The 72089-nt window shown below is 37.6% G+C and overlaps 1 protein-coding gene, 1 long non-coding RNA gene and 1 pseudogene across 5 annotated transcripts; 1 reads left to right on the forward strand and 2 right to left on the reverse strand.

Annotated features, from left to right (window-relative positions):
- Positions 1-1395: 1395 nt before the first annotated feature.
- LOC309622252 (centrosome-associated protein ALMS1-like) lies at positions 1396-36317 on the forward strand (the record flags this gene model as incomplete). 3 transcript variants are annotated; one of them, XM_082409377.1, is made up of 4 exons in its annotated part: positions 1396-4905; positions 19623-19760; positions 21700-21870; positions 35281-36317. In XM_082409377.1, 2 exons carry the CDS (start codon positions 21747-21749, stop codon positions 36063-36065), a joined length of 909 nt encoding a protein of 302 aa, XP_082265503.1. In that variant the 3' UTR covers positions 36066-36317. The 3 variants fall into 3 exon arrangements, with proteins under 3 accessions (XP_082265503.1, XP_082265502.1, XP_082265504.1); XM_082409376.1 differs by lacking the exon at positions 1396-4905 and having other exon boundaries at positions 19499-19760; XM_082409378.1 differs by lacking the exons at positions 1396-4905; positions 35281-36317 and having other exon boundaries at positions 19499-19760; positions 21700-23063.
- On the reverse strand, positions 15198-17029 carry LOC309622251 (eIF5-mimic protein 2 pseudogene; annotated as a pseudogene). Its single transcript has one exon. The product of its transcript is annotated as an eIF5-mimic protein 2 pseudogene (transcript).
- Positions 27592-33143, reverse strand: LOC309622250. The gene is made up of 2 exons (XR_014240644.1): positions 31180-33143; positions 27592-28675 (listed from the first exon to the last, which is right to left on the reverse strand). It is a non-coding gene; the product is annotated as an uncharacterized lncRNA (long non-coding RNA).
- Positions 36318-72089: the final 35772 nt, after the last annotated feature.

Genomic DNA, 72089 nt, shown 5'->3' on the forward strand with positions numbered 1-72089 from the left:
CCAGGTTCATAGCAGCATTATTAACAATAGCCAAAGGGTGAGAACAATCCAGATGTCTACCACCTGATGAATGGATCAATGCAATGTGATACATACATACAATAGAATATTATTCAGCCTTAAAAAGGAGTGAATTTCTGACACAGCTACACTGTGGATGGACTTTGAAGGCATTGTGCTAAGTAATACAAGCCAGTCACAAAAGGGTTGGAGGAGGGAGGAAAAGGGTTATTGTTTAATAGGTACAGAGTTTCCATTTGGGAAAATGAGTTAATTCTGGAGATGGATGGTGTGATGGTTGCACAACAATGTGAATACACTTAATGCCTTAACTTGTATACTTAAAAATGTTTAAAATGGTAAATTTTATGTATATTTTACCACAATGGAAAAAAGCTACCAAAAAAAAAAAACTCGAAATAATTTAAAACTAGATATCTGTCTTCCAAATTATTGTTGAGTATATAAAATAAGCAAAATAACATAGAACAAGAACAGGAAACAAGAGGGGCTTCCGTGGTGGCGCAGTGCTTAAGAATCTGCCTGCCATCGCAGGGGACACGCGTTCAAGCCCTGGTCCAGGAAGATCCCACATGCCGTGGAGCAGCTAAGTCCGTGCACCACAACAACTGAGTCCGCATGCCATGACTACTGAAGCCCGCGAGCCTAGAGCTCATGCTCCGCAACAAGAGAAGCCACTGCAATGAGAAGCCTGCACACCACAAGGAAGAGTAGCCCCGGCTTGCCGCAGCTAGAGAAAGCCCACACATAGCAATGAAGACCCAATGCAGCAAAAAAAAAAAACCAAAAAACAAACAGGAAACAAGAAACTTTAAGATAGCATAAATAAGTCAGATGAATAGATTACGATGAAATGTCTTTAACTATGATAAGTAATTTTGGCGTACATTGGCATTGTGTCATACATGCATTTAAACAAGTTCAATTACATGTATTTAACAAAAAGAGAAGAGGAGAATGAACCTTGAAAGTACAAGTGTGGGGCTTCCCTGGTGGTGCAGTGGTTGAGAATCTGCCTGCCAATGCAGGGGACATGGGTTCGAGCCCTGGTCTGGGAAGATCCCACATGCCGTGGAGCGACTAGGCCCGTGAGCCACAATTGCTGAGCCTGAGCATCTGGAGCCTGTGCTCCGCAACAAGAGAGGCCGCAATAGTGAGAGGCCCGTGCACCGCGATGAAGAGTGGCCCCCGCTTGCCACAACTGGAGAAAGCCCTCGCACAGAAACGAAGACCCAACACAGCCATAAATTAATTAATTAATTAATTAATTAATTAATTAATTAATTAATTAATTTAAAATAAAACAACCCATGAAGTGAACCTCTCCCTTAATCTCCCTTTGTCATTAACATCTCAGTTAAAAAAAAAAAAAGTACAAGTGTGTTGTACTCTCCACACTCTTATCAGCATATTAGCATGAGAGAGTTTGAAATGAGAGGTGGGAAACCTCAGTTCTCGAAGTTCAGTGTCCTCATTTGACTTTTATAGTTTAAGCATCTTTTAACTTGCTTCCCTGAGTATGATTCTAGAGTTTAAGTGTTTTTAGTACAATGTGGTCTCTAAACACAAGTCAGGTACTTCATCAGTTGCTTAGATGCAGGCACAGTGATCTGTTACAAGCCAGGGTGAAAAAGTGGACTCTGATGGATTTATTGAGCAGACAGGATATCAGTTTCCACCTTCAAGGATGATTTTGACCCTGCATGTTTTTTCACTTTTTATGCTGACTTTAAATTCCATTTAAACAAAATATATCTCTATTTGGGTGGGAAAAAAAGATATTGAAACTATATACATTTTGATCCCACTATATATTCATTTAGAAGGATCTATAACCAAAGTATGCTCGAGTTTTTTGGTTTGTTTTCTGCTTACTTTTCTGAACTTTCTGCAATGACCTGGTTATTTTTTTTTTAAGGTCACAGAAACTTTCAGCTTATGTTCTTTTTTCTTCAACCAAAAAAGTATTAAAGTTCTTACCGTGTTTCTGGCAGATACTATGCTAGGTGCTACATTTATACGGCTGTGCAAAATAAAATAAACATGCCCCCTATGATCATGTTCAAGTGGGGAGACACATATTAACAAATAGATACAAATAAGTACATAATTACAAACGACGAGTTAGGAAAATAAAGAAGAGTTTTAAGAGAGTAAAAGGATCCAGTTTAGTTTTAGGAGCCCATGAAGGCCTTTCCAAAGAAGAAACTTCTGAGCTGAGATCTAGAGGATATAGGTAAGTTAGGCAGGCAGAGAGTGGGGAGTGAGAGTGCGCTGGTGGAAGGGAACAGAATGGGAGGAGCTCCAGAAACAGGAAAGTTGGATGCATTTGACAAGTGAGAAGAAGGCAGTGTGGGTAGAGCAGAGCTGTGGCTAGATATGGTTAAAGATAGATAGGTTCAAGATCATCCAGGGTTGTGTAAACCATATTAAGGCACTTGAACTTTCTTCTAGTAGGCAACTGTGGTTTGATTTACATTGGTACATTTTTTTCAGGCTGCTATATGGAGAATAGCTTGTGGATGGAAAGGCAGGGAGCCCATGTGAAGGGAGGGTCAAGAAGTGGAAGTGAGGATACCAGTTAGCTGAAGGCTGTTGCAGTAATTAGTGTCAGAGATGGTAGCACCTAGGATTAGAGTGATGATGACAGAGATGGAGAGAAGTGGACACATTCAACTTAGTTTTAGGAAATAGTTCTTCCTGGACTTGGTAATAGAATATGGAGAGTGAGGGAGAAGGAGGTGAAAAAAAAAATTTCTAGTTTTGTAGAATAAGCAACTGGGTAAATAAAGGTGCCATTTACTGAGATGGAGAAACCTGAGGAAGAAGCAGATTTGGAGAAGATGGTCAAAATATCTGCTTTGGACATGTTAAAAATGAGATTTCTGTTCCACATCCATGTGGAAATGTTAAACCTGCAGTTGAATGTAAACAAAGTCAGTTTACAGTTAAGTTTTATGCAAGGGCACTATCTAGAAGGTGGCTCTGTTCACGTCATAAACGTGCCATTTTTTATGAAAACACCCAGGGGTGAAGATTCCAAATCTCCTGTTAGCGTTCTGGAGCAATAATGTTAACTCTCTTCCTGCCCGAAACATAAATCTGCACACGTTCTGCAGCTGTGCACAGATGCAGGAAAATAAATACACATACATTCAATGGCATATACACATATGTGTGGCTACACTCTCTTTCAACTGCCTCTCAGCTCCAAGGAGGTTGATTCTCTTGTACATCCATGCACTGCTCTCAGGAACTTAATTATTCTTCCTTGCCTAACTCTGAACCTGACACAATCACCTCTCTTGGAGGATAAAGGTAGGTGGTTAAGAGACCCTCACGTATAGTTGTTTGTGTTGTATCATAATATATAAAACAAATTTTTTTTTTATGAGGAAGAGATATCGTTTTCTAATTTTTCCTCCAAATGCTTTAGAGGCTAGCTGTGTCCTGAATGCTAGAATCTGAAGCTCAGAAAACAGGTTCCAGCTAGAGATATCTATTTGTTGGTCTTCCACATATAATGTTCCATACACTGATGATCAGTGAGTTCATCCAGGAAGAGAAGAGAACCCAGTTCTGACCCCTAGAGGAACTCCAGCATTGAGAGATTTGGTAGAAGAAAGGACACTAAGGATTTACCAGAGAGGTAGGGAGCAAATAAAAGAACGTGAAGCCACGGAAGCAAAGAAAAGCTCAGTGTACATATGACCCAGAAGGCTTAATAGGATCCTTGCAATCTGTCCTGAAATATAACTCATGACTTATTTATATTTATACTGTACAAATGAACTGATACTTACCCAGCTTTTATTGCCATACACATTTTAGGTGCTTAGAAAATGCATGAAGTATGGAGTACCAGTTAAGAAAGAAAAGCATTTTTGTAGAAGATAATTCTATAGTTACTATAAACTCCTGTATGTCCAGAGGTGTTCTTTTGCCTCTTATATGTGACATGGATAAACTTCTCTTATCAGTTCCTATATTAGTGGATTTAAGAATATTGAAATATATTTTAAAGAAAATAAAGTTACTTTCAAATCTTGTATTACTTTATCACATAAAATTTTCCTTACAATGTTTTGTCTTTTGTATCATTGTCAGATTAAGCTTCCTACAATGTAACTGATTGCAGTTCCCTTTATTAAAAAATCCTTAATGATGTTGCATTTCATGTACAGTAAAATTTACACTCTTTATCCCTTTAGCTTGGGATTCCATGCCCTGCTGAATTTTGTCCCAAACAATTACTTTTTAATATCTCCCACCACTCTCTTTAATGTAGTCCATAATACAGTCTGACCACAAAAGTATCTGATTTTTTTTGCTTAATCTGTTTTCCTGCTTCCTGGTCTTTGCTAATGATGTAACCTCTACCTAAAATGCCTTTGTTTCTTCCTCCCCATATTTCAAAAAGCCTACTTACTTTCCAAGGTACAAACTATTTTCTCCTCCTCTGAAAACGTTCCTGAGCCGGAAATTGTCTCCCTTCTAATTTATGTCTCCTCTTATGTCATTTGCTTCTCCAGTATACTGTTGCAATATTGTACATTTCTGACAGCTTCAGTTTGACTCATGTCTCCTTCTGATTACCCTGTAACACTCCCATGGTAGTGCCTTTTTTATAGAAGTGGTTTAAGAGGTAAATTTTTTGTCTTTCTTCAATCTGTACTTGTGTTAACTGTACTACTTTTCCATTTTTCTGTAGGATCCAATGATGCCATTGCTCCAGACTTCCCGGCTTAGGTGCTAGGCACAAGGGATGATGACCTGGCAGACACTGTTAACATTAAACATAAAGAGGGGATCTACAGTAAGAGGGTGGTAACTAAGGCATCCTTGTCAATGGGGGAAAAAAACCCTTTCAGAAAGATAATGCAGGTGACTGGATTGGCTTTGTGTATTCTGTGGCCTTTTTTTTTTCCTCTTCATCTTAAATGAGAGTATTGTCCAGGCTTTCTTTTTTTTTTCTGCTTTTTTAATGCAAACTTTTCTCCTAGCTGTTTTATTGGATATGTACAAGAAGGAAAATTAAAATCTTTTAAAATGCTTTAGATTTTTGAAAACTGTAGACTTTATTTTCACTATGGGAAATATATTGCAACTTTTGAAATGAAATAATATCCATTTAAGTATGTTTTAAAGACTAAAATTCATAGAAAATCTTGATTAAAATGCCTCATGAATTTATCTGTTAGATGGTACAAACTAATATCTCATAGGTTAGATTCTGCAGGAAAGTGTATGGCTCACATGGTGTTTAAATTTTTAAAACTTTTGCTGCCAACATCTAAAAATAAGATTTTGGGCTTCCCTTGAGAAGTCAGAATATGTAGTTGCACTCAACTTGTATTCCTCCATGGCAGTTATCGTTGACCCTGAAGCATGGCTGTCCTCTGCAGAGAGGACATACATTCTCCTGTTTGCTTCAGTCCCCACGAGTCTCAGACTCAATCCACTTCATACATCTACTTTGTCAGTTTGGTGACTGTGGGTATTTGAGTTTTCATCCTTGCCCCTAGATATAGGCCCCACTGTTTTATAAAAGCTTTTAATCTTTAGGAATCTGCATGATTTTTTTTTCCTTTGCATACCTGACATTGTGCTTCTTTAATTGATGCACAGTAGTATTTGTTAAATGAAAATTCCAGGAGCCACTGAAAATTCTACATGTATACTTGCGTGTGTTGCTTTGTTGCATTTACAGTTTTTATTCCTGTGCATAGCTCTTAGCCAAATAGGACCTACTGATCCTGGGGCAGTATTCAAACAGGCTGGTTCTATGTTCCAGTTTTGGCATAGTGTTAATGACTTCATGTGATGTTGTTAATGCTTTTATGAGGAAACCGAATGAAAGGCTGCTTGCTAAAGTGCACACATTTATTCTTCCAGATAACTTTTTGTTGCACTGAAAAGCATTTTGAAGTCTTTTGAAATAAGATAAAAGAAGCACATCTGCCAGTTAACATGGAGGCTGCCAAGTAAATAGAAAGGCAAATAATTTTGCAAAATGTAGTTCATAAATGAAAACTCTCATATACTAGCTATATACTAGTGGCAATTTGGTACATATAGATAACCCTGTGATCCCACTGTCAGACAATTGAGAAGAAGGTGGATATGGAAAAATTGGCAGGGAACAAAGTGATAGACTAAGGGAACTCCATCAGAAGTTTGCACAATGAACTTACCAAATATAACTCATCTCTAGTTTGCATTTGGTAAGGATGATGTGTGTGAAATAAAGTTGGGCTTTGTTAACTGAGGGACCCCTATAACCTCCCACTTGTTATGGGGGTCTACTGCTACTATTATTGTTGGTCTATTTCCAGACTACATCTTAAGGAAAAGTCCTCCTATTTCACCGTCGGAGAAGCCCAGCCTCAGAGCCTCTCACTTTAAAGGATTAAGAAGAACAGGGGGACGATACCTGCTGGGGAAAATTGAATAGTGACATTTGTATAATAGCTGACTGAGCCCATTAAATATATCAGAAGTAAAAATCTCAGTAGAAGGATTGGAATATAAAAGTGAGAAAATCTGTTAGGAAACAGAACATAAAAAGAAGGGAAAAGAAAAAAATTCAAGATTGGCCCCAAAGGGTCAACATCAAAAAACAGGTGTTCCATAGAGATAATAGAGAAGATAGAAAAGAAGGACTCAAAGGACTAGTATAGAAATAAATTCCAAAACTGAAAGATATGAATTTCCATGTTAATAGGAACTGTCATGTACATAAAAATCCACACCAAGGCACATGACCTTGAAATTTCGAAACACTGACAAGGAAAGAGATTCTGAAAGCTTCCAGAAAGAAAACAGGTACCATATAAAGAAATGCAAATTAGACTGACATTAAGCTTTTCAAAAATAATACATGGAACTAGAAACCAAAGGAGTAATGCCTTGAAATTCTGAGGGAAAATTATTTCACTAAATAAAACGAAGGAGTAGGGGCTTCCCTGGTGGCGCAGTGGTTGAGAGTCTGCCTGCCAATGCAGGGGACACGGGTTCGAGCCCTGGTCTGGGAGGATCCCACATGCCGCGGAGCGACTGGGCCCGTGAGCCACAGGTACTGAGCCTGCGCGTCTGGAGCCTGTGCTCCGCAACGGGAGAGGCCGCGGCGGTGGGGGGCCCACGCGCCGCGGTGAGGAGTGGCCCCCGCTTGCCGCGGCTGGAGAGGGCCCTCGCACAGAAGCGAAGACCCAACACAGCCAATAAATAAATAAATAAATAATTTAAAAAAAAAAAACAAAAAAAAAAAACGAAGGAGTAGATTTAATATTTGTTAAAGGAAAACATGGGATGGAGGAAATGGGGTCAACATAGGAGAGAGGGGAAAGGAATTGCCATTGCAGCGGTGGTACAGAAGATCTAGAACAAGTTCAGATTGAGGACTGCAAGAAAAAGGTCAAGTTGATAGAACACCTTATGTAGTTGACTGTATTTAGAAGAGATTTTCAATTCTATTTACACTTATGAAGATGATGTAGGGATTGGCATATAGAAACATAGCAAATGCAAAAATAGGCAATTATTAACTCCTCAGTAAAAGCAAAACTTTGTAAAAGAAAATGAATGTGATTACAGTATACTAGTTGGTTTAACTGTGAATAATAGAAACATAACACAATCACTGAATATTGATTTAATCATCATGACTACTATTTACATAATATATAAACAATGAACATTAATATAGGACCAAAACTTTTCAGAAGATAGATTGAGGGAATATGGGTGTGACAGGAAAGTTCTATAAAAGGTAAATCCATATGATCCTAGAAGGAAATAAAAAAATAATTTCTGGAACTAAAAAGGATACAGCAATATAAAGCATGTTATTTGGAAACAAGGATAGTGATACTAGAAGAAATGGCTAAATAAATTGGTGGTGTTTGAAAACTGTTGATTTCTGTTATAAGTTTACTGGAACTATTTGACTTTCAAAACCATTTGTATATGTTATTTTGATTAGTTTATAGTTTATTTTGCCTTACTTCCCAAAACATGGAAGAGATGGAAAATGATATATTTGGCAAATACTAACTAAAATAAAGCTAATGAGCAATGTTAATATTGACAAAATAAAATTCCAGACCAAAAAATATTAATATATATTATGAGTTTACCTCGTAAGAACAAAAGGCTCAAATATACCAATAAGATAAAATTTGAGTTTATTTTCTTTTACTCAAACTTGTATGCAGGAAAAATGACAGGAAAATATAGGTAAACCCAACAATACATATCTTTCAGAAACTGAGGGACCAGGAAAGAAAACTAAAGTAGACAAGATTTAAAAATGGACTTTAAAAGTTTGACTTACTATAGAGAACTTTTCATTTTTTAAAGAACACATGGAACACTTAGAAAAATTGATGAAGCTGTTGGTTTTGAAGAATTGATGTTCAAAAAGAACAGCTTCTGATAGGATTAACCAAGATGGTGGAGTAGAAGGACGTGCTCTCACTCCCTCTTGCGAGAGCACCAGAATCACAACTGGCTGCTGGACAATCATTGACAGGAAGACCCTGGACTTCACCAAGGAGGATACCCCACGTCTAAGGACAGAGGAGAAGCCACAGTGAGACAGTAGGAGGGGCACAATCAGAGTAAAATCAAATCCCATAACTGCTGGGTGGGTGACTCACAGACTGGCGAACACTTATACCACAGAAGTCCACCCACTGGAGTGAAGGTTCTGAGCCCCACGTCAGGCTTCCCAACCTGGGGATCCGGCAACGGGAGGAGGAATTCCTAGAGAATCAGACTTTGAAGACTACTGGGAATTGATTGTGGGACTTCGACAGGACTGGGGGAAACAGAGACCCCACTCTTGGAGGGCACACACAAAGTAGTGTGCACATTGGGACCCAGGGGAAGGAGCAGTGACCCTGGGGGAGACTGAACCAGACCTACCTGCTGGTGTTGGGGGGGTCTCCTGCAGAGGCGGGGGGTGGCTCTGTTTCACCATGGGGACAAGGACACTGGCAGCGGAGGTTCTGGGAAGTGCTCCTTGGCGTGAGCCCTCCCAGAGTCTGCCATTAACCCCACCAAAGAGCCCAGGTAGGCTCCAGTGTTGGGTTGCCTCAGGCAAAACAACCAACAGGGAGGGAACCCAGCCCCACCCATCAATAGTCAAGTGGATTAAAACTTTACTGAGCTCTGACTGCCACAGCAACAGTCGGCTCTACCCACCACCAGAGCCTCCCATCAAGCCTCTTAGATAGCCTCAACCACCAGAAGGCAGACAGCAGAAGCTAGAAAAACTACAATCCTGCAGCCTGTGGACCAAAAACCACAGTTACAGAAAGAGAGACAAGATGAAAAGGCAGAGGGCTATGTACCAGATGAAGGAACAAGAAAAAACCCCAGAAAAACAACTAAATGAAGTGGAGATAGGCAACCTTCCAGAAAAAGAATTCAGAATAATGATAGTGAGGATGATCCAGGACCTCGGAATAAGAATGGAGGCAAAGATTGAGAAGATGCAAGAAATGATTAACAAAGACCTAGAAGAATTAAAGAACAAACAAACAGAGATGACCAATACAATAACTAAAATGAAAACTACACTAGAAGGAATCAATAGCAGAATAACTGAGGCAGAACGGATAAGTGACCTGGAAGACAGAATGGTGGAATTCACTGCTGCAGAGCAGAATAAAGAAAAAAGAATGAAAAGAAATGGAGAGAGCCTAAGAGACCTCTGGGACAACATTAAACGCAACAACATTCACATTATAGGGGTCCCAGAAGGAGAAGAGAGAGAGAAAGGACCCGAGAAAATATTTGAAGAGATTATAGTTGAAAACTTCCCTAACATGGGAAAGGAAATAGCCACCCAAGTCCAGGAAGCGCAGAGAGTCCCATACAGGAAAAACCCAAGGAGAAACACGCCGAGACATATAGTAATCAAAGTGGCAAAAATTAAAGACAAAGAAAAATTATTGAAAGCAGCAAGGGAAAAATGACAAATAACACACACGGGAACTCCCATAAGGTTAACAGCTGATTTCTCAGCAGAAACTCTGCAAGCCAGAAGGGAGTGGCATGATATACTTAAAGTGATGAAAGGGAAGAACCTACAACCAAGATTACTCTACTCGGCAAGGATCTCATTTAGATTTGATGGAGAAATCAAAAGTTTTACAGACAAGCAAAAGCTACGAGAATTCAGCACCACCAAACCAGCTCTACAACAAATGCTAAAGGAACTTCTCTAAGTTAGAAACACAAGAGAAGAAAAGGACCTACAAAAACAAACCCAAAACAATTAAGAAAATGGTCATAGGAACATACATATCGATAATTACCTTAAACGTGAATGGATTAAATGCCCCAACCAAAAGACATAGACTGGCTGAATGGATACAAAAACAAGACCCATATATATGCTGTCTACAAGAGACCCACTTTAGACCTAGGGACACATACAGACTGAAATTGAGGGGATGGAAAAAGATATTCCATGCAAATGGAAATCAAAAGAAAGCTGGAGTAGCTAAACTCATATCAGATAAAATAGACTTTAAAATAAAGAATGTTACAAGAGACAAGGAAGGACACTACATAATGATCAAGGGATCAATCCAAGAAGAAGATATAACAATTATAAATATTTATGCACCCAACATAGGAGCACCGCAATACATAAGGCAACTGTTAACTGCTATAAAAGAGGAAATCGACAGTAACACAATAATAGTGGGGGACTTTAATAACACCTCACTTACACCAATGGACAGATCATCCAAAATGAAAATGAATAAGAAAACAGAAGCTTTAAATGACGCAATAGACCAGATAGATTTAATTGATATTTATAGGACATTCCATCCAAAAACAGCAGATTACACGTTCTTCTCAAGTGCGCATGGAACATTCTCCAGGATAGATCACATCTTCGGTCACAAATCAAGCCTCAGTAAATTTAAGAAAATTGAAATCATATCAAGCATCTTTTCTGACCACAACGCTATGAGATTAGAAATGAATTACAGGGCAAAAAACGTAAAAAAGACAAACACGTGGAGGCTAAACAATACGTTACTAAATAACCAAGAGATCACTGAAGAAATCAAAGAGGAAATTAAAAAATACCTAGAGACAAATGACAATGAAAACACGACGACCCAAAACCTATGGGATGCAGCGAAAGCAATTCTAAGAGGGAAGTTTATAGCTATACAAGCCTACCTAAAGAAACAAGAAAAATCTCAAGTAAACAATCTAACCTTACACCTAAAGAAACTAGAGAAAGAAGAACAAACAAAACCCAAAGTTAGCAGAAGGAAAGAAATCATAAAGATCAGAGCAGAAATAAATGAAATAGAAACAAAGAAAACAATAGCAAAGATCAATAAAACTAAAAGCTGGTTCTTTGAGAAGATAAACAAAATTGATAAGCCATTAGCCAGACTCATCAAGAAAAAGAGGGAGAGGACTCAAATCAATAAAATCAGAAATGAAAAAGGAGAAGTTACAACAGACATCGCAGAAATACAAAGCATCCTAAGAGACTACTACAAGCAACTCTATGCCAATAAAATGGACAACCTGGAAGAAATGGACAAATTTTTAGAAAGGTATAACCTTCCAAGACTGAACCAGGAAGAAACAGAAAATATCAACAGACCAATCACAAGTAATGAAATTGAAACTGTGATTAAAAATCTTCCAACAAACAAAAGTCCAGGACCAGATGGCTTCACAGGTGAACTCTATCAAACATTTAGAGAAGAGCTAACACCTATCCTTCTCAAACTCTTCCAAAAAATTGCAGAGGAAGGAACACTCCCAAACTCATTCTATGAGGCCACCATCACCCTGATACCAAAACCAGACAAAGACACTACAAAAAAAGAAAATTACAGACCAATGTCACTGATGAATATAGATGCAAAAATCCTCAACAAAATACTAGCAAACAGAATCCAACAACACATTAAAAGGATCATACACCGCGATCAAGTGGGATTTATCCCAGGGATGCAAGAATTCTTCAATATATGCAAATCAATCAATGTGATACACCATATTAATAAATTGAAGAATAAAAACCATATGATCATCTCAATAGATGCAGAAAAAGCTTTTGACAAAATTCAACACCCATTTATGATAAAAACTCTCCAAAAAGTGGGCATAGAGGGAACCTACCTCAACATAATAAAGGCCATATATGACAAACCCACAGCAAACATCATTCTCAATGGTGAAAAACTGAAAGCATTTCCTCTAAGATCAGGAACGAGACAAGGATGTCCATTCTCACCACTATTATTCAACATAGTTTTGGAATTCCTAGCCACAGCAATCAGAGAAGAAAAAGAAATAAAAGGAATACAAATTGGAAAAGAAGAAGTAAAACTGTCACTGTTTGTGGATGACATGATACTATACATAGAGAATCCTAAAACTGCCACCAGAAAACTGCTAGAACTAATTAATGAATATGGTAAAGTTGCAGGATACAAAATTAATGCACAGAAATCTCTTGCATTCCTATACACTAATGATGAAAAATCTGAAAGAGAAATTATGGAAACACTCCCATTTACCATTGTAACAAAAAGAATAAAATACCTAGGAATAAACTTACCTAGGGAGACAAAAGACCTGTATGCAGAAAACTATAAGACACTGATGAAAGAAATTAAAGATGATACCAACAGATGGAGAGATATATCATGTTCTTGGATTGGAAGAATCAACATTGTGAAAATGAGTATGCTACCCAAAGCAATCTACAGATTCAATGCAATCCCTATCAAATTACCAATGGCATTTTTTACAGAGCTAGAACAAATCATCTTAAAATTTGTATGGAGACACAAAAGACCCCGAATAGCCAAAGCAGTCTTGAGGGAAAAAAATGGAGCTGGAGGAATCAGACTCCCTGACTTCAGACTATACTACAAAGCTACAGTAATCAAGACAATATGGTACTGGCAGAAAAACAGAAACATAGATCAATGGAACAAGATAGAAAGCCCAGAGATTAACCCACGCACCTATGGTCAACTAATCTATGACAAAGGAGGCAAAGATATACAATGGAGAAAAGACAGTCTCTTCAATAAGTGGTGCTGGGAAAACTGGACAGCTACATGTAAAAGAATGAAATTAGAATACTCCCTAACACCATACACAAAAATAAACTCAAAATGGATTAGAGACCTAAATATAAGACTGGACACTATAAAACTCTTAGAGGAAAACATAGGAAGAACACTCTTTGACATAAATCACAGCAAGATCTTTTTTGATCCACCTCCTAGAGTAATGGCAATAAAAACAAAAATAAACAAATGGGACCTAATGAAACTTCAAAGCTTTTGCACAGCAAAGGAAACCATAAAAAAGACCAAAAGACAACCCTCAGAATGGGAGAAAATATTTGCAAACGAATCAACGGGCAAAGGATTAATCTCCAAAATATATAAACAGCTCATTCAGCTCAATATTAAAGAAACAAACACCCCAATCCAAAAATGGGCAGAAGACCTAAATAGACATTTCTCCAAAGAAGACATACAGACGGCCACAAAGCACATGAAAAGATGTTCAACATCACTAATTATTAGAGAAATGCAAATCAAAACTACAATGAGGTATCACCTCACTCCTGTTAGAATGGGCATCATCAGAAAATCTACAAACAACAAATGCTGAAGAGGGTGTGGAGAAAAGGGAACCCTCTTGCACTGTTGGTGGGAATGTAAATTGATACAGCCACTATGGAGAACAGTATGGAGGTTCCTTAAAAAACTAAAAATAGAATTACCATATGACCCAGCAATCTCACTACTGGGCATATGCCCAGAGAAAAACGTAATTCAAAAAGACACATGCACCCGAATGTTCATTGCAGCACTATTTACAATAGCCAGGTCATGGAAGCAACTTAAATGCCCATCAACAGACGAATGGATAAAGAAGATGTGGTATACAATGGAATATTACTCAGCCATAAAAAGGAACGAAATTGAGTCATTTGTTGAGAAGTGGATGGATCTAGAGACTGTCATACAGAGTGAAGTAAGTCAGAAAGAGAAAAACAAATATCGTATATTAACGCATGTATGTGGAACCTAGAAAAATGTTACAGATGAGCCAGTTTGCAGGGCAGAAGTTGAGACACAGATGTAGAGAATGGACATATGGACACCAAGGGGGGAAAACTGCGGTGGGGTGGGGATGGTGGTGTGCTGAATTGGGCGATTGGGATTGACATGTATACACTGATGTGTATAAAATTGATGCCTAATAAGAACCTGCAGTATAAACAAACAAACAAAACAACTAATACTAAACTTTCATTGGGTTATTTGTATGAAAATATGTTAATATAAATGTTTCAGACATTACATGAAATTTCTAAAAATCTTATATTTGTATTTGTATGGAAATATGTATGGAAATATGTTAATATAAATGTTTCAGACGTTACATGAAATTTCTAAAAATCTTATATGTTCTGGTATAATGTTATAAGTAATAATCCTAGTTATTACTTTAAAATGTATATCTCAGAAATAACTAATTTTCTTGTCAACTGCATTATTATGAACTGTCATCAAATCTTTAACTGTGGTCATTTTTAAGTCTTTTGTCATTTACAGACAGTTTTGGGTGTACTCTGATGCTTTTGCAAATATGTTCCTGTAAAAGGGTTTCATCTTCAAGAAATTCATAGAAAAGACTCTGACAAGTACAGGTTTCTGGTAACTGACTGTACTGCTGAACTGAATGAATAAGCATTTTCAGACCTCTAATGAAAAACTGATGAACTCATAAAAGTGCTAACAAAAGATCAAGATAAAAAAAAAAATTAATTACATGGGACTGAATGAACTGATGAGGATGAGTATAATTTTTGTGACTTTCTGTCTGAATTAAAAAAAAAAAATCCCACAAGGACTCAGAGGCAAAGAATATACAAATCAATTTTCACTGCAAAGTAAAGGAGCTGTTACAGTGGAGCATTACTGGACTGAATGTCAATATTATGATATAGTATGAGTGTATTTCATGTTTGGTAATTGCAATCATTGTTGCTTTTGTTGTGGTCATCCATGTACAATGCTTAGTGTTAGTCTATTTATCTCTTGTAAAAATAAAATACAGTGTGTGTGTGTGTGTGTGTGTGTGTGTGTGTGAAAAAAAAAAAAAGAACAGCTTCTTTGACTACACTGTAGCTAAATTAGGACTCAACAATAAAAACATGGAATAACAAAACGAAACAAAAATCTGTTTTATGGGTTAAGTAGTAATTGCCCCAAAATTCATGTCCACAGGAAACTTCAGAATGTGATGTTATTTGGAAATAGGGTCTTTGCAGATGTCATTAGTTAAAGATCTCTAGGTTATATCATCCTGGATGTAGGGTGGGCCTTAAATCCAATGATTAGTGTACTTATAAAAAGAGGAGAGGAGGCCATGTGAAGACAGGAGCAGAGATTGGAGTTATGCTGTCCAAAGCCACGGAGCACTAGGGGTCACTAGAAGCTGGAAGAGACAAAGAAGGATTCTCCCAGATAGACTAGTTCTAAAACATGGTTTTAGAAACTAAGTCCAACATTTCCAGTAACCATAGAAACAGTTAAAATAAACTTTGCCATGAAAGCCCTTATATCATGCTTGATATAGGGAGGTAGGAAGATGTAAGAACCAGGACACATGAGACATGACATTTTATCTGCGACTACTGTTTGTTTTACTGAGGGTGTAGTTTCAAATTCAGTCACCCTCTTCAGCTTCAGACTCAGATTCTTCTTCAGCATTTTTGAGCCACTCTACAAACTTTTTCATTTGCTCAAGGATGACACTTTTCCCCTTGGCAGCATGTGCATCTTTATACCACTTCAGAATGGGTTCTTCACTCAGAACTTCAGCTTTATAAAAAAGCACCACTATTTTCTGGAAGGCTTTCATGAAATGAATGTTGTCATAGCAATACTCCTGAATCTTCAGTAACAGAGTCAGCTCAGACTGACCTTGAGTCGTAAAGGCAGCAAGGAGAGGGCTATATTGCTTCAAGTGCTTGATGGCTTGCTCTGCTACAAGTTCCTATTTTTTGTTCCATTCCACGGTGCTCATTACACTGGGCCATACTATTCCGATGACAACTGGTTCTGGGATGTTGTTTTTTTCATCTCCTCCTTGACATACAAAATTTTATCCTTAAATGGATCACCACGAGACATCTGTTCTTGAAGTTCTTTCTGGAGTTCCTTACGAGCTCCTATGGTTTGCTGATTCCAAACATACTCTGAAAGCTCTTTCAAGCCTGCCTCGGTAAAATACTTTGTGAAGTGTTCATTGCTTTGTTTATTGGCAGGAAAAAGTTCCATCAGTCTGTTATCCATGCTCACTTTCCGAAGACTTGTAGCTACTGCATTGATATCTTTTTCATTTATCCATGATTTAAAGAGCTTTACAGCAAAAGCTGCTGAAACCCCTTCTTTAACCAAATTCTCATTATAAAGGTTATTAAGAATGGATGCATTAAGTGTTCCATTAGCCAGAAGAACACCGGTCAACATAGCCAGCTTGTTCCTCTCCGACTCTGAAAAACCCTTTAAGAACAGCAGCAGCTTTTTAACTTCTCTTCAAAACCTTTCTCCAGGTATTTGTAGCACCTGATTAACTTGTTAAAAACCTGAGCAAATGCTTACATGGTCTCTAGGTCTTCTTGTGCTGCGAACACACAGACATCTGTACGCATCATGTCATCTGCCAGTGTAACACCTGGGGCCAGCATTCCACTGGCCACCAGAACGTCAAAGAGTGTTTCTGCATATCGGCAGTAATCAAGTTTTGCTCCAGAAGCATCAAGAAACTTTGCTACTGCTTCCAAATCAGTACCAGTTTCATTTAAGCCTTGAATAATGCAGTCTGGAAACTGAGTAGAGTCAAACCTCTCTTTTTCATCTCTTTTTCTGGTTTTAAAACGCTGGCCTGATAGCGTTGCCTTTTGCTGCTTTTGATTATTCATAAAAGACACCCGAATTTAAGATGAAGAGAAAAGAGCCAGAAATCCCGGAGGTGGCGGCAACTGTGGTGGTGTCTCCTCTGCCACATGAATATGCTTTACAGCAGTTTTCATAATAGCTCCAAACTGGCAATTACCCAGATGCCATTATTTTTATATTTACTATGCCATTATTTTTCCAGTAGTATGAGTGAATTGTAGCATATTAACACTGTTGAATAGTAACCAGTAAATGAGACCGACTAAAAGACAAATACATGTTTTAACACTTAACAAATCTTACAAGTATAATGTAAGAGAAGAAAGCAAGACATAAAGGCTATGTGCTGTATTATTCCATTTATATAAAGTTCAGAAATATAAGTAATTTGTTGCATTTAAAATGGGGTGTTATGCTCAGCCTGGGGGAGATTGAAAGAATGAGGGGAGAGCATGTAGGGTTCTAGGCAGATTTTTTTTTAAACCTGGGTACATGTTCACTTTTTACCAATTCACTGAGTTCTCTGTGCATTTTTTGATACATGTCTTCTGACACATAATGCAAAAGATTTTTTTTAAGATACTTTTTTAAAAACAACAAAAAATAAGTACTTAGAAATGAATCTAACAAAGGACATGCAAAACTAATGTAGAGAAAATGATAAAGCTTCATTGAAATATATTAAGGAAGACTTAAATAAATTCAATGAATCGTTGCTCAAAATTCCAGTAGAATTTTTCATGGAACTTGACAGGCTGATTCCAAATTTTTTGGAAAATCAAGAAGTATATTTAAAGAATAAGGTAAGGGAACTTGCCATACCAGATATCAAAAGACTTATATGTGTGTGTGTGTGTGTGTGTGTGTGTGTGTGTGTGTGTGTATACATATATAAAATTTATATATAAGTTATATATATATATAAAATATATATATTTAAGACCTCACTTGCAAAGGAATAAACAAAGAAAAGTGGAATAACATGTTGACCCAGAAACACACCCATGAATGTGGAAACTAATATATGACACAGATGACATAAGAATCCTGGAGAAAGGGTGAACTATTCAATAGTGTTTGGGCCATTGATTATATATGTAAGAAAAAATAAAATCAGATAGATCCCTGATGCACACTAAACAAAAATGTAGTCCAAATGATATTAAATGTAAAAAGGAAATCTTTAAGCTTTTAGAATTTAGATGACTGCCCTTTGACCATGAAATAATGATTTCTTAAATAAGACACACAAAGCACAGACCATGAAGGAAAAAGAAAATAAGTGGTATTATTAAAATGAAAAATTTTGTGCACCGAAAGACATCATAAATAATTCAAAGACAAGACACAGACTGAGAGAAGATATTTGAAACTCATACAACCTACAAAGTAATTTTATAGTAATGTTCATTGTAATGCTTTTCAATATTAAAAAATTAGAAATAGCCTAAAGTTTATCAACAGGTGAAAATTGATATATTAATTCCATAGAATTCTACATAACACTGAGAATGAGTTAATTAGAGTCACTAAGAGTAAATCCCCCAATCGTAATACTGAGTGTAAAAGGCAAGTTACTTAAAGGTACACAGAGTATTATACCCTTTACATAAAGTTTAAAGACATGCAAAACAATCCAGTACCTTGTTGACTAATACATGCAACACTGTATAGTAAAAAGTTCGAGAACATCCTTGAGATTGACGAACTCTAAATTGAGCTTAAGGTTGCTACTGAAAAGAGAGAATGGTATCATTGAGGCTTTACACAGGGTATCATTATCATTATATCATTATATCTGTAATGTTTTATCTTATTTCTTAAGCTCTATAGTAGACACATTGGTGTTCATTATGTTGTTTTTAGTAACCTCTATTGCCTTTCTGACTGCTTTGTTGAAAAATATTCATTCTTAGAGATAGGAAGTGAATCTCTTGTCAATCCATTGTAAAAAACATAACCATATTAACTGCTTGATAACTGTATCCTAGTTGTTGTATTGGTGATTTTTAATTTATTTACCAACATTATTATTTTTCACTTGAGTTTTCTCATACAATAAAAAAGAAAAGAGCTGATTTTAAAAGACCAATAAGGTAGATAAATCTCTAGCAAGTATGACCAAGAAAAACAGAAAGAAAATAGAAAGCATTAGACAAATTTAACCTCAGGAGATTTTTAAAAATTATATGAGTATAATATATAAAATCTAGATGATATAGATGCTTTTCTAGGATTATATGAAATATCAAAATTTGCCCCCTAAGTGACAAAAATTTTGAAAAGGTTTGTTCAGATGTACTTTACTACTTTGAAAGATACCTGATCTGGATTTTTTTTTTTTAACTGTTGCATCAAATCAGCAAAGAACAGATTTTGTTTAAAGTGATCGTACACAGAAAAATATGGAAAACTTTCCAAACCCCCCAAAACTGTCATATGTCATAAAGTCCTTAAAACTGTCACAGCTTTTACATGGTTGAGCCTAAGAGATGCTTCTTTTCCTAATACATAAAAAGGTTTTTGTTTTTGTTTTTGTTTGGGGTGGAGGCGGTGGATTACTTGCTTGTGTTATCTTTTCCTTCTCCTTGGGATCAAATGACATCATTATTCCAGATGCTCAAGTTCAAGTTCTCATCACTGGGGATGAGGACCTCTCAGACAAAAACCAGAAAAAGGAGATCTACAGTAAAAGGGCAGTGACCGAGGCTGCTCGATCTGAAGAAAAAGAATCCTTGCAGAAAGACACTACAGGTAGTGGAACTGTAGAATTATCTGCCTATTGTTCTATTCTGGCCTTCTAAAATGAATATAAATAGAAAAGTATTATATATTCTTGCTCTCTTCAACCCTCCATCTTCTTCATATGTGAAATAGGATGTTAGCTGCAACTTTTGGTATACACTGGCAGGTAAAACTAACATTTTTAAAGCTCTTTGAGATATTTTTGGAGAACTTTGTGAATATTGTACACAAATTAATCTCATTGCCGGAAATTCACATAATGGACTTTTTAAAACTCTACTGATAAAAATATTTGTTGCCATGAGATACTAATTCTCTAATAAAATTGTTTTACATAGGCCTTTTTCTTCAGGAATTTAGCTTGTTTACTTCCTAACTACCTACCGAGTTAATTTACTTCGGTAGGACTGTGCTGATTAAAAATGCCTGTAAAAGTGTGTTTAGTTTAGGATAGTTTTGGCTCTGAGAGATGAAAACAAAAACAAAATGACATTGGCTTAAAGAAGACAGAAAAGAGTATCAGGGAACAAAGCTCTTTCTCTCCTGTTGCTTCAACATTTTAGCCTCCATTCTCATGCTGTAGTTATCAGACACGTATTCTAGCCAGCAAAAAGGAAAAAAAAGAAAAAAGTGTATTTCTTCCTTTAAATACTTCTCAAAAGTTAAATGTACCATTCCCCTTCCATCCTATTGGCCAGACTTATTCACACGGTCACACCAACCTATGTTGCCAGGGAGGCTGGGAAATATAATCTCTATTACGGTATGCCCAGCTAAGTCAGGTTCTATTTTAGAGGAAAAGGAAAATGGATTTCGGAGGACAGCTGGTAGTCTGCCACAAGTATAAATAAAAACATAGTTTGGAGTATAATTAGCCACTTCTCTTTTTTTGTGTATTGCTTCTTTTTCAGAAGTTATATTGTATTCTGGGCAATATTGTATTCGAAAATTTACCCGCTTTTTTGCTGTGTTTAAACGAATGTTTCAGAAAAAGTTTTGATCATGTTAATCTCCTCATCAGAAAGTTTTCATTGCCCTTGAAAATAAAAACTAGGACTTCGCTGGTGGTGTAATGGTTAAGAATCTGCCTGCCAATGCAGGGGACACGGGTTCGAGCCCTCCTGTGCTCTGCAACAAGAGAAGCCACCACAATGAGAAACCCGCGCACCACAATGAAGAGTAGCCCTGCTCGCTGCAACTAGAGAAAGCCCGCGTGCAGCAACGAGCACCCAATGCAACCAAATTAATTAATTAATTAATTAATTAATTAAAAAAAAAAAAGAATGAAAACCAAACTTTTTAAGCCTAGTCTTTCAAAACAGTAGAATGGGCTCCCAAAGAACTTTTCAAATGCTAATTTTTCTCTCTTTTCCTTACAAATTCTATAATCTAATAAATTATATACTTGCACTGTTTCTTAGATGTTCAATTGCTTCCCTGATTCCATTTTTTTCATATGTATTCACCTTTGCCCAAAATGCTTTTCTCTTTCCATCTCAGTTTTTTTTTTGTTTTAAACATCTTCATTGGAGTATAACTGCTTTACAATGGTGTGTTAGTTTCTGCTTTATAACAAAGTGAATCAGCTATACATATACATATATCCCCATATCTCCTCCCTCTTGCGTCTCCCTCCCACCCTCCCTATCCCACCCATCTAGGTGGTCACACCGCACTGAGCTGATCTCCCTGTGCTATGCGGCTGCTTCCCACTATTTTACATTTGGTAGTATATAAGTCCATGCCACTCTCTCACTTCATCCCAGCTTATCCTTCCCCATCCCCGTGTCCTCACGTCTGTTCTCTACAGCTGCGTCTTTATCCCTGTCCTGCATCCATCTCACTGTTTATCCAGTGTAACTCTCTTCTCACACTAGTAGATGCTTGAGAGGTACTTTAAAATAATTTTTGTCAGCTTCCTGTCTGAATCTTGATTTCCCTCTCTTAGGTTCCAGTGCTGCTGCTGCTTCAGAGCAGTCAGCTCAACTACAAGACATGAAGATTGATAATCTACCAGACACTAAAGCCATTAAACAGAAAGAGGAGATCCACAGTAAGAGGACAGTTCCTAAGGAAGCCTGGCCCAAAGAGAAAAAATCCTTGCAAATAGATATTGCAGGTAATGGGGAGTGGGGTAGGGGGTGTGAGAGAGAGAGAGCATGCACACACAAACGCCTGTGTCTACGTGTTTCCACTTAATTCTGATGAGACTATAGTCTCACAATTTAAACAGAATTCCATTTTTTTATTTTTTGCTTTCTTATGCATATCACTTCAGTGCTTCTTTGTGTGGATGTATGTATTTATTTGTAAAATAATTGTTACTTCTGGGAAAAGATACTGGCAATTTAGAAACAAAATTACAATTAAATACCCAAGGCTGATAGTATTAGAAGTGAAGTATCATGTCTCAACACTGAAACAGGGGAAGGAAAGCTTAAGGCATTCCAGATGACTGTGACAAAGACAGAAAGAATCTCAATACAAACTTTTTAAAAATTACAACAAAAAAGACCCAAGATCAAATCTATTTATGTTTAACCATGGCCCCCTTTTTCTAATAACATAACAGAAAAGTGTATAGGACACAAGCCGTTACTACTTAGCTGTCAAACTTTATGTCTTAGAGGAATATAGAACAGTATCCAGATAAGAAAAGAAAGGAGTCAAGAAGCTAATCTAGCGATACTGTATTTTGAAAATAGTCCTCGTGCAGCTGCTAACATCAAGAATGTATTAGATGGATGATTTTCCATAAGGCTACCAAGACTACACAGTGGGAAAAGAATAGTCTCTTCAACAAATGGTGTTGGAAAACTGGATATCCACATGCAAAAGAATTAATTTGGACCATTACCTTTTACCATATACAAAATTAACTCAAAACGGATCAAAGATCCAAACAGAAGAGCTAAAATTATAAAACTCTTAGAAGAAAACATGGGGGGAAAGCTTCATGACATTGGATTTGGCAATGATTTCGTGGATATGACACCAAAAGTATAGGCAACAAAAGCAAAAATAAATAAATTATACTATATCAGAATTTAAAACTCTGCTTCAAAGGACACAATCAACAGAGTTAAAAGACAACCTGTGGAATAGGAGAAAAGGTTTGCAAATCATGATAAGTGATCAATATCCAGATTATATATGGAACTTCTAAAAGTCAATTACAAAGAAACCCAATTTAAAAATGGGTAAAGGACTCGAATAGACAATTCTCCAGGGAGTATATATGAATGGGCAACAAGTATATGAAAAGATGCTTAATATCACTAATCATCAAAGAAATGCAAATCAAAACCACAATGAGATACTACTGCACACTTATTAGGATGGGTACTATCAAAAGAACAGAAAATAACAATTGTTGGCAAGGAAGCAGAGAAATTGGAACCCTTGTGCACTGCTGGTGGGAATATAAAATGGCACAGCCATTATGGAAAACAGTATGGAGGTTCCTAAAAAATTAAAAATAGAATGATGATATGATACTGCAATCCCACTTCTGGGTGTATATCCAAAGGAATTCAAAGCAGGATCTCAGAGATATCTGCACACCCATGTTCATTGCAGCATTACTCACAATAATCAAGATATGTCCATCAGCAGATGAATGGATAAATATAATGTGATATATATACAATAGAATGTCATGCAGCCTTAAAAGAAGAAAATCCTCTCACATGCTATAACATAGGTGAATCTCAAGGACCTTGTGCTGAGTGAAATAAGCCAGTCACAAAAAGATAAACACTGTATATTCCACCTACATGAAGTATCTGAAATAGTGAAAATCACAGAAACAAAGTAGAAAAGTGGCTGCCAACGGCTGGGGAGAGAAAGGAGGGGGAATTCATGTTTATTGGGTATAGAGTTTCAGTGTTGCAAGATGAAGATGTTCTAGAGATCTGTTGTGCAACAGTGTGAACATACTTAACACTGCTGAACTGTATGCTTAAAAATTGGTTAAGATGGTAAATTTAATCTTCTGTGTTTATCACACACAAAAAAGAACGTATAAGATGAAAAAACAGCATTGCAACTCTGCAGTGGGTAGTCTAGGACACATAGCTTGGAAAAGAAAGATGGAAATATAACCTGCAGAAGCATACTCTAGCCCAGGCCACACAGAGGAGGTGAGCGGCGGGCGGGCGAGCGAGAGAAACTTCATCTGCTGCTCCCTATCGCTCCCCATTCCTCACGTTACCACCTGAACCATCCCCCCACCCCCCACCCCCGTCTGTGGAAAAATTGTCTTCCATGACACCGGTCCCTGGTGGCAAAAAGGTTGGGGACCGCTGTCCTAGAGGACCCTCAAGGAGAAATGGATAATACAGAACACTAGAGAGCTTGAACACACATACTTAGCCCATGACAGACCATAGAAATGAAATAAAAAAAAAAAAGGCAGAGTTAGAGAAACATCTGGAAATAATGAGGTTGATGTGTATAAATGTTTGTATGCTTTAAAAAAAAAACCTTTCAAATGCTCATAGAACATTTTTTTTCAAACAGCTTTTTTAATGTGTAATGCACATATATAATTCTCCCACTTAAAGTGTACCATTTAATGATTTTTACCCTATTCACAGATATGTACAACCATCAACACAGTTGACTTTAGAACATTTTTATCACCTCAGAAAGAAACCCTATACCCCTTAGCTATCACCCCTCTATTTCCTCATCACCCACCTCCCCCAAGCCCTAAGTCAACCACTGATCTACTTTGTCTCTATTATAAATTTTCCTATTCTAGACCTTAATACAAATGGAGTCATTTAATGTGTGGACTTTTGTGACAGGCTTCTTTTAACTCAGCATGATGTTTTTGGGATCATCCAAGTTAGGGCTTGTATCATTATTTTATTCCTTCTAATGGCTCAATAATATTTCATCGTATGTATGTATCACATTTTGTTTATCTGTTTGTTGATGGACATTTGGTTGTTTCCACCTTTTGGCTACTATGAATAATGCTTTTATAAAATAATGATTTTATATTTATAAAATATAAATGCTTTTATATTCATGTACAGGTTTTTATATGGACAGTATGTTTGCATTTGTCTTGGGTATGTACCCAGGAATGGAATTCCTAGATCGTGTGATAACTTTATATTTAATCATTTGAGGAGTTGTCAGACTGTTTGCCAAAGTGGCTGCACCATTTTACATTCCCAGTAGCAATGTATGAGGATTTCAATTTCTCTACAAACTCACCAACACTTATTATCTGACTTTTTCATTGGATCTATTCTAGTGGATGTGAATTTGTATCTCATTTTGCTTTTGATTTGCATTTGCCTCATGATTATGATGTTGAACATCTTTCTGTGTGCTTATTGGCCAGTTGTGTGTTATCCTTGGAGAAATGTGTATTCAGATTCTGGCCTGGTTTTTATTTGGGCTATTTCTCTTTTTTATCGAGTTTTAAGAGTTCTATGTATTCTAGATACACATTCTTATCAAAATTTTGATTCTGATATATTCTCCCATTCTGTGAGTTAAAATTGGGAAGTATGAGTCCTCCAACATGACCTTATTTTTCATGATTGTCTTGGCTATTCTGGGTCCTTGACAATTCCCTATGTTTGCAAAATTTCTACTAAGAAATCAGCTAGGATTCTGATAGGGATTGTGTTGAATCTGTGATCACTTTGGTGAGAATTGCTTTCTTAACAGTAAGTCCATGGACTTGGGATGTTTTATTTAGATAGATATTTATTTATTTAGATATTTATTTATTTATTTAGATATTTATTTAGATATTCTTTAATTTCTTGCAGTAATTTTTTGTAGCTTTCAGAGTAGAAGTTTTTCTCTTCTTATGTTAAATTTACATTAATATTTTAATTTTTTTGAGGCTGTTGTGAACAGAATGGTTTCCTTTTGCTTTTCTTTTTGTTTTTGGAGTGCTGCTTGACTTGAGGGATCTTAGTTCCCCAACCAGGGATCTAACTTATGCCCTCTTGCAGTGGAATTGCAGAGTCCTAACCACTGGACTGCCAGAGAATTCCCCCAGAATGGTTTTCTTAATTTCATTTTCAGTTTGTTAATTGCGAGTATATCATAATACAATTGATTTTTTTAATATTTAACTTTTATCCTGCAACGATGCTGAACTCGTTTATTAGTTCTAAATGGTGAATGGGATTGTTTGCTTAATTTGTCTTTCTTAGCTTTCATTGTTAGTATGTAGAAATGCAGCAGATTTCTGTGTATTAATTTCATATCCTGAAACTTTAGCAAATTCACTGATGAGCTCTAGTAGTTTTCTGGTAGCAGCTTTAGGATTTTATAGTATCATGTCATCTGTAAAAACTGACAGTTTTACTTCTTCTTTTCCAATTTGGATTCGTTTTATTTCTTTTTCTTCTCTGCTTGCCGTGACTAGGACTTCCAAAACTATGTTGAAAAAAAGTGGCGAGAGTGGACATCCTTGTCTTGTTCCTGATCTTAGGGGAAATGCTTTCAGCTTTTCACCATTGAGTATAATGTTAGCTGTGGGTTTGTCATATATGGCCTTTATTGTGTTGAGGTATGTTCTCTCTGTGCCCACTTTCTAGAGAGTTTTTATCATAAATGTGTGTTGAAATTTGTCAAAAGCTTTTTCTGCATCTATTGAGATGATCATATGGTTTTTTTTAAAATAAATTTATTTTATTTATTTATTTTTGGCTGTGTTGGGTCTTTATTACTGTGTGCAGGCTTTCTCTAGTTGCAACGAGCAGGGGCTGCTCTTTGTTGTGGTATGCGGGCTTCTCATTGCGGTGACTCCTCTTTGTTGTGGAGCACAGGCTCTAGGCGCACAGGCTTCAGTAGTTGTAACATGTGGGCTCAGTAGTTGTGGCTCACAGGCTCTAGAGCACAGGCTCAGCAGTTGTGGCACACGGGCTTAGTTGCTTCACGGCATGTGGGATCTTCTGGGACCAGGGCTTGAATCCGTGTCCCCTGCAATGGCAGGTGCATTCTTAACCATGGTGCCACCAGGGAAGCCCAATCATATGGTTTTTATTCTTCAGTTTGTTAATGTGGTGTATCACACTGATTGATTTGCAGATGTTGAAAAATCCTTGCATCCCTGGGATGAATCCCACGTGAGCATGGTGTATGATCCTTTTTATTTATTAGTGGATTCGGTTTGCTAGTATTTTGTTGAGGATTTTTGCATCTATGTTCATCAGTGGTATTGGTCTGTAGTTTTCTTTTGTGTAACATCTTTGTCTGGTTTTGGTATCAGGGTGATGGTGGCCTCCTAGAATGAGTTCAGAAGTTTTCTTTCCTCTGCAAACTTTTGGAAGGGTTTCAGAAGGATGGGTGTTAACTCTTCTCAATGTTTGGTAGAATTCACCTGTGAAGCCATTTGGTCCTGGACTTTTCTTTGTTGGGAATTTTTAAATTGCTGATTCAATTTCAGTTCTGGTAATTGGTCTGTTCGTATTTTCTGTGTCTTCCTGATTCAGTCTTGGGAGGTTGTACCTTTCTAAGAATTCATCAGTTCCTTCTAGGTTGGCCATTTTATTGGTGTGCAGTTGCTCATAGTAGTCTCTTATGATCCATTGTATTTCTGTAGTGTTGGTTGTAACTTCTCCTTTTTCATTTCTGATTTTATTGATTGGGGCCCTCTCCCTTTTTTTCTTGATGAGTCTTCCTAAAGGTTTATCAATTTTGTTTATATTTTCAAAGAGCCAGCTTTTAGTTTCCTATTTTTTTTTAGTCTCTATTTCATTTATTTCTGCTCTGACATTTATGATTTCTTTCCTTCTACTAACTTTGGTTTTTATTTATTCTTCTTTCTCTACTTGCTTTAGATGTAAGTTTAGATTGTTAATTTGAGATTTTTCTTGTTTCCTGAGGTAAGCCTGTATCACTATAAACTTCCCTCTTAGAACTGCTTTTTCTGCATCCCATAGGTCTTGGATCATCATGCTTTCATTTTCATTTGTCTCTAGGTAGTTTTTGATTTCCTCTTTGATTTCTTCAGTGATCCATTGGTTGTTTAGTAGCATATTGTTTAGCTTCCACGTGTTTGTGGTTTTCGCAGTTTTTTTCTCTTGTAGGTGATTTCTAGTTCCATAGAGTTGTGGTTGGAAAAGAAGCTTGATATGATTTCAGTTTTCTTAAATTTACCAAGGCTTGTTTTGTGGCCTAACATGTGATCTATCCTGGAGAATGTTCCATGTGCACTTGAAAAGAATGTGTATTCTGCTGCTTTTGGGTGGAATGCTCTATAAATATCAGTTAAGTCCCTTTGGTCTAATGTGTTATTTAAGGCCTGTGTTTCCTTATTGATTTTCTCTCTGGATGATCTGTCCATTGATGTAAGTTGGGTGTTAAAGTCCTTACTATTATTGTGCTACTGTTGATTTCTCCTTTTATGTCTATTAACTTTTTGCCTTATGTATTCAGGTGCTCCTATGTTGGGTGCATATATATTTACAGTTGTTATATCTTCTTCTTGGATTGATCCCTTGATCATTCTGTAGTGTCCTTCTTTGTCTCCTGTGACAGTTTTTATTTTAAAGTTGATTTCATCTAATATAAATATTGCTACTCTGGCTTTCTTTTGATTTTCATTTGTGTGGACTACCTTTTCCATCCCCTCACTTTTAGTCTGTATGTGTCTCTAGATCTGTAGTGAGTCTCTTGTAGGGAGCAAATACATGGGTCTTGTTTTTGTATCCATTCAGCCAGTTTGTGTCTTTTGGTTGGAGCATTCAGTCTGTTTACGTTTAAGGTAATTATCGATATGTATGTTCGTACTGTCATTTTGTTAATTGTTTTGGATTTGTTTCTGTAGGTATTTTTTTCTGCCTTCTTTTGTTCTCTTCTCTTGTGATTTGATGACTATCTTCAGTGTTATGTTTAGATTCCTTTTTTTTTTTTGTATGTGTGTATCTGTTATAGATTTTTGGCTTGTGGTTACCTTGAGGTTATTGTATAGCAGTCTCTGTATATATATATGTGATTCTTCTAAATTACTGATGTCTTAATTTCAAATGCATTTTAAATACCCTACATGTGTACTCTCCTCCCCTCATGATTACTGTTTTTTATGTCATGTTTTACATCAAATTGTTTTGTGTATCCCTTAACTGCTTATCGTGGATACAGATGATTTTACTACTTTTGTCTTTTAATCTTCCTGCTAGCTTTGTTTGTGAATGATTTCCTACCTTTACTGTATGTTTACTGGTGAGCTTTTTTGTTCCATAATTTTCTTATATCTAGTTGTGGCCGTTTCTTTTGCACCTAGAGAAGTTCCTTTAACATTTGTTGTAAAGCTGGTTTAGTGGTGCTGAATTCTTTTAGCCTTTGCTTGTTTATACAGCTTTTGATTTCTCTGTCAAATCTGAACAAGAGCCTTGCTGAGTAGAGTATTCTTGGATGTAGGTTCTTCCCTTTCATCACTTTAAATATAGCATGCCAGTCCCTTCCAACCTGCAGAATGCCTGCTGAAAAGTCAGCTGATAGTCTTATGGGAGTTCCTTTGTATGTTATTTGTTGCTTTCCCCTTGCTGCTTTTAGTATTCTCTGTATCTTTAATTTTTGACATTTTGATTACAGTGTGTCTTGGTGTGTTCTTCTTTGGGTTATCCTGTATGGGATTTTCTGTGCTTCTTGGACTTGGATGACTATTTCCTTTCCCAGGTTAGGGAGGTTTTCAGCTATTATCTCTTCAAATATTTTCTTGAGCTCTTTCTTTCAAATATTTTACCGGGCTCTTTCTCTCTTCTTCTGGGACCCCTGTAGTGCGAATATTAGTGCTCTTGATGTTGTCTCAGAGATCTTTTAAACCGTTCTCATTTCTTTTCTTTTTTAAATCTTTTTTCTGTTCAGTGGCAGTGATTTCCACTACTCTGTCTTCCAGCTCACTGATCCATTCTTCTGAATCCTTTAGTCTACTTTGATTCCTTCCACTGTATTTTTCATTTCAGTTATTGTATTCTTCATCTCTGGTTGTTCTTTATATTTTCTAAGTCTTTTCTTAAAACTTATAACTTCTCATTCTATGCATCCATTCTCCTCTGGAGTTCTTTGATCATCTGTATGATCATTACTCTGAACTATTTCTTGGGTAGATTGCCTATTTCCACTTCACTTAGTTCTTCTTCTGGGATTTTATCTTGTTCCTTCATCTGAAACATATTGCTCTGCCATCTCATTTTGTCAATAAGTTGCTATTTGTATTTTTATGTATGTAGTAGGTAAGTTACATCTCTCAACCTTGGAGAAGTGGCCCTCTGTAGGAGGCGTCCTGTGTATTTCAGCAGCGCACTCCCCTCTCGTTACCCAAGCTGTGTGCTCTAGTGGTTCACCCTAAGAGGGCTACTTGGGCCTTCTGTTGTGGTGGGCTAACTATGTGGGCAGTCTGGTAGGCCCCTAGTCTGGTTGGTTGCCAGGTCTTGCCTTGTGTGGATGCTGCTGGCTGTTGTTTAGCAAGGCCTGGTCACAATGTGGCTGGTTGCAGAATGCTAGGGGAGCCGGGGCTAATGCTGGCTCACTGGTGGGTGGAGTCAAGGTTCTGAAGACCCTAGGGTTGTTGCCTACCCACTGGTACTTGAAGCCAGATCATAGGGTTAGTGCTGGTCTACTGGCAGGCAGAGCTGGTCCCTGGAGTCCAGCTGCAGAGTCCTGGGATCCCAGAGCTCATTTCAGATTGTTGAGGGGATGGTGTCAGTTCCTGACACAGTTGGGTATAGGGTCTGGGGTATCCTGAAGGTTTTTTTGGCCTGCTAGTGGGCCAGTCCAGGGCCCAGCTGGTCCCAGGGTAGGCTCTGGCCTGCATTGTGGAATCATAGTTTTCTTGCTTTTGGTGCCTGCATCCTGGTGAATGAGACTGGTCTAGAAGCTTGGCCTGGCTTCCTGGTGGGAGAGTCCTGTGCCTGTCTACTGGTGGGTGGTGCTGGGTCTTGGCCCTCTGGTGGGCTGGGCCATGTCTAGGGGCTAGTCCAAAGGCACCTGTGAGCTTTTTTGTCTTTAGGTAGCCTGTCTGCTAATGGGTGGAGCTGTGTCCTGACCCAGTTAGTTCTTTAGCCTGAGGTGTCCTAGCACTGTTGCCTGCAGGCTGTTGGGTGGGGCCAGGTTTTGGAGCTAATGAGCCAATATGTCATCCACCAACAGTATTCCCCAATATGTCTGCCACCAGTGTCTATGTCCCCAGGGTGAGCCGCAGCCACCCTCCCCCAACCCCTGCCACTCCAGGAGACTCTCCAAGACCAGCAGGTAGGTCTGGCCTAGGCTCCTATCAAATTACTTCTTTGGCCCTGTGTCTCAGGGTATATGAGATTTCATGTGCACCCTTTAAGAGCGATATCTCTATTTTCCCCAGTCCTGTGGGACTCCTGCAATTAAGCCTTTCTGGCCTTCAAAGTCAAATGCTCTGTGGGCTCATCTCAACAAATGCCAGACCCCCAACCTGGGAGAACCTCTGTAATATATTTACTCTCCAGTTTTCGTTGCCTACATAGGGGTTATGGAATTTGATTTTATTGTGAGTCTCCCCCTACTACCAGTTTTGTTGCGGTTCCTTCTTTATGTCTTTTGGTGTAGGAGATCTTTTCTGGTGGGTTCCAGTGTTTTGTGTGTGTGTGTGTTTTTAGTGGTTGTTCTGCGGATAGTTGTGATTTTGGTGTGCTTGTGAGAGGAGGTGAGCTCAAGGTTTTTTACTCTGCCATCTTGCCCACTTTCCTCTATATCACATTTTCTTTTTTTTTTTTGTTTTGTTTTAATTTTTATTGGAGTATAGTTGCTTTACAGTGTTGTATTAGTTTATACTGTACAGCAAAGTGAATCAGCTATACGTATATATATATCCCCTCTTTTTTGGATTTCCTTCCCATTTAAGTCATCACAGAGCATTGAGTAGAATTCCCTGTGCTATATACAGTAGGTTCTCATTAGTTATCTATTTTATACATAGTATCAATAGTGTATATATGTCAGTCCCAATCTCCCAATTCCTCCCGCCCCCCATACCACATTTTCTTTATCTATTCATCCATCAATGGACACTTAGGTTGTTTCCATGTCTTGGCTATTTTAAATAATGCTGCAGTGAGCACAGATACACGAATATCTCTCCAAGACCAAGCCTTCAATTGTTTTGTGTGTAGACCCAGAAGCAGAATTGCTGGATCATATGGTAGTTGCATTTTTAACTCTTTGGGTAACCTCCATACTGATTTCCATAGTGGCAACACCAATTACATTCTCACTAACAGTGCACAGAAAAAGGAACCTTTAGCTCCATATCCTCACTAATGCTTGTTATTTCTTGTCTTTTTGATGATAGCCATTCTAACAGGTGTGAGGTGATATCTCATTGTGGTTTTGGTTTACATTTCCCTGATGATTATTGATGCTGAGCATCTTTTCCTGTATTTGTTAGCCATTCGTATGTCTTCTTTACAAAAATGTCTGTTAAGATCCTGTGCCCATTTTTTAATTGGGTTGTTTGTTTGTTTGTTTTTATTTGATTTGAATTCTTTGTCTATTTTGGATGTTAACCCCTTGTCAGATATGTCATTTGCAAATATCTTCTTCCATTCAGTAGTCTGATGGTTTCTTTTGCTGTGCAGAAGCCTTTCAGTTGGATGTACTCCTGCTATTTACTTTTGCTTTTGTTGTCTTTGCTTTTGGCATCAAATTCAAAAAATTATTGCTAACACCAGTGTCAAAGCTCTTACTGCCTATGTTTTCTTCTAGGAATTTTATGGTTTCAGATCTTACATTTAAATCTTCAATCCATTTAGAATTGATTTTTGTGTATGGTGTAAGATAATGCTTCAGTTTCATTCTTTTGCATGTGGCTATCCAGTTTTCCCAGTACCATTTATTGAAGAGACTATCCTTTCCCCATTGTACATTCTTGGCTGCTTTGTCATAAGGTAATTGGCCTTATATGTGTGAGTTTATTTCTGGTCTCTCTATTCTTTTCCATTGATCTACATGTCTGTTTTTATGTCAGTACCATACCATTTTGATTACTGTAGCTTTGTAATATAGTTTGAAATCAGGAAGTGTGATGCCTACAGTTTTCTTGTACTTTTTTAAGATTGTTTTGGCTATTTGGAGTCTTTTGTGGTTACATACAAATTTCAGGATTGTTCAATTTTTGTGAAAAATGCCATTGGAATTTTGATAGGGATTGCATTGAATCTGTAGATTGTTTTGAGTAGTATGGACATTTTAACAATATTAATTCTTCCAGTCTGTGAGCACAGAATATTTTCCCATTTGTTCATGTCTTTTTCAGCTTTTTTCATCAATGTTTTCAGTATACAGGTCTTTTACCTCCTTGGTTAAATTTATTCCTAGGTATTTTATTCTTTTGATGCAATTATGAACAGGATTGTTTTAATTTCTTTTTCTGGTAGTTTATTATTATTATTATTATTATTATTATTTTAAATGTATGCTCCTTAGATGGAGGAGGCTGGTTGTACTTCTTTTTTTTTTTTGTAAAGCTATTTTTAAAATTAATTAATTATTTATTTTATGGCTGTGTTGGGTCTTTGTTCCTGTGCGAGGGCTTTCTCTAGCTGTGGCAAGTGGGGGTCACTCTTCATCGCGGTGCGCGGGCCTCTCACTATTGCAGCCTCTCTTGTTGCGGAGCACAGGCTCCAGACACGCAGGCTCAGTAATTGTGGCTCACGGGCCTAGTTGCTCCGCGGCATGTGGGATCTTCCCAGACCAGGGCTCGAACCCGTGTCCCCTGCACTGGCAGGCAGACTCTCAACCACTGCGCCACCAGGGAAGCCCCTGGTAGTTTATTATTAATGTATAGAAATGCAACAGATTTTTGTCTGTTAAATAATTTTGTATACTGCAACTTTACTGAATGTTTTAGTTGTAACAGTTTTTTTGGTGGAGTCTTTAGGGTTTTCTATACGTAAAATCATGTCATTTTCACATAGTGACAATTTTGCTTCTCTTATGATTTGGGTGCCTTTTGTTTCTTTTTCTTGCCTAATTGCTATGGCTAGAACTTCCAATACAGTGTTCAATAAACATGATGCCAGTGGATATCCTTTTCTTGTTCCTGGTCTTAGAGGAAATGCTTTCCATTTTTCACCATTGAGTATGTCAGCTGTGGTCTTGTCAGAAATGGTCGTTAAGCTATGTTTCCTGTATACCGACTTTGTTGAGAGTTTTTATCATGAATGGATTTTGAGTTTTCTCAAATGCTTTTTCTACATCTATTGGTTATATGATTTTTATCCTTTATTTGGTTAGTGTCATGTACCACATTGATTGATTTGTAAGATGTTGAACCATCCTTGCATTCCTGGAATAAATCCCACTTGATCATAGTGTATAATCTTTTTAATATATTATTGAATTTGGTGTGATAATGTTTTGTTTGGTTTCTTTTTCATCTATGTTCATCAGAGATATTGGCTTGTAATTTTCTTGTAGTGTATCTACACTGGGTATCTAAGTAACGTCTGGATAACAGGGTAATGTGGGCCTTATAAAATAAGTTTGGAAGTGTTCTCTCCTGTTCTGTTTATTGGAAGAGTTTGAGAATCTTTCATATTAATTCTTCCTTAAATGTTTGGTAGAATTCAGCAGTGAAGCTACCTGGTCCTGGACTTTTGTTCATTGGGAGGTTTGAGAGTGTTTTTATACTTTAGATATAAAAGCAGATTCCATGTATTCCACTATATTTTGGTGAAATTGTCTTAGGGATTCCCAGAGTATTTAGTGAAAATTCTGATTACCAATAATCTATAGAGAAGGTAAAATGGATCCCATAGTTACAAGTGATACTGTGTTTCATATGTATGTCTGTTTCTTCCATGACTTAGAACTCTAAAAATGTGTATGGAAACTGAATTAACATTTACAATTATGGTTTATAGTTGTTAAGATGTTCTACATCTTAAAATGCCTATTTTGATAAAGAATGACTGTCAAAATGTGAAGATGGAAGATGGTAATTTATATTAGGTGTATTTTACCACAATAAAAAAATTGAGGGGGTGTGAAGATGGTTCAGAAAAAATAATTTTTCAAGGTTCTAAAACATATAAAGAGTTGGAGTTTTTAAAATTCCATCCATTTAATTACTGATGATAAAAATAAAGTCTCAGGTTTCTTAGCTGAAAATGAGATTAATAATACCTCTCTCTCAGTTTTATAAGAGGGGAAAAAAACAGATATAGAGCATATATCATAATAGCCCACACATAGCAAGCAGTAATACATAGCAGCTGCTGTTACAATCCCAAGAACCTAAATGCCCTCTTCAAGGTCATACAGCCAGTCTGTGGCACAATCCAGCCCAGAATCTGGGTCTTTTGAACCTGAGTCTCTTAAACTATTATCATGTCAATCTGGCCACTAGGCACAAGGCATGAATCCTTTGTCCAGGCAGTGAATTTTCTGATTCTTTATATAGACCATTCTTTCCTTCAGTCTTTGTTTTGTATCTAAAGAATTAAATGTGAATACTATTTCTAAAGGGAATGCAAATATTTTGAAAGTCCTTCAAATTTTTTTTTCGCCTTTTCAGAGTCCAGATGTCATTCAGAATTTGAAAATACCAGCCATTCTGTCTTCAGGTCAGCTAAGCTTTACTTTCATCATCCAGTGCACCTACCATGTGATCAAGATTTTTGCCATGAATCCTTAGGAAGAAGAGTTTTCATGAGGCATTCTTGGAAAGATTCCTTTCAGCATCATCCAGACAAACAAAGAGAACACACTTGTCTTCCTTCCTCTTATCAAAATGTGTCAAAGACAAAGTCAGATTATACCAGAATAGTATACCTCAGTATCAATGTAAGCTTGGAAAACAAAGAAGTACAGCATACTACTAAAAGTCATGCTAGAGATTTTCCAAAATATGACAAACAAGTTAATGACCTAAAAAGGGATCATAAGGCCACCCCAGAGTTAACAACTCAGCACACTGTGAGTTTAAATGAACTCTGGAACAGGTATCAGGAGCGACAGAGGCAACAGAAACCTCCTGAGTTCAGTGCCAAGAAGGAACTTTCCTTGGTGGAGCGACTTGATCTTTTGTCTAAACTTCTTCAGCATCCCATCACACATTCTCTCCAGCCCTCAGAAAGTACACAGGATGATAGCAAGGGGGAACAAGATGTTAAGGAATGGAGTGGTAGACAGCAACAGCAGAACAACAAGCTTCAGAAAAATAAACAGTATAAAAGCCTGGAGAAATGCCATAAAAACACAGGCGATCTTAAAAAAAAAACAAGGTTCTTTCTACTCATCAACCTGGGAGGTCCAATCAGATTAAAATTGAACAGATTAAATTTGATAAATATATTCTGAGAAAACAGCCAGGTTTTCATTACATAAATAACACTTCTTCAGATTCTAGACACTCAGAGGAGAGTGAGCTACTCACAGATACTGCCACCAACATCCTTTCCACCACCACTTCTGTGGAATCAGATATATTGACCCAAACAGATAAGGAAGTGACTCTGCATGAGAGGAGCAGCTCTATTTCCACCATTGATACTGCCCGACTGACTGATCCATGCTTTTGGCCATGAAAGAGTTTGTTTGTCACCCAGGCGAATTAAATTATACAGCAGCATCACTGACCATCAGAGGAGATACCTTGAGAAGCAGAGCAAGAAAAACAAGAAACCATTGAATACAGGTTACCCCCAAATTACTTCAGAGCACACCAGAAGGAAACACGTCCAGGTACATGGCTACAAATTCCATCTGGCAATGTGACTGCATTTTTCATTGACTTTTTAGTTAAGCTTTGCACACAGGTGAAAAATAGCCAATTGCCCTTTCCTCACTATAACATTTCTTACCAGCTGGAAAAGAGTGAGAAAGTGTAGTACAGTGCTGTTTGAGTTGTCATTCTTTTCATCAACACTCATTTACGAATTACCCTTTGGATGAAAGGCTTTGCTGCTAAATGCTTCAAAATCTGCAAAGTCTATACCTGTGGTACAGGGGAGCTTCAAGTTTAGAATGACCTCCATTCTGAACAATATTGCCTGGTTTTTTTGCCTGTTGGTTTTTGTTTATTCATTCCTCCCTGTCTTTTAAGAAATTTTGAGGTGCTTTTAAGCACACACACACACACAGACACATACATATATAAGTAATATGATATGATTGTTTTTTAAGTAAATGAAGAATTGGAATGATGGAAAATTAGACTGAAGCCAGGGAGGGGTGAGCTACAACATAATTTAGAAAATAAATACATGAAGAATTAAGAGTGACGGGAAGGCAAGTTGATACCTTGTGGATATGGTTGCTAAAAATGAACCACAAATTTTGCTTTATGTTTTCTAGCAATTAGTGTTGCTAGAATTTTGTGATCACTTACATAACTCTAATATAAAAGCAAGCGAAATTTTCAAAAGCATTACAGATATTTCTGGTACTAAGACTTCTTAAATTTCTCTCATCTGTTCTCATAAAGAAGGCATTGTGGTGTAACAAAATCCTCAACGGCATCCTTACAGTATATTCTCAGTAACAACAATCATGTAAGGCTAATAGGGCCTTAGTTTAGGGAATTCCATAAAGGCAGATTTCAAGGGGTCAGTAAATGCAGACCATTACTTTAACCCAAGATAAAATTGATTTGGAGAGGTGCTCTCCAAATAGGGATACTTGCAAAATGGTTCATTGGAGTATGAACCTTTTAAAATTTATATTTTTTGTATATGTTTTACAGTGTATGAGTACAGCAATAATATATAATTTATAAATAAATATCTACTTTAGTAATTTGTACTCAAAAATATTTTATCAGTGGGATCCCATGATCAAAACAATTTGGAGACCACTAGTTTAGCCAAAAGAAGGCACAAAACATTCAGACCTTTAACCATAAATATTATTTCTCAATTGAGTTTTTGGTAGGTATTAAATGACAGTAATTACACATATAAATAGTACAATAAGACTCTTTTTTAAAGTAAGCCAAAAATTGGGACAGACACAGATTGAGGTTTTTTGTTCCATAGAGGAGGTAGGGGGAAAGGCTGCAGATAGAGGGGTTTTTGGTGTGTGTACTAGAATACATATACATAACAAAGTTTACAGTTTTATCATTTTAAAGTATGCAGTTCAGTGGCACTGAGTATATTCACAGTGTTTTACAACTATCACCACTATCTAGTTCCACAGCTTTTTCATCACCCTAGTGAAAACCTCATATGCATTAAGCAGTTACTCTCTATTCCCCCTTCCTACCAGCCCCTGTCAATCACTAATCTACTTTTTGTCTCTGTGAACTTGCCTATTCTGGTTATTTCATTTAATTGGAATCATATCATATGTGGCCTTTGTGTCAGGCTTCTTTGACTCTAGAATAATCTTTCTGAGATTTACCCATGTCCTAGCATCTGTCAGTACTTCATTGCTTTTTATGGCTGAATAATATTTCATTATATGTTTAGACACATTTTATTTAGCTGTTCATCCATTCATGGACATTTAGGTTGTTTCTACCTTTTGGCTATTGTGAATAGACCTGATATGAACATTTGTGTACAAGTTTTTATTTGAACACCTACATACAGTTCTTTTAGGTATACACATAAGAGTTGAAAATGCTGGGTCATTTGGTAATTTTATTTTAAGCTTATTTAGGAACCATCAAACTGTTTTTCACAGTGGCCACACCATTTTACATTCCCAGCAACAAATACTAAGGGTTCCAATTTCTCCACATTCACCAACACTCTTTATTTAGTTTTTTTTTTTTTTTTTTTTTTGCCATCCCAGTAGGTACAAAGTGGTATCTCATACTCATTGTCATTTTGATTGTGGTTTGTTTTGCCTTTCCCTTTGCATAATGACTAATGATGTTAAGTATCTTTTTATGTGCTTGTTGGCCATTTTTAAAATTTAATTAATTAATTAATTAATTAATTAATTAATTAATTTTTGGCTGCATTTGGTCTTCATTGCTGTGCATAGGCTTTCTCTAGTTGTGGCGAGCGGGGGCTACTCTTCGTTGTGGCATGTGGGCTTCTTATTGCGGTAGCATCTCTCGTTGCAGAGCATGGGCCCTAGGTGTGTGGGCTTCAGTAGTTCTGGCTTGCTGGCTCAGTAGTTGTGGTTCTTGGGCTCTAGAGTGCAGGCTCAGTAGTGTAGCGCCTGGGCTTAGTTGCTCCGTGGCATGTGGGATCTTCCTGGACCAGGGCTTGAACCCTGCATTGTCAGGTGGATTCTTAACCACAGCGCCACCAGGGAAGTCCCTGCCCACTTTTTAATTAAGTTGTTTGGCCTTTTTGTTTTTGAGTTGCAAGAGTTCTTTATATATTCTGGATTGTGGAATCTTATCAGATGTGTAATTTGCAAATATTTGCTTCCACTCTCTGGGTTGTGTTTTCACTCACTTACTACTGTTTTTTGAAGCACAGCAGTTTACTTTCAATGAAGCCCCAGTGTACCTATTTTCTCTTTTGTTGCTTGTGCTTTTGGTGTCATATTTAAGAAACCATTGCCAAATCCAAAGTCATGAAGATTTGTCCGTATATGTTCTTTCAAGAATTTTATACTTTTAGTTCTTTCATTTGTATCTTGGATGTATATTGAGTTAATTTATTTATATGGTATGAGGTAGGGGTCAAACATTCTTTCCACATGGAATTGTCCCAAAATCAGCTGTTGAGACTGTTCTTTCTCCATTGAATGGTCTTGGCACCCTTGTCAAAAATCAGTTGACCATAGATGTGAGGGTTTATTTCTAGGCTCTCAGTTCTGTTCCATTGATCTATACACCGATCTGTATGCCATTACTGCACTGATCTTGTTACTGGAGCTTTGTTGTAAGTTTTAAAATTGAGAAGTATGAGTCTTCCAACTTTGTTCTTTTTAAAGACTGTTTTGGCCAGTCAGGGCCCTTGTGTCTCCATATGAATTTTAGGATCAGCTTTTTTTCATTTCTGCTGAAAAGGTTGTTGGGAATTTTATGTTAATTGCATTTAATATGTAGCTTGCTTTGGGGTTTATTGCCATCTTAACAACATTGTCTTCCAGCCAATGAACACAGGATGTTTTTCAATTTATTTAGGTCTTTAATTTCTTCCAGTAAGGTCTTGTAGTTGCCAACGTACAAGTGTTATACCTTCTTGTCTAAATTTATTCCTAAGTATTTGATTCTCGTGTTTTCTTTCTTTTTCTTTATTATTTTTAATTGTGATAATATATGCATAACAAAATTTATCATCTTAACCATTTTTTCTTTGTAATTCTAGTTTATTTATTTTTCTTCCAGTTTTATTGATTTAATTGACATACAGCACTGTTTGTTTGAGTACAGCATAATGATTTGACTTACATACATCATGAAATGATTATCACAGTAAGTTTAGTGAACATCTATCATCTCATACAGATACAAAATTAAAGACATAGAAAAAAATATCTTCCTTGTGATGAGAACTCTTAGGATTTACTCTCTTAACCACTTTCATCTATTATATACAGCAGTGTTCGTTTTACTTATCATGTTGTACATTACATCCCTAAGAGTTGTTTACCTTATAACTGGAAGTTTGACTGCCCTCAACCAATTCCCACTCCCTCCCCCCACCCATTGCCTCTGTTAACCACAAATCTGATCTCTTTCTATGAGTTTGTTATTTTGTTTCTGAAGTATAATTAATCTACAACATTATGTTAGTTCCTGTGCACAAAATAGTGATTTGATATTTCTATACATTTCAAACACCACGGTAAGTCTAGTTACGATATGCCACTATGCAAAGATATTACATAGTTATTGACTGTATTCCCCACACTGTACACTTAATACCCGTGACTCATTTATTTTACAAATGGAAGTTTGGACTTCTTAATCTCCCTCACTTATTTCTTTCCTCCCTTCACCACCTCCCCTCTGACAACCACCTGTTTGTTTTCTATCTATAACTCTGTTTCTGTTTTGTTATGTTTGTTTGTTTTGGTTTTTAGATTTCACTTAGCATAATACCCTCTAGGTCCATCCATGTTGTTGCAAATGGCAAGATTTCATTCTTTTTATGGCTGAGCAATATTCCATTTCATAAATATATACACCACATTTTCTTTATCCATGGGCATTTAGGTTGCTTCCATATCTTGGCTACTGTAAATAATGCTGCAGTGAACATAGGGGTGTATATACCTTTTTGAATTAGTGTTTTTGTTTTCTTCAGAAAAATACCCATATGTTAATTGTTGGATCATGTGATGGTTCTGTTTTTAATTTTGTGAGGAGCCTCCAAACTGTTTTCCATAGTGGCTGCACCAATTTACATTCCCACCAACAGTGCACGAGTGTTCCCTTTTCTCTTCATCCTTGCCAGTACTTGTTGTATTTTGCTAATAGCCATTCTGACAAGTGGGAGGTGATATCTCATTGTGGTTTTGATTTTCATTTCCCTGATGATTAATGATGTTGAGCATCTTTTCATGTGCCTCTTGGCCATCTGTATGTCTTCTTTGCAAAAATGTCTATTCAGATCCTTTGCCCATTTTTAAAAATCAGGTTGTTTGGGTTTTTGATGTTGAGTTGTATGAGTTCTTTGTATATTCTGGGTATTAACCCCTTATCAGATAGATCGCTTGCTGATATCTTCTCCCATTCAGTAGATGATAGTTCCCTTCACTGTGGAAAAGCTCTTTAGTTTGATGTAGTCCCATTTGTTTATTTTTGGTTTTGTTTCCCTTGCCTGAGGAGACATATGCAAAAAAAAATTATTAAGATCAGTGTCAAAGAGCTTAGTGCCTATGTTTTCTTCAAGAAGTTTTGTCTCTTTTTTTGGTTGTGGTTTCAGTTCTTACATTTAAGTCTTTAATCCATTTTGAATTTGTTTTTGTGCATGGTGTAGTTTAATGGTATTAAATACATTCATATTGTTGTGCAGACATCACCATCACCCATCTCTAGAACTCTTTTCATCTTGCAAAACTGAATTTCTACACTGACTCAAATAGCAACTCCCCATTCCACCTTATGCTCAAGCCCCTGGCACCACCATTCTAAGAATTTGACTACTCTAGGTACCTCACATAATTGGAATACAGTATTTGTCTTTAAGTAACAAGTTTATTTCACTTAGCATAATGTCCTCAAGGATCATCAGTGTTGTACTATCTGACAGGATTGTCTTTTTTTTAAGACTGAATGATACTGCGTTGTATGTATATACCACATTTTGTTTGTTCATTCATTCATCCATCCGTTAATAGATACTTGTGTTGCTTCCACCTTTAGACCATTGTGAATAATGCTGCTATGAACATGAGTGTACAAATATCCATTCAAGATCCTGCTTTCAATTTTGGGGGTTACATATCCAGAAGTGGAATGGCTGGATTATATGGTAGTTCTATTTTTAATTATTTGAGGAACAACCCTACTGTTTTCCACAGCAGTTGCCCATTTTACAGTCCCACCAACAGCACACAATGGTTCCACTTTTTCCACATCTTTGTCAACACTTGTTATTTTCTGTTTTTTTTTTAATAATACACATCCTAATGTGTATGAAGTGATATGTTTTTGATTTGCATTTCTTTCATGATTATATTGAGCATCTTTTTATATACTTCTTGGCCATTTGTATATCATCTTTGGAGAAATGTCTATTCAAGTACTTTGCCCATTCTTGAATCGCATTATTTTTTGGTCATTGAGTTGTAGAAGTTCTTTACATATTCTGAGTATTAACCTCTTATCAGATATATGATTTATAAATTTTTCTCCCAATCAGTGGGTTGCCTTCTCACCTTTGTTGATTGTGTCCTTTGATGCCCAGAAATTTTTAATATTGATGTAGTCCCAATTGTCGAGTTTTACTTTTGCTGCCTGTGCTTTTGGTGTCATATCTAAGAAGTCATTACCAAGTCCAATGCCATGAAGCTTTTCCCCTGTGTGTTCTTCCAAGAATGTTATGGTTTTAGGTCTTTAATCCATTTTGAGGTAATTTTTGTATACGATGTAAGATAAGGCCCCAACTTCATTCTTTTTTTTTTCCCCATTTCATTCAAAGAGCATGTGCATATCCAGTTTTCCCAGCACCATTTGTTAAGGAGACTGCTCTTTTCCTGTTGAATGGTCTTGGCCCCTTGTCAAGGGTCAGAGATCATTTGACCATGTGGCACAAAGGTTTATTTCTGGGCTCTCTATTCTAGTCCATTGATCTATTTATCTTTATGCCAGTACCACACTGTTATTGTATTACTGTTTAGAAATCAGGAAGTGTGAATCCTCCAACTTTGTTGTTCTCTTTCAAAATTGTTTTGGTTCTTCAGGGTTTCTTATCATTTTTAATGATTTCTTATTGTTTTCAATTTTTTTTATTGCTATATGATTTTCTTTGAGTTGTTTTTTGCTAACTTAGCAGCCATGTAATTAACAAATATGCTTAAGCCACTGTCTCAATGTACCACTCAGATATGAAATAGTATATATTGACTCCATTATATGAAAAATTAAGAAACTGGTTGCACTTGCCCTACTTCTCTCCACTCTCCACCTACACACACTTCCCCCAACATAACAATATTCGTTAATTTTGTGAATGTTGTCTCAGTTCATTATGGTAGTATTACTACTATATTGATTAGCTTTATTTTTAAGAAGTATAGCATTTTTCTTCCATGTTATAAGCAAAATCACCATTTTATGTGTTTTTTAAAGAGGGTCAGTATCATGAGTCTTTTCAGTGTAACTGTTTGTGAGTTTATTAATTTAAATAATTTTATTGTTTAGCTAGATTTTTCAACAGTTGTTCAGGAGTGAGCATCTCTTCAGTTCTTATAAATTTGAGATTATCATTCTGTAACCTTTGTATAGGAATAACAACTTGTTTGGGTATAAAACTTTTGAATAATAATCTTTAATTCAAAACTCAGTCAGATTTGCTCCCACTTTCTGGGCACATACAATTAATATTTCTGTGCCAGAGGCAACCCTAATATTTTTTCCCTATTGGATCCTGGATTTTTGTTGGGTTTTTAAAATTTAAATTTTCTTACTTTCCCAGGGTATGTCTCAGCGTTGGTCAATCTCTATTGATTTTTTAAAAATAAAATTTACATACCTTAAAATTCATTCTTGTAAAGTATACAATTCAGTGGTTTTTAGTATATTCAGAGGAGGTTATACAACTGTCACCACTAATTCCAGAACTTTTTGTCATACCAAAAAGAAACCCTGTGCCCCTTCACAGTCATTTCCTAGCCTTCAACCATTAATCTACTTTCTGTATCTATGGATTTGCCCATTGGGCACATTTTATATAAGCAAATCATGCAATATGTGGCCTTTTGTGTCTGGCTTCTTTTACTTAATATTTTCAAGGTTCATCCATTTTGTAGCAGGAATCAGTACTTGTTGTTTGTTATGAACAGTAACAAACAGTATTTCAAATACATATACAACATGTTTATCCATGAGTTGTTGGACATGTGGATTGTTTCTGCTTTTTTGGCCATTATGAAAAATGCTGCTGTAAACATTAATGTACAGGTTTTTGTGTGGACATGTTCCTTCAATTTTCTTACGTATATACCTAGGAGTAGAATTGCTGGATCATATGGTAACTCTGTTTAAACTTCTGAGTAACTGCCAAAGTGTCTTCCAAAGTGGCTGCATCATTTTATATTCCCACCTGGATCATATTTCAGTTTGTCTACATCCTCATCAACACTTGTTGTCTGTCTTTTGATAATAGCTTAATCTTAATGGGTGTGAAGAGGTATCTCACTTTTTAATGATTTTAATTTGCATTTCGCTAATGACTAAGATGTTGAGCATCTTTTCATATGCTTATTGGCCATTTGTTTACCTTTAGAGAAATGTCTATTCCAATCCTTTGCCCATTTTAAAATTGGCTTATTTGTCATTTTATTACTGAGTTCTGTTTCTTTGTCTATTCTGAATACAAGTCCCTTATTAGGATATGTTTTGCAAACATGTTCTTTCATTCTGTGCCGTCCTTTTCACTTTCTTGATGATTTTACTTGTGGTACAAAAGTTTTAATTTTGACAAAGTACAATTTGTCTGTTTCTTCTTTTGTCACTTGTGCTTTTCATGTCATATCTAAAACTATTGTCTAACCCAAGGTTACAAAATATTTACTCTTTATTTTCTTCTAAAAGTTTTATAATTTTAGTTCTTACTTTTAGTTCTATGATCATTTTTTAGTTAACTTTTGTATGTGGCATTGAGGTAGTACAGTTTTATTCTTTTGCCTGTGGATAACCAGTGTCTTAGTACCATTTGTTGCAAAGATTATTCTTTCTTCCATTGAATTGTCTGGGCACCCTTGGCAAAAATCAATTGATCATAAGAAAAAAAAAATCAGAAAAATAAAAATAAACTTAAAAAATGAAAAAAAAAGCAATTGATTATAAATGTAAGGGTTTATTCTAGACTATAAACCCTATTTTATTGATCTGTATGTCACTCTTTATGCCACTACCACACTGTCTAATTATTGTGACTCCTCCAACTTTGTTTTTTCTTTTTCAAGATTGTTTTATCTATTCTTAGGTCATAGGAATATTCAGATCAGCTTGTCAATTTCTGCCAAAAAGAAAAAAAAAAGACAACTTGAATCTTGGGTAGGGATTGCATTGAAACTGTAGAAAAATTTAGGGAGTACTGCTGTCATAACGATATTAAATCTTCTAATCCATGAACTGGGGTGTTTTTCCATTTATTTAGGTCATCTTTAATTTCTTCAACGATGTTTGTGGGTTCCACTTCTTTGTAGTTTGGCACTTCTGTTGTTAAAAGTATCCCTGAGTATTTTATTCTTTTTGATACCAGTGTAACTAGTATTGGTTTCTTAAGTTCATTTTGGGAATTTTCCTTGTGGTACAGGAATATTACTGATTTTTGTATGTATTTTGGTTCCTGCAACTTTGCTGAACTTGCTTATAAGTTTGAGTAATTTGTGTTTGTGTGTTCCTTAGTGTTTTCTATATAAAATATTGTGTCATTTGCAAATAGAGATAGTTTTCCTTCTTCTTTCCAATATCAAGTCATTTATCTCTTTTTCTTGCCTAGTTGCCCTTGCTAGAACCTCCAGTACTGTGTTGAATAGAAGTGTTAAGAATGAGTATCCTTGTCTTGTTCCTGATTTTAAGGAGAAATCTTTCTGGTCATTAAACATGATGTTAGCTGTGAGTTTTTTTTTTTTTTTTTTTTAAGAGTTTGGTTAACAGTATTTAAATTTATTTATTTATTTATTTATTTATTTATTTATTTATTTATTATTTTAGGCTGTGTTGGGTCTTCGTTTCTGTGCGAGGGCTTTCTCTAGTTGCAGCAAGCGGGGGCCACTCTTCATTGCGGTGCACGGGCCTCTCACTATTGTGGCCTCTCTTGTTGTGGAGCACAGGCTGCAGACGCGCAGGCTCAGTAGTTGTGGTTCACGGGCCCATTTGCTCCGCGGCATGTGGGATCTTCCCAGACCAGGGCTCGAACCCGTGTCCCCTGCATTGGCAGGCAGATTCTCAACCATTGTGCCACCAGGGAAGCCCTGTGAATTTTTTTATAAATGCCCTTTATCTGGTTGAGGAACTTCTATTCCTGTTTTGTTGAGTGTTTTTATTATGGAAGGGTTTTGGGTTTTGCCATATGCTTTTTCTACGTATAATGAAATGATCCTATGTTTTCTTTATGAAGATGGTGTGTTACGTTGATTGATAATCATATATTGAACCAACTTTGCCTTCCTGGGATAAATTCCTCTTGGTTTTAATGTATAATCCCTCTTCTGTGTTGCTGGATTCAGTTTGCTAGTATTTTGTTGAGGATTTTCCTTCTATATTCATAAGGGGTATTGGTCTGTAGTTTTACTGTATCTTTGCCTTTTTTATCAGGGTAATAATCTCCTTATAGAAAGAATTGGGAATTAATCCTTCTTCTCATTTTGTTTTGATGATGATGTTGTTTTTTGAGTTTGTGAATGGTTGTTGTTAATTCTACTTTAAATGTTTTTTAGAATTCACCAGTTTGGGCCTGGGCTTTTCTTTGGGGGGTGTTTTCTGATTACTGACTCAGCCTCTGTCCTTATTATAGGTTTGTTCAGATTTTTTATATTTGCTTGAGTCAGTTTTGCTAGGTTGTTTTTCTAGGAATTTGTCTATTTCACCTAGGTTACCTAATTTGTTGACATGTGATTGTTTATAATATTCCCTTATGATCCTTTTTAATTTCTGTGTGATTGGTAGTAACATCCCCTGGTTCATTCTTAATGTAAATGATTTGAGTTTTCCCCTTTTTTCCTTTGGTGAATTCTAGCTAAAGATTTGTCCATTTTTGTTGACCTTTTCCAAGAACCAACTTTTGATTTCTTTGATTTTTCTCTTTTTTTGATTCTCTGATTCATTTATTTTCATTCTAATCTATATAATTTCCTTCATTTTGCCTGCTTTGGGTTTTATTTGGTCTTCTTTTTCTGGTTTCTTAAGGTTGAAGGTGAGGTTATAGTTTTGAAATCTTTCTTCTTTTAATATGGACATTTACAGATACAAATATCTGTAAGCTCTGCCTTCACTGCATCCCAAAGGTTTTGGTATGTTTTGCTTTCATTTTCATTCATCTCAAAGTATTTTCTAATTGTCCTTGTGATTTCTTCTTTGAACATTGGTAGTTAAGAGTGTGTCATTTAATTTCTCTATATTTTTGAATTTCCCAAATTTTCTTATTGATTTCTAGTTTCATTCCATTGTGGTCAGAAAACATACTTTGTATAATTTGTAAATATATTGTGACTTGTTTTATGGCCTAGCACATGGTCTCTCCTGGAGAACATTATATGTGCCCTCAGAAGAATGTGTATTCTGCTTCTGTTGGTTGGAGTATTATGTATATGTCTTTAGGTCTAGTTGGATTATAGTGTTGTTCAAGCCTTCTATTTCCTTATTGGTCTGTCGAGTTTTTCTATCCATTTTGAAAGTGTACTATTGCAGTCTCCAGCTATTACTATTGAATTGTCTATGTCTCCCTTCATTTCTGTCAGTTTTTTTCCTTTGGTACCTGTCCTTGGTTTTCCAACACATGGCAGACATTCATTAATTTTTGGATGAAGTGTGTTAATTTGTCAACTACATTTTAGTCTCCCTGTATTGTCCTAGCTTATCTTGGATCCATTTCATTAAGTCCATGTTCTTTTTAAATTTTCTCTAGAGTGAGAGTACAAATTCTTTATTGACTAAAATGGGTAAACCTTCTGGCAAAATAAATTCTTTCTCTTTCCCTTCTTTTTTTCCTTCCTTTCTTCCACTTGGTTCTTTATAAATTTATTTATTTTTGGCTGCGTTGGGCCTTCATTGCTGCGCCCAGGCTTTCTCTAGTTGTGGTGAGCGAGGGCTACTCTTCATTGTGGTGCGGGAACTTCTCATTGCCGTGGCTCCTCTTGTTGTGGCGCACGGGCTCTAGGCACACAGGCTTCAGTAGTTGTGGCGCGTGAGCTCAGTAGTTGTGGCTCACAGGCTCTAGAGCACAGGCTCAGTAATTGTGGCACCTTGGCTTTTTTGCTTCGCGGCATATGGGACCTTCCCAGACCAGGGCTCGAACCCGTGTCCCCTGCATTGGTAGGCGGATTCTTAACCACTGCGCCACCAGGGAAGCCCCCTTTCTTCCACTTTAATGCTATAGAATATTTTCATAAATCCTTCTCTTTTGTTTTCAGATGACCTTTGTCTCAAAACAGTTCTGTGGAAGCCATTTATTTGATCACAACCATTTATTTGATCACATTTGATGACCTTATTACCTATTTACAAGGTACTGCTTGAGTCCCCTTCCTAGGACATGAACTTGAAGGCTCATTGTGTATGGCTTGTATTTCTTTTGCCCCTCAGAGTTTGGGAAAGGCAGAAAGATAGTAATTGATTCTAGGACTCTGGACAGCTACAGTAGGTGACATTTTTCTCTGCCATTGTTTTGAAACTTATAAATTGATGGCCACTTTATCAAGTGTGGAAGTGAGGAAAGTATCTTGTTCTATAGGACATGCCTTTGGGGTTTTGCTATTACACTACTGTAAAGTCACCTGGCAGCTGCTTTCATAGCATTGTTGTGTGGGCAGTGATATGGCTGAGGCCTTATTATTTTCTAGCAAATCTTAGTAATAAAACTAAGATATTTAGACTTAAAAGGTTATTTCCCATTCCTTTTTCTGACTTCTTCCTGGCCAGAGCAGGCATACAGTAAACCATTCTGGCAAGGACATAAGGAGCTATTTTTTCACAGGGAACGTGTCTCCAATTGGGACATTTATCTTTCTCCTGGGCCACTTATTACCTCAGTCCCTTTTCTGAGATACCAGTGGGATATTTTGAATTGTTGACTCACCTTTTACCCTTCTGCTGTATGGTCCTTTGTGTAGGAAGAGCTTTGTGGTGGCTCCTTATACTTATTCCCAGTTGTTTCTTTAGATATTATTTCTGGAATTTTGTGGTGTGAGTTGAGTCTGTTCCCTAGATTCTGAATATTTTTTTACTTTTTTAATAAATTTGTTTATTTATGTAGTTAGTTATTTTGGCTGCTTTGGGTCTTTGTGCATGGGCTTTCTCTGGTTGTGGCGAGTGGGGGTTACTCTTCGTTGTGGTGCGCAGACATCTCATTGTGGTGGCTTCTCTTGTTCTGGAGCACGGGCTCTAGGCATGTGGGCTTCAGTAGTTGTGGCACATGGGCTCAGTAGTTATGGCTCGTGGGCTCTAGAGTGCAGGTTCAGTAGCTGTGGCACACAGGCTTAGTTGCTCCACGGCATGTGGGATCTTCCCTGACCAGGGCTCGAACCCATGTCCCCTGCCTTGGCAGGCGGATTCTGAACCACTGTGCCACCAGAGAAGCCCTATTTTTTTCCTTTTTGATGTTTTTTGTTTGTGTCTTTCAGTTATGAAAGAAAAGGTTCATTAAGGTGTCTGTGCTGTCATATTTTCTAAAATGCATTATCTGTTTTCTCAGTTTTGTTTTCTCTCTCTCTTTTATATTCGATTTATTCCTTTTCTGTAGGCTCCTTCCTCTCAGCTAGAACCATGCTTATGTCTCTCCTTATCATAGACTGGGGAGTGGAGGGCTTGCCTGTGGTTGATGCTTCTACCACTTTACATCTCTCTCTTCTCTTTATTACTAAATACTTTGGTCAAAAAAGATATTTTATTACTTTTGAGTATAAAAGTGAAAAGATAACTAAATATAAAGAGTTTAGATAATATATAAAATATAAAGACCTTGGAAATCACCCATAATTCTCACCATCCTGAAATAGTCATGATTAACATTACAGATAAGCTTCCAGGTTTATATTTTATGATTCACATACCTACTGCCTATCTTGGATCTATTTTATTAGGTCTGCAATCTAATGAAGCTAAATATCAAATGAAGAACTCCATGAGAGCATAAAATGAGAGCTTTATTAATGTTTAATTAAATGTTTAACAGTGTTTCTTACACTTTTATAAAACAGGCCGATTTCATACCAGTCTTCACAATCATGTTCATATATGGAGAGAAACAACAGTCCAAAAAAATGAAATCATACTAGGTATATTGTTTTGAAGCTCTGCACTTAGTATATCATAGACATCTTTCTATGCAGTAAATAAAGATTTATGTAGCCATTGTTAATAGCTTTATGGGTTCCATTGTATAAATATAATATTTAGTTAGTTCCTAATGACAGATATTTAAGTTTTTTTGGAATTTTTCTTTATCATAATCTGCACTTCGATGGGTAGTCTTGTTACATCTTTCTGAATTTTTCAATATCCTTGAGAAACATTTCTAAACATGGAATTTCTGGGTTACCAAGTAGGCACATTAAAAATGTTTAAGCCACACTACTAAATTGTCCTTCTGAAATGTTGATTCAATTATTTGTTCACCAGTAATGTGCAATAATATTTTGGTCAATACCTGCCAACAGCATTCTTGTTAATACTTGCCACATAGGCCAGAAATATGGTATCTATCCTGATCCACATTTCTTTAATCACATGGAGTTTTTAGTTTCTTTTGTGTGTTGATCGACCATATTTCTTCTTTTTTGAACTGCCTATCTTATCTTTAACCCAGGTTTCCTTAGATATGCTAATGCTTTTTTTCCCTGAACATGTGTACCCAGGACATGTACATTTGAGGGGTTAAGAGTGAATATAAGGGAATAAGTGCAACTGCCTGCTTGTTCTTCCCTTCTTCCTTTGATTACACCTACTCTTTCTTTGACTCATTCTTTCTGTGCCTCTCTCTGCTGTGTCTATGCAGGCTGTCCCCAGGCTCTATAGTTCATGCTTTTCTCTTATTACAGTGTCTTTGCACTCTGTCTGCTTCTGTGTTCTTTCTCTCTGCCTCTGTGCACCCACATTCTGTGCACTTGTGCTCTCCTCCACCCCACCCCATGCTGTCTCTTGTCTCACTGTCTCTGCTGTGTATCTCTCTTGTTCTTCTGCTTACTCCTTTTCTCCTCTCCTTCTCTCATGTTCTTGCTGTGTTTGTCTCTGTGCTCTTTCTGTCTCTCCCTGTTTTTTCTTTCTTTCCCCCTCCCTTTCCCATCTTTTTCTCTCAATGTCTGGGTGTATACTGGGATCAAAGAAAAGGGATAGTTTACTACTGTCAGTGCAAAAGAAGCCATATTTATCAGTTTTTGTTAACGGAGAAAAAGCTGAAGATGAATAATTTCTCTGTATTTTTGACCTCTCATTATTTCCAGTTGCCCACGTTTTCAGCAGTGGGGAAAATGAACAACACAAACTAACTACCAAACAAAGAGACCTCCATGAGAGAATAAAATGAGAGCTTTAGTAATATTTAATTAAATGTTTACCAGTGTTTCTTACATTTTTATAAAACAGGCTAATTTCGTATCACTCTTCACAATCACACATATATGGAGAGAAACAACAGTCAAAAGCAGTATCTTGGAACCCAAGGATACATTTCATTATATGCTAAGAGGTAAAAAGCAAGATATAATATTTACATGTATTTATATGACTGGATCAAAATTAAATATTAGCAGATTATTTTAAGATTATGGGATTATACATTTTTTCTTTTTATTTTTTCATGTTTTTTTTAAACAAGAAGCACATCTTTTCTAATATGAAACCATAAAAATTTCTTTGTGACATTAATTAAAAAGTGACCTCAGCCAGACTGATCAAACATAAAACGTTAGTTATGAGCTGGAAGAGAGAATTCTCAAGCTTTTCATTGTGTTCTAGTTTCTGCCTAAAGTACCTGTTTGAACCTCCAATCTAGTCATAACAAATCTTTCTAGAAGCAGAGCGAAAGCATAGAATTAGTACGCAGTTTCTATGCCAAGATAAAGTTAAAAAATTTTTTTTAACTTCAGCTGCCAAGAGTTGAGTTAAGTATACTCCTAAGTTCATGGCCTCTCTTTTTAAAATTTCATTCCCATATCCCATCCTCATTCCTGTCCTCCCATCGGAACTGGCCTTGTTATGTAAATATCTTTTGGCTTACAAGAGTTCTTACAAAATATGTATTCTGTGTTGTCATGTATTTTCAATTTATATAAAAGGTATGTCATTATTTTTGTTATTTTCACTAAGCTTGTATTTTTAAGATTGTTCACATTGCTATACATACATCTAATTCAGGTTTCTGATCACTGCATAGTACTCCATGGAGTGCATCTACCAATTTACCTATGCACTTGCCCTGTAATGGACACCCAGGTCGCCGTCAATTCCCAACAAGGCAAAACACCAGCAGTGCACATCCTTGTCCATATTGCCTTATGGACCTTGTGAGACTACCTTTGTTGCACAGACCCAGAAGTGGAAATCTTGGATCATAAGCTATATGTATACTTAATTTTCTACATTAGTACCAAATTAATTTCCAGTCTATATTCCTACCTGCAATGCATGAAAATTCCTATACTTCCCCCTTTCTGCCAATAATTTATAGTTTTTCTGGATTAGAAATACAAGTTTCTATACCATGGAAAGGTAGGGTTTTTGGGTCATTTTTAATTAAATGTTACTTGTCTTGAGAATCTACCCTATCTCCACTCTGTAATTTCCAAGGGAAGAAAGAGTCTTTCAGAGACTTCCAAAATTACTGCTGTGCTTTCAACCAGAGTGCATTCATATGTTCATCCAGACATAATTACAATATACAACGTGACAAAAGTACAAGAATGGGATATTTTCATTGTTTATATCAGATTTTGACATATAACAGATAAAAGATATGGAAGATTTTAATAGCAATATTAAGAAGTTTGATTTAAAGTATCTATAGAAAACTTTATTCCCAAAACACAGCATCCACAGTTGTTCCAAATGCCCACGGAATATTTACAAAAATTAACTGTATATTTAGGCAAAATGTTGATAAATCCGCAAAGTAGAACATTTCTAACTAAGCTTATATTCTCTAACCACAGTACAATAAGGTTGGAATTTAACAACTATAACTTCTTCCTTAAATAAACATTTTAAAACATTCTAAACTTTTGGGCTATAGGAGAACTAAAAATTGAGATTATAGAATTTTTTTCATTAATGACAGTAAAAGCACATATCCAAAACTTACGGGATGTGACTAAATCTATATTGAGAGGAAAATGTATAGCCTTCAATGATATTTTAGTTCAACAAACTCAACTAGGAAATAATTGAAATAAGCATTCTATAAATCAGTTCCCAGAATTGATCGATTTAACCAAGATCTGGTTCTTTCAAAAAAAAAATAGACCAAATCTCTGGTTATTCTGACCATGAGGAAAAGGATCAACACTAATAGTATGGAAGGGTATAACCACAGTCAAAGAAGTGTTTTTTTTAAAAAGATTACTGTATGCAACTTTAGGCTGATATATATAATTTTTTCCTTTTTTTTTTTTTTTTTTAATATGAATGGCTGGATTTTATTTATTTATTTTATTTTTTTGGCTGTGTTGGGTCTTCGTTTCTACGCGAGGGCTTTCTCTAGTTGTGGCAAGCGGGGGCCACTCTTCATCGCGGTGCACGGGCTTTTCACTGTCGCGGCCTCTCTTGTTGTGGGGCACAGGCTCCAGACGCGCAGGCTCAGTAGTTGTGGCTCACGGGCCTAGTTGCTCCGCGGCATGTGGGATTCTCCCAGACCAGGGCTCGAACCCGTGTCCCCTGCATTGGCAGGCAGATTCTCAACCACTGGGCCACCAGGGAAGCCCTAGGCTGATATATTTTAAAATCTAAATTAGATGGGTGATTTTCTAAGAAAATATAAATTAACAGAATTGACCAAGAAGTTTTAAATCCTAAGTAGATCATTAATAATAGAAATTTAAAAGACTGTCAGTAATCTGTAGACCTCCCCACCTCTAACTATGTGCCCTCCAGGAATTTTGTACAAATATATGTGCCCACCAAAAGTATGAGAGGATGTGTTTCTTCATTCCTTTGCCAACTATGGGTAGTATCAGTCTTTTTAATATTTGCTAATCTAATGTGTGAAAAAACTCATTGCTTTAAATTGCATTTTTTAAATATTAGGTTTCAGAGATTGCTCTTTACATTTCTTGTTTTGAGAATTAGCTGCTTATATCCTTTGCCCATTTTTCTCTGAAGAATTTTTCTTATTAATTCTTGAGCATTATTTATATAGTATTAATAGTGTAATAGCATTGTTGTGTACTCAACTTCTTTATTTCTTTTTTCCATGCTAAGAAAGATGTCCCCAACCACAAGATTATAAAAAAGTATTCTCCTTTTTTTTTTTTTTCATACTTATTTAGGGTGGAGGGCAATGCATTTAAACACTTAATCCACACGGAATTTATTTTGTGTGTCTAGATATAATTTTATTGCCAAATGTTTAGCTAGTTGTCAGTAGAGATTTTTAAATAAGTAAGTGATATTCACAAATTAATTTATGAGACTAAACTAAGCTGGACTCTCATCACTTGGACTTGGTAATTAATAGCCGTGGTTCTTTTGAAATTTCTACCCAAAGCAACTAAAATACTATGCAAACACCTTATCAAAATGGAGAGATTGGAAGAGGAAACTAATTCTGACTGAAATATGAAGGAGTTTTATTGATTAAAGTTGAAGTTAGATCAAAACATCCAAGTGAAAATATCTAAAAACATAGCTACGTATGACCTCATGAGTATGTCATGAGTGGAATAAAGATTTTAGAGCCATCCATGTAAAAACGGTGATCATAATCCTCATAAATACTAAAGCTAAGAGGAAAGATTTCAGAGAATGCAGAGAAGAAAAGAGAGTGAGAGGGTCACTTCCAGACCATAATTTTTCAAACCTGATAGAAAATCCTTTGGGACTTAAGTCATCTAGCTCTACCACCCTCTACAAGATTTTAATGATCATTTGCTAACCTTCCAGTTTTTCCTGTATATTAATTGAGGACTTTAGCTCTTGATTTTCTTTCTTTTCTACCCCAAACGCAGCCACTATCTGGGAACCTTACCATCCTGTTAGTTTATTGAGCTCGGTTCTAATGACAAGTACTTCCATTACATTTTAACTCTACAGTCTCATGGCCATACTTTGAATTTTGACATTATTCAGATTCGTTATGTCTCTGCAATCTTTACTCATTCATGTATGAAAAGAAATTTTCTGAGGACCATTCTGCAGGCGCAATGCATTTTTGATTTGAGGGGGAGGATATATTAGAGTTATCATCTACCATACTTGCAGAAATAATTGACCAGTTCTGATTTTCTGATGGCGACTAATAGACAGTTATCACCTTAGTTCCTGCTTTTAGAAGTTCTAATCTTGCCTTTCAGAATTAAATCTACGTCAAAATGTTATTTTGGGGGCAGACGAGCTAGTAAGTTTTAGTACTGAAACGCCAGTTGCCAGTTTGAACTGTGCATATCTAAAAACTTTTCACAAGAAAAGACTGTCTTTTGGTGCCATCGACTGTATTTCTAATTTTGACTCTGTCTTATCAATGTGTATCTCTGGTCCTAAACTTTAGTTGTTATAAATAAATTAGCATAAACCCATTTTTCTGAAAGAAAAGCATCTTTCAGCAGGCACCTTGCCGGCAGAAGGTCAGCAATAACAATCTTCATACATGAAGAATAGCTGTATAAGGTGACGTAAGAAAATACAGCCTTTTTCCTATATTAGAGATGTTTTCCTAAGCTCAGTTTCCACCTAAAAAGTCATTATTTAATTGAAAAGCTTTTTTTTTCCCCCCTGGGTCTCTATGATGGTTTGTCTGATCAATGAATATAGGAATGAATTTCACCTAGATTTTAATTAAACTATAAAGTACTACAAAAAGCCTGAAACATCTCTGAGATGGTGGCAGTTACTTTTTCCCCAGTTGTAATAAGGCATTAACAGGTGAGTTTACTCTCACAATAATAGAAATTATAACAGAAGAAGCCAGCCAGTGTGTATCTCCTTTCAAGACTCTCTGCAACAGAAAGCTTAAATCATGGTAGCTGATAATGTGAGTTGACTTGTAGTCACTTCAATCTTTATGTGTAAGCCCAGTGGCAGAGAACAGAGTGGGTTGATTCACATCCAGGCGCTAAGGGATGATGAGATCATTACAGGAAATGCCTGAGACTCTCCCACGGACTAAGGAAAGTGGATTGTTGTGGTTTACCGACAGCATCTGTAAATGAATTCAGCAACAGTTCTATGTTCTATCCCATGGTGGGTCCTCAGCACAAATTGTCACACACAGTGCAGACCTGTGAATTGTGGTTATTGATTGAATCTGTGGAAGTCAAATTAGCGTGACGGCACGGTTCTGACGGTTTGCACTTAGCGCTAGCCGTAGTGTGTGTAACGCTGCACCAAACGTACAATACCCAGCGCCCACATTTTTGTTCGGACTGTCCACTATTAAATGGAAATGACGCTGTTGGTCACCTTCCATTGTTCTTGTACCCCTGATTCAGTAACAGAAGATGTAAGAACAGAGAGCCCGAGAAGCTTTTTTCTCCAAATAAGTCTTCATAATCGACATGTATTTCAGTTTGCGTACATGAATAAACACATTGTTATAACTTTCTTGAGATCCTTAACATACCATAAAAGTCACCTATTTAAAGCGTACAGTTAAGTGTGTTTTAGTGTATTCACCGAGTTGTGCAACCATCACCCCAATTTAATTTTAAGACATTTTCAACACCTACCATAAGCACTGTATGTACATTAGCAGTCACTCATTTCTCCCAGTCTCCCACCCCTGCCCTGGTTGTGGTTACTAATCTGATTTCTGTCTCTATAGATTTCATTATTCTGGACATTTCATGTAAATGGAATCATACAACATGTGATCTTTTGTGATTGGCTTCTTTCACTTAATATTTTCAAAGTTCATCTACATTGTAGCATGTATTCATTCCTTTTTATGGCCAAATAATATTCCACTGTATGAATGCACATATTTCACTTATCTATTCATCAGTTACTGGACATTTGGATTTCTTCACTGCTTGGCTACTATTAACAAAGCTGCTGTGAACATCCATGTACAAGTTTTTGTGTGGACGTATTTTACATTTCTTTTGGGCATATGCTTACGAATGGATATACTCTGGATAATACAGTAACTCTATATTTAACCATTTGAGGAACTACCAGACTGTTATGCAAAGTATTGTTACCATTTTGCATTCCTAGCAGCAATGTATGAAGGTTCCCATTTCTCCACATCCTTGAAAACACTTGTTGTCCTCTGTCCTTTTGATTTTCACCATCCTAGAGGGCTAACTAGATATATTTTGTTGAGAAAGAATTTATTTTTAGACTATTTTCTATTTTTAAATGTTTACCGTTTTATAGGCAGGAATGAACTTAATCAGAAAGATTGAAACTAGAAGCAGAAACACACACACCAAGGCTCCTCATTTAATCAGATGTAAACATGTGTGCTTTACACCCAGCGGTGCATACCATGTCCTTTGGAAGTGCCAGAGGTTCTCAGACTCGTTCTTGGAAGGGACTGTCCACACTTCCGCTGCCTCTGCTCCACAGGGTGCTCCAGCCTCTGCTTCAACAGCTCCACCACTCACTTGCCGCTCATTGGCAACTTGTTTCATTTGTCTAAGGCTCCAGCTGGCAAAGGTTTTAAAACTTAAAAAGATCCAAAATCTGCCTGTACTAGATTTCCTGGCTCTGCTTCCAGTTCTGCTCTCTGAAGGCACAAAAGAGACCTAATCTTCTACCTCTCAGGTCCCCACTTCCTTCCCTGAAGTATTTTCCCTCAGCTCTTCACTCTTTGAACCATTTCTCACAGGTCATCCTTTCTACTCCCCTTTCCTAAGTTGACAGCTTCTGGGTCTATTTGTTGACATCCTGTTTTTAAGCATGTCCCTTTGAACTAAGCATGTTGTGCTTCAGATGGTGACAGAGGATTTATCATCTTCCTTTCTGTAAGCTAGAACATTTCTATCGCCTAACATATGTTTAACTCCTATTGAACTCACCAAAGCCATTAAACCTTTATTGCCACACTCTTCCTTGTAAGTTTTTGTTTTGTTTATTCTCATTTCTTAAACTGATAATACATGGTACAAAATTAAAAATATATAAAGGAGTATTTAATAAAGTGTCTTCCCTCTCCCGTTTCCCAGGCACCCATCTTTCCTTTCCAGAGCTACTCAGTGTGACTTGTTCTTGCATATCTTTACAGAGATTTTTAAAACACTTTATAGAAGTTTAATTTACATACCATAAAATACATCCATTTTAATTATACAATTCAATTATTTTTAGTAAATTTACAGAGCTGTGCAATCATCACCACAATCTAGTTTTAGAACACTTCTGTTACCCAGAAAAGTCCCTTATACCTGTTTGCAATCAATCCACATTCCCAGCCCCAGACAACCTCCAATCTGCCTTTTTCCTTTTCTGCACATTTCATGTAAATAGAATTATATAATATCTAGTCTTTGCATCTAGCTTCTTAGCATGATGTTTTCAAGATTCATCCTTGTTATAGTGTGTACCAGTACTCCTTTTTATTGCTGGTTAGTATTCCATTGTATGGCTCTACCACATTTTGTTTATCCAGTTGCCAGTTGTTGGACATTTGGATTGTTTCATTTTTTTTTTTTTTTCCGGATAACGTGAATCATGCTGCTATGAACATTTTTGTAAAAGTTTTTCTGTGGACATAGGTTTTCATTTCTTTTGCATATATACGCAGGACTGGAATTGCTGGGTCATATGGTAAGTTTATGTTTAGCTTTTAAGAAAATGCCAAAGTGCAAGCCCCACAAACAGCAAGAAAGTTGAAGAATGAGGTCAGCATTCAAAAATGGGGTCAAATCTACAGCTGGGAAGTGGTGTACAGACAGGTAGAATTTAGATCCTGAGCCTTTAATAAGCACTACCTTCGCTCAGTGCTCTCTGTTTTTAGACTCTATATGAGAACACCTAGGGCTTCCCTGGTGGCGCCGTGGTTAAGAATCGACCTGCCAAGGCAGGGGACACAGGTTCGAGGCCTGGTCAGGGAAGATCCCAGATGCCGTGGAGCGACTAAGCCCATGTGCCACAGCTACTGAGCCAGCATTCTAGAGCCCATGAGCCACAACTACTGAAGCCCACGCACCTAGAGCCCATACTCTGCAACAAGAGAAGCCACCGCAATGAGAAACCCGCACACCGCAACCAGGAGTAGCCCCCGCTAGCCGCAACTAGAGAAAGCCCATGCACAGCAATGAAGACCCAGTGCAGCCAAAAAAATTAATACATAAAATAAATAACTTCAAAAAATAAATAAACAAATTTAAAAAAAAAAAAACACCTAATGCAGGTGGGAAGGTGGGAGGGACACTGTAAAGGTCATCTATGCTACATGTACAAGAACCCCGAGAGCACACCAATAGGTACCACAGTTTTCACTGCTGTAGCCGATCATTCACCCTGTACTACCACACTGTAGCATTCCCTTCCCTGATCTACTGCTACAGTCTCTTTGGAAGGTGTTTCAGAACTCTTGTTATGAGAGTGCCAGTTGAACTGTCCTCACTTCCTTAATTTATACCAGGATTGAAGACCTTGTGGTCCGAGATCCTGTCCAGAGCAAGCAGGTTAAGACTCTGTCTTTGTTTATATATTTCATCAGAAAGGGCTCTACCCCCTCTCCTAGTTCATGGTGTGAAGAGTTCTTAGCCTCTCAGGAAAGTGGGGAGAATTGAAAGGACTCTACATGAGAATGCTAGGCTTTGTAAAACACTTCAGTTTTTTAAAAATAAGACTCATTTTGTATTGGACTTATAACAATCCTATGAAATACAAAGAAAGCCAAGAATCAGTGACATGAAATGATCACCAGTAAGAATTACAACAGTCACCGCTTATCTCGTAGCATAGGGCATTGTCCATGATCCTTAAGAAGAGTTACTAGAAATGCCTCGCCCATCTTGCCCCTAAACACCAACACAGCAATCATGTACCTTGAACGGTACATGATTGCTGTGTTGGAGTTTAGCGGGAGCATCTCACTTACCAGGGACTGACTTTTACCTTGATTCCTTTGTAGTGACGGAGACATCCCTGGTGATGAAAAATTCCCTGGGATTGCAACCTCCAAGCCAGACATTTTGTGTGACATAAACTCAAGAACTCCCCAAGCCCTGTAGTAGCAGAAATATTCAGATACTTAAGAGTAACCCACCACCTGAACTTGGGGACATTTCAGTGACAGCTCCAGTCCAGAGTGCCAGTCGTCTCCTGGCCCTGCCTCCAGCTCCAAGCCAGGGACAAATAGAGAGTAAGAACGTGGATGATATTAAAACCAAGCTTTCAAAGATTCTGGATGCCTAACACATCCCAAAAGAAAACCAAGATCCTCCACTACTCCCTTTAGAAATCCCTGATATTCACCAGCCGCTGGCCTACACCGGTCCCCTCAGACAAGAGGAGCAGCCTGGTTCTGAAAATGCTGATCTGGGAGAGAACAGCCTGAGTTGTGAGGACCTAGGGACACTTGAAAATGGGATTGAATCTAGCAGTGGTTTTGCAGACATTACTACACTGGCGGAGGATATTCACCTTCCCCAGCTCTTTAGTTCTTTGAAAGATCTTGATCAATCCCAAGGTCCCAACGTGATCAAAGCCAAAGATACCAGAGCCTTTAAGGTGAATCAGGTGCAGGAAAAGCCAAGTGTCATAAAGGTTCCCTCTGATCAACCCAGGAAGAACAAACATAAAGCCTCTGAGCTTATCAGTGGTGCTCCCAAGGCCAAAATCCAGCCAAAGAATCCAGAGTGCTGTTAGGGGGAGAAGTGGTTATATGCAATGCTGCAGTCAGTGACAGGGCTCCTGTGAACACGGCCAAGCACTCTCAAGGCAAACCTCAGAAAGCTGCATCCAGAAAGATCAGCAAAACTAAGAGCCATGGGCAGGAAAAGACCAAAAGGACCAGAGGAAGAAACAAGGCTGAAGAGAACAAGCAGTCAGGGAAAAAAGTCAAGGCAGAAGAGAAGCCAGCAATTCCCAACACGAAGCGAAAGGAACACCAAACTGAGCTTCTCCAACAGAGCTTTCAAAAGCCTCGAACCTCCCTTGGCGTGCGCACGCTGGAGTCTGTGAAGTTTCTTCATGCACTGGGGAAAAAGAATGAGACGAAAACTGGGCTCTTTTCCTGTCGGGTCTTGGGAAATTCAAGCAACCCCAAAGACCCCCAGCCACCCCCAGCTATCCAGCCATGGCGGCATACTCCACGTGAGGGGAAGAGTCCTGAGAAAACGCAAGTCCAAGCCCAGAAACCAGACAGCAGTGCTGAAACAGAGTGTCCATCTCCAGCCCAGTATGAGCGGCCTCCTCCTGGGAAGGTCAAGTTGATACCTCTGCCTTTTTCTGCCTGGGACAAGCCTCAAGCTCGACCCGCTCCTCGGAGGCCACAGTCTCTGGCCTCACATCGGCCTGCTGGGGCTTACCATGCCCAGCCTGGTTCTACTGACTCAGCTCAACCTGCTGCAGTCAATTCATCCCAGCCAGCTCCTGCCTCTCTGCCAGGTCCTGCCAAATCAGCTCAGCCAACTGTGACCAACCCAACCCAACCGGGTTGAACCAACCATACCCAGCCTCGTGTCCCTCAGTCTGCTGCTCCTAGGCCTGCACCCTACAAAACTTCATCTTGCACTTCTCTCCAGCGGGAGCCTGTTCCCCCTGCTGTGACTAAGCGCCAGTCCCCACCCAAGCTCCAAACCCAACTTCTATGCCAAGACTTCAGCAAGCAACGAATTCCATGGAGGGAACCCAACGTGCCTGAGCCAGTAATGTCAAAGCCCATTGAACAAGAGCAGAGGCCAGAGCGAGAGGCCATGAAGAGGCGGGCTCAACAACGTGAGAATGCTGCCAGATACACCTCTTCGGGGAAACTGCAATTTTTCATTGAGAGGGAAAAAGAAATGGAAATTGCTGACTACTACATATATGTAAAGTAAGACCTGCTAGGACTGTTGGTGCCACCTTGGGTACCAGCTGTTCTTCCATATATAGATAAGATAGGTATAAATTTCTCTATTTACTTTGATATATTTTAAAACAATAGAGCTGAATAAATAAATGTAATAGAATTAAGAGATGAGTAATCAACCTTCTGAATTTTGAGATGCTAAGTGTGGCGTGTTTTTTTTTTTTTTTTTGATGGGGTTGGAATCAAAGTCTGCATGAGAAAGGAAGGACTGAAAGTTGGACGGGAGAATAAAGGAAAGGGTTTAAAACTGAGGAAAGAGGAAGGAACTTGGCCTAGGGCTAGGAAGGCCAAAAGAGATTTATGGATTTATGAAAGGAAGCAGGAGTGAGGATGAAATGGCAGAAGTAAAAAGCAGGGTCAGAGGTCTGGGTTGAAAGAACACAATTTGAGTAGAGCTGAAGATGACAGAAGATGAGTCTAGGTTTACTAGGAGAAATAGAAAAAGTCTCTTGGGGAGGTTGGCCTTAAGTCTCACAACCACCAGATAGGTATTTCAGAAAACAAGAGGTTCAGGACACATCTCTGAAAGGTTTGAGTTGCCTTATTCAGGTGTGATTATAGTGGGGGAATAGGGAAATCTACCAGAGAAGTGGCTAGGGCTCAGAGTTATCCTAGGGGCAGCTGACGACAGGGGCAGAGCCAAGGGAACTGCTGCATCAGGAGGCCCACGAATAGGGCCTGGTATGTAAATCACGATGTACTCAACACCTAAGCACGAGGGGAGCCAATGCACTATTCAGTTAACCTTGGCAACGATCTTTTCAAGGCCAGTATTCCTGTGCCACTTCACTTACAGAGGTGCAGCAAAGGGCTGAGGTCACATCCCATGTGGAGGTACAAGTACTCAATTTGAGGCCGAAATGCCTCTGAAGTCCTCTGTATTTGCAGATGCCCATAGGCGGCCAACCTGGCTTTCAGAGCACAGCATCCTGAGGTTACTGGTGGACGAGATCAAACTTCTGGAGGGGCCTAAATATTAACTTGAGGGGCTTCCTCCATTGAGCAGGGCACGTGCCGCCTTTTGTAAACATCACCATCAACTGAAACGCATGAGAAAAAATCCGACGCAAGCGTCCACTCTCACGGGTGAGAGTGGTGGGGGCACGCGCACTGGGCAGCAGCTCCAACAGCCACAGGATGCAGGCGCCCAGGGGTTCAGAGGCTCCCTGGGAGGCCTCGTGGGGCAGCTCGAGGGAGTGACGATGGGAGAGAGCGGCAGGGGTGGGCGTGAAAAGGAATGCAGTGGGGAGAAGGGAGAGATGGAGACAGTGGATAGTGACTATGGGAAAACTGGCAATTTTAATTTTCAAAATTATTTTTTTGAGATGTCATTCACATGCCATAACATTCACCTTCTGAAACTGCAAATTCAGTGTCATTTAGTACATCCACAAGCCTATGCAACCATCACCGGCATCTAACCCATCACGTTTTCATCACCCCAAAAAGAAGCCCCCTTAAGCATCAGCAGGCACTCTTCATCCCCTCTTCCTTCAGTCCTGGCAACCATTAATTTGCTTTCTGTCGCTATGGTTTTGCCTTTTCTGGACATTTCATGAAATAATACAAATGTGACCACTGTGTCTGCTTCTTTCACTTAGCATAATGTTTTCAAGTTCGTCCATGTTGTAGCATGTGTTAGTACTTCATTCCTTTTTATGGCTGTATAATATTTCACATATCCACCACATTTAAAAAATCCATTCATCCACTGATGGGCATTTGGGGTTTTTTCACTAATAATGTCCATTTTTTGAGAGTTTATTCTGTGCCAGGCAGCACCAGGCTAAGTTACTGACCTTATTTCACAGATAAAGAGGCTTGGAGAGTGTGAAGAGTTTGCCCAAGATTAAGAGCTAGCAATTGGGGGAACTGGGGTTTGAACTCAGGCAAACTTCAGAGGTAATAGATTCACATGACAGAACACTAGAAAAGGTACACAAGGGTATTCAATGAAAAGTGACCCTTTTCCCCACGTTCCCCAGCCACACATTTCCCTCCTCAGAGACATCTGCTTTGGCCGTGCTGTGGATCCTTCCAGAGAAATATTTATACCCCAACATTTATGTATCACAATTTATTGACTAATCTGTCCCACTGATTTGAAATGTCACTTTTATGGTATAACAGATTCTTATACGTACATATATATATATTTTAATGTATTTATTTATTTATTTTTGGCTGCTTTGGGTCTTTGTTGCTGTGCGCAGGCTTTCTCTAGTTGCGGCAACCGGGCTTCTCATTGCGGTGGCTCCTCGTTTTGCCGAGCACGGGCTCTAGGCACGTGGGCTTCAGTAGTTGTGGCACACAGGCTCAGTAGTTGTGTCTCACGGGCTTAGCTTCTCCACGGCATGTGGGATCTTCCTGGGCCAGGGATCGAACCCATATCCCCTGCATTGGCAGGAGGATTCTTAACCACTGCACCACGAGGAAAGCCCCTTATACGTATTTATATTTCTCTTTTCAGAGCTGTCCTGACTCTTTTTTGCCTATCTTTTATGTTTGCCTTTTCTCTAAAATTCTTTTTATCTTCTTTTTGATTTAAAAAAAATTTTTCCTCTTCTTGTTTGTTTCTCTTAAGGCATTATCCATTATGTTCATTCACTCGTATTATTTTATTTAATTTATTTAATTAATTAACTTATTTATTTTTGGAGGTGTCGGGTATTAGTTGCAGCACGTGGGCTCTTTGTTGCAGTGCATGGGCTCTTCCTTGCGGCACGTTGGCTCTCCAGTTGTGGCGCGTGGGCTCCAGAGCCCGTGGGCTCAGTAGTTGCGGTGTGCGGGCTTAGTTGCCCTGCAGCATGTGGGATCTCAGTTTCCCAACCAGGGACCGAACCTGCATCCCCTGCATTGCAAGGTGGATTCTTAACCACTGGACAACCAGGGAAGTCCCCACTCTTGTATTATTTTAAATTTAGTCCTCATTTCTGAAATTTTTTTCTTTTATTTTGAATTCTGTCTTGAGTTCTATCATCTTACCTAATTCTGGTTTAGGCTGTTCTTTCATCTTTTTTTTATTATCGTAAAATATACATAAAACAAAATTTATTATTTCAACCATTTTCAAGTATACAATTCAGTGACATTAAATACATTCACAATGCTGTGCAACCATCACCACTGTGCAAATTCAAAATAATTATGTCAAAAGATTGAGCAGGACATCAGAAAGATGGAGGCAGCAGCATAGTTTCTGAATCTCTGCAAACCCTTTCATGGAAGAAGATCAACTAAAACCAAACACCTATAGGTGGAATTTATCAGCATTTACCATTTCCAGAACTTTTTCACCATCCCAAACAGAGACTCTATAGCCACTAAACAATAACTTCCCATTCCCACCTCGATCCATGTTCTTTCATCTTTTGCATTGTTTTTCCTAACATCTTTTAGCCCACTTTGAAATAATAGGTTACAGTTTTGATCTGTTTTGTGGACCTGTCTTTTCCAACTTGATTTTATTGTCTGAAGACATGCTATTCTGCTCCTTATTCTCTTTTTTCTTACACTACCTCTGTACGGGATTTGATCCCAATCCTTTTCTGTTACTGATTTTTGGATGAAAAAAGTTTTACAGCACTTTGAAAAGGTGGTGCGAGGCCATGTGGAAACATGTTCTTCATGGCTGTTTCATCAATGCTTCACTTATACTGCTTTGGAATAACTGTTTTCCAGGAGGCATAAACCAGTGGGCTTTACCATTGGACAGAGTGCAGAGAAAGGACCCCACGAAAGCTGATCACCTTAGCAGAAATGACTTAGTTATGATTTCACCCAAGATTGGTCACAAACCAGCCTGGGAAACTCAAGGAACCAGAGACAAGGCATAATGCCATCTTTCCTTCTCTCTGCCTCAGCTCTCAAGGATTGGTCACCTCCATGTTATTAGTAACTATTATTTGGTTTCTGTTCATAATTACTATCAGAAGACACAGCACTTAGGGGCCTAATTACACTGCCCCGCTACGCACCATTCTTCTTCATTTTGGCTTCCTGTCCACCAGCAGGAACCTGATTTAGTTTTGTTCTCCCTTCACCACAGCCCAGTAATTTTTGTGCATGACTCTCAGTCTCACCAGAATCTGTATCTCTCACTCTGCCCCAACATTCCACCCCATCATTCGCTCCCTGAAGTGTACTCTAGAAATTTCGGTCAACTGGATATTTTACCACTGTTCACCATCTCTTATGAAACCAGAAGACGAGCAGCTTTCTTATGGAATGACAGAGAACTTGTAAAGATAAAACACCAGTCTGCAGGAGAAAGGGAAGAAGAGAATGATGGAAATCGTTTCTGCAAAACTAGTTTTACATTATGTTTTGTTTGTTCCTGGTAAAGAAATTGAAATCTTCTAAACATTAAAAAAAAAAAATCTAAACCACTAAATTCAATAATACAGGAATATAACTTTTTAAAAATATTTCTTTGGCTGTGTAGCACGTGGGATCTTAGCTCCCCAACTAGGGACTGAACCCAGGCCTGCTGCATTGGAAGCGCAGAGTCTTAACCACTGGATGACCAGGGAAGTCCCAGAAATATAACTTTTAAAGGAGAAGTTATAAACCCCTTGGTTACATGAACTGGAGATTTTAAGTAAGAAGTCATGTATTTTAAATAACTTGGAGTTTTAAAGGAAGGAAGGAAGGAAGGGAGGAAGGAAGGAAGGAAGGAAGAAAAAGGGACTTCCTTGGTGGGGCAGTGGGTATAATATCAAAAGTAAATTAATTAATTAAATAAATTTAAAAAAGAAAAAAAATGCTGAAATCCACTGACTAATTATTCAGGCTATTATATCTTGCTATTTCCAGATACATCTCTTTATAAACTTTTGGTAAAAGGTTATCGTATGTCAGAACAAATGAATTACAAACTTTTCTATTTTTCCAAAATTTGAGAAATTCCCTTACATTTCTACCTTCAAATTTTATAACAAGGGAAAAGTAGTGACAACCCTTATACTTACATTCAATTGCATCATCTGGCCACATGCCTTCTACATCAATCAAATATCTACAAAAGAACAAAATTCGAGTCATTTGTAAATAAAAAGGAAAGAAAATCAAGTTTTTGCAAAAAAAGGTCCAATTGTGCTTTACAAATATAGATAGAAAAATCCTAAGAAAATATCAGCATATCTAATCAATAATTATTAAAGAATGATATATACCATGACTACAAAAAGGCTTTATTCCAGAGTTTCCCTGGTGGCGCCGTGTTGAGAATCTGCCTGCCAATGCACGGGACACGGATTCGAGCTCTGGTCTGGGAAGATCACACATGCCCCGGAGTGACTGGGTCCGTGAGCCACAACTACTGAGCCTGCGCATCTGGAGCCTGTGCTCTGCAACAAGAGAGGCCGCGATAGTGAGAGGCCCGCCCACCGCGATGAACAGTGGCCCCCGCTTGCTGCCACTAGGGAAAGCGCTCGCATAGAAACAAAGACCCGACACAGCCAAAAAAAAAAAAAAAAGAAAAAAAAGGCTTTATTCCAAGGACCAAGGATGCAAGGATAACGCAACTTTAGAAAATCTATTAATATAGTTATTTACATTAATACAACAATTTAATTAATAAATGAAAGAGAATAAAATACAGGACCAAACTGGCAGATGTTAAAAAGTTATCTGATAACATACAATGGTCAGTTTCGGTCAAAATGCTTTGTACACTAAAAACAGGAGACTTAATATGATAGAGTATTCATCAAGAACCAACAAATAACAAAAGACAAATTAGGACAAATAATAACATCATATCTAAAAAACCCTATCTAACCAACCATAGGAGCCAGAAACTTAGGAATCACCATCACTGACAGCTATTTCTCCCTCACCCTCATCCTCAACCCACCACCAGTGCTGACAATGATACTGCCTACATAACTCTAGAATCTGTCCACATCTTTCCACCAAAATGACCACCATACCCTGGTCCAAGCCACCATTATGCCCAATTTCTACACAAGTCTCCTAACTTGCTTCCTCGCTTCCACTCTTTCTCCCTGCAGTGTATTCTCCACTCGGTAGCAAAACGGTAGGTTGAAAATGCAATTGGGTATGTTCCACACACTCACCTTCAACAAAAAAAGTTCAATGGTTTTCTATTACTCTTCAAGTCTGAAACCTTAAACATAAGCCTGCACGATCGAGCTCCTACCCACACTTGCAGCTCCATTATAATGACATGCTCCCCCAACGGCCCCACCTTCCTGGCCAGTTCCTCCAACACAGCATATGCTTTCCTCTTATAGGGTCTTTGGCTATTCCTTATGCTCAGAAATCTCTCCCCAACGTCCCTATCTGGTTAATACCTACTCATCCTTCACATATCAGCTGAAACATCCCTAAACCTTCTCTAATCTCCATGATGAGATCAAATCCTCCCTAAAATATGCTCTCATGGTACCATGTCCCTCTCCTTGGCACTTGTCAGAGTTGTAATTCTACATGCAGAGTATGATTCTTGAATATCTATTCCCTCTCTGGACTGCTAGAATTCACAAAGGGCAGGTCAAGTCTCTTCACTCACAAAATTTCACAAGTCTTTTTGCTAGCACCCAGCACAATGCTTAAACATAACAGATGCTCAATAAGTATTTCCTGCATGAACAACCATACATTGGTACAGTGTAGCAATACCCACAAAAAGCATAAGGGCATAAACTCCTTGATGCAGAAGTCCCATTCTGAGTGAAGTTAACTGAGACAAAGCATATATATTCAAAGATGTTCACACAGGAATGTTCATTACTTTGATGTTTTATAATATCAAAAACTTCTGACTTGTACATGTTCATCAGTAAACAAAGGAACAATGCAGCCTTAAAAAAAAAAAAAAATCAACAGACAAAGGATTTAATCTCCAAAATATATAAATAGGTCATGCAGCTCACTATTAAAAACACAAACAACCCAATCAAAAAATGGGCAGAAGACCTAAATAGACATTTCTCCAAAGAAGACATACAGATGGTCAAGAGGCACACGAAAAGCTGCTCAACATCACTAATTATTAAAGAAATGCAAATCAAAACTACAATGAGGTATCACCTCACACCGCTTAGAATGGGCATCATCAGAAAATCTACAAACAGCAAATGATGGAGAGGGTGTGAGGAAAGGGAACCCTCTTGCACTGCTGGTGGGAATGTAAACTGATACAGCCACTATGGAGAACAGTATGCAGGTTCCTTAAAAACTAAAAATAGAATTACCATATGACCCAGCAATCCCACTACTGGGCATATACCCAGAGAAAACCATAATTCAAAAAGACATATGCACCCCAATGTTCATTGCAGCACTATTCACAATAGCTAGGTCACGGAAGCAACTTAAATGCCCATCAACAGATGAACGGACAAAGAAGATGTGGTACGTATATACAATGGAATATTACTCAGTGATAAAAAAGAATGAACTTGGGTCATTTGTAGAGACGTGGATGGACCTAGAGACTGTCATACAGAGTGAAGTAAGTCAGAAAGAGAAAAACAAATATTGTATATTAATGAATATATGTGGAATCTAGAAAAGTGGTACAGAAGAACCGGTTTGCAAGGCAGAAATAGAGACACAGATGTAGAGAACAAACGTATGGACATCAAGGGGGGAAAGCGGGGCAGGGCAGGGGTCGGTGGTGGTGAGATGAATTGGGAGATTGGGATTGACATATATACACTAATATGTATAAAATAGATAACTAATAAGAACCTGCTGTATACAAAATAAATTTTAAAAATTCAAAAATAAATAAATAAATAAACTAATTAATTTAAAAAAAAAAAGAATGAGGTTGGGAGACTGTCAAAACAGCACACAGATCACACACTCAAGCCCTGGAAGATGGGGAACTGCCTTAAGTCCCCCACTTCGGATGACATCTCCTTGCCTCACAAGTCTCAGTCCGACTGGGCTAGCTTTGGCAAGGGGATGGAGCTGGATCAGGAGCTGCTGCTGCCATATCTGGATCAAGTTCCAGTTTTGGTCTCTCATCCAACACCTAGTCAGACTCGCCTAGCACCTCAGCTGAGAGGAGCAAATTAGGATAGCTCAAAGAATAGGCCTCATACAGCATCAGCCTGAAGGAGTTTATGACCCTGGAAGAAATGGATCAGAAAAAAGGATCCGGGGGACTTCCCTGGTGGTGCAGTGGCTAAAGACTCTGCACTCCCAATGCAGGGGGCCCGGGTTCGTTCCGTGGTCAGGGAACTAGATCCCACATTCATGCCGCAACTAAGAGTTTGCATGCCGCAACTAAGAGTGTGCATGCCACAACTAAGGAGCCCACCGACAGCAACTAAGACCCGGTGCAACCAAATAAATAAATGAATAAACAAAATAAAACAAATATTAAAAAAAAAGATCGGGGAGTGTGTGATCTGTATGATGCACTTTGTTTATGAGAACCCAATTTGATTTCTGCTGTGTATGCAGATCACCTGGGTTGTACAGATGACTGGCTGATGAGATCCTTCACGTGCCCCTCCTGCATGGAGACAGTTGATGCAGCACGGCTTTTGTCCTACGAGACTAACTGAGCCAGTGTCTCTCACCTGACTTCAAGTGAACCATCATTTTTGGTGGTTTTGATCTTTTGTCGTTGAGCCCAAAGAGCCAGGGATTAGGAATTAAGATCATGCATGAAAGTTTCCTAAAAATTCCTGAATGGCTGCAGATGTTGGGGAAAAGTACGTGATATTTTAGAAATTTAGGGGGAAAAGTAGGATGGTATTTTTATGTAAAGCCTTCACCCAGTGTTTAAAAATATAATTGTATTTAGCTCTTGTTATTGCTCCAGTACATAGGAATTGTGTGAAGTGTTACAGCAGCTATATATGTTTAAATTGTGTGTCGAAGATTAGGATAAAGATAGTGGTTGTTTTTCCTAAGTGAGAAAACTTTCTTCTTCCTCCTACCCAAATTGTTTTCTGAAGTTGCTGGCATTTGGGTCAAGGTTTTATTAAAAGCTACATTTTAGAACACTGGCACAAAAAAAGGAGTTTTAAGCTCGTTTGCATAGTTCTTTTTTTTTTTTAGAATAATCATAGAGCACTTATTTTTTACTTTATAGGAACTCCACAAGTTAAGGTCCCATTGTTCTTTTGCTGTGATTGTTGTTACTATTGATGTTGCTGTTTTCTGTCTTTGCTGGTTCTTTCTAATCTACCATTTGTCGTTATTGGCATATGATCATCTCAGGGTCACAAGATGGCTGCTGTAAAACCAAGTATCATATTCTCACAAAAGAAGGAGGAAGCCGAAAAAGAGCCCAAATGGTCATTTTCCTAATGCATATTTATCATTTTTCAGAGAAAAATATCATTCTCATAAGCACAATAACAGCCTTCCCCTAATTACTCATTTGCCAAAACAGATTGATATGACCATTCATAAGACAATTCATGGCAAAGAGGGATCTGATAATGATTGTGTTAGCCTAACAAGGATTTATCCACTAAAGCTGAATGCTTCACTCCTCAAAAAAGTCATAAAGTTCTATGAGCAAAGAAGAACTACTAAGTGACTGTTAAGTAAACCATCAGAATTGTTTGTCCAAGACCATACGATTCTTTTTTTCCACTGGAAATGGAATTCATTACCTTAGGTCTTTTTAAATAGTGTACTATTACTCTTGGGGCTGGCTCTGTGCTTGAAAACCAGTTGAAAACCAGTTATAACTTGTTACATGTGCTATATCTGTTTGCAGTTAAGAAATGCAGAATTCAAAGTGATCTCCTAGCTTGTAAGCAAACTGAGATTCACTGTCCCTCTTCTAAAAAAAAAATGAGTTAATGTGTCCAGAAACTAACTCTAGTAAAGTGGGGTTTAACATTACCCTTTCTTATGAGTTTCATAGAATTATTTTGGTTGTTAACATGGTGATAATTAAAAGTCAAGG

The sequence above is a fragment of the Balaenoptera borealis genome (assembly GCF_965194805.1).
Source record: "Balaenoptera borealis genome assembly, contig: HAP1_SCAFFOLD_1890, whole genome shotgun sequence".
In the NCBI taxonomy this organism is placed as follows: domain Eukaryota; kingdom Metazoa; phylum Chordata; class Mammalia; order Artiodactyla; family Balaenopteridae; genus Balaenoptera; species Balaenoptera borealis.